This window comes from Melozone crissalis, unplaced genomic scaffold (genome assembly GCF_028551555.1).
Source record: "Melozone crissalis strain CALT ecotype California unplaced genomic scaffold, PUWL_Pcris_2 ptg000086l_1, whole genome shotgun sequence".
NCBI classification, from domain to species: Eukaryota; Metazoa; Chordata; class Aves; order Passeriformes; family Passerellidae; genus Melozone; species Melozone crissalis.
The window spans coordinates 2629613-2698005 of NW_026535863.1; the positions used below are offsets into that span (position 1 = coordinate 2629613).

General features: G+C 55.9%; 3 protein-coding genes across 8 annotated transcripts; 1 reads left to right on the plus strand and 2 right to left on the minus strand.

Annotated features, from left to right (window-relative positions):
• Positions 1-16636: 16636 nt before the first annotated feature.
• LOC128946810 (keratin-associated protein 5-9-like) lies at positions 16637-18009 on the minus strand. Of its 6 annotated transcripts, none has more exons than XM_054290783.1 (4): positions 17317-18009; positions 17083-17250; positions 16981-17041; positions 16637-16832 (listed from the first exon to the last, which is right to left on the minus strand). In XM_054290783.1, exons 1-4 carry the CDS (start codon positions 17836-17838, stop codon positions 16666-16668), a joined length of 918 nt encoding a protein of 305 aa, XP_054146758.1. In that variant the 5' UTR covers positions 17839-18009; the 3' UTR covers positions 16637-16665. The 6 variants fall into 6 exon arrangements, 2 of the variants coding, with proteins under 2 accessions (XP_054146758.1, XP_054146759.1); XM_054290784.1 differs by having other exon boundaries at positions 17083-17220; positions 17290-18009; XR_008483996.1 differs by lacking the exon at positions 16981-17041 and having other exon boundaries at positions 17072-17220; positions 17290-18009.
• A 265-nt stretch (positions 18010-18274) lies between these two features.
• Positions 18275-29763, minus strand: MTCH1 (mitochondrial carrier 1). The gene is made up of 12 exons (XM_054290780.1): positions 29602-29763; positions 28399-28483; positions 26992-27098; positions 26565-26642; positions 26224-26281; positions 25415-25466; positions 24433-24492; positions 21264-21357; positions 20880-20927; positions 20620-20687; positions 19869-19944; positions 18275-19103 (listed from the first exon to the last, which is right to left on the minus strand). The coding sequence occupies exons 1-12, from the start codon at positions 29761-29763 to the stop codon at positions 19032-19034; spliced, it is 960 nt and encodes a 319-aa protein (XP_054146755.1). The 3' UTR covers positions 18275-19031.
• Positions 29764-33533: 3770 nt separating this feature from the next.
• Positions 33534-40629, plus strand: FGD2 (FYVE, RhoGEF and PH domain containing 2). Its single transcript, XM_054290778.1, has 15 exons — positions 33534-33807; positions 33902-33982; positions 34286-34434; positions 35213-35369; positions 35508-35646; positions 36762-36820; positions 37089-37235; positions 37562-37654; positions 37946-38025; positions 38102-38132; positions 38216-38308; positions 38432-38557; positions 39149-39295; positions 39579-39722; positions 40340-40629. Exons 1-15 carry the CDS (start codon positions 33556-33558, stop codon positions 40553-40555), a joined length of 1914 nt encoding a protein of 637 aa, XP_054146753.1. The 5' UTR covers positions 33534-33555; the 3' UTR covers positions 40556-40629.
• Positions 40630-68393: the final 27764 nt, after the last annotated feature.

Here is a 68393-nt window from a genome sequence, read left to right on the forward strand (position 1 = left end):
ATTATCCTGTGAAAATGTTAAATCTTTAGATCTTTTTTAATAACCACTATTCCTCACTGCAATTTCTGGCAGAGTAACCTAAGATCTCCAGGTGAAAATTGTTATGATTTATTAGTAATTTGTTGTGATTGATTAGGCTTATTAAAATGTCCCTAAAAATAAGTATCACCTGTAACAAACTCCACTGAGAGCCTGCTCAGGATATCCTGATTTCTGGTATGGGTTTGATGTGGAGCCATGTGACCCCACAGGTTTGTGCCCTTTGTATTAACCTCAAAGTCTGGGAATTTTGAAGGAATTTGAGAGATCCAAGTCTGGTTTATTTTACTAGGCTTTGAGAAGACAAGGCTTGCTTGAAAACACCTGTGCATGGAGAGAACAGTGCATTTCTTGTGAAGTACTCTTCCAGGAAAACCAGCAAGACAGGCTGGAGAATGATGATCAAAGGGCTCTGGATGTGCATAGGAAGAGATCAAGAATGGCCACATGCAGCATGTCAGGGTGAAGCTAAGAGTAAAAACCAATTTCAGCTGCTCTGGCAGCCAATATTCTCTTCTAGAAACCCCCAACAACCTGAGGAACTCTGTTTTTACCCTTATTCTGAGGGAAAATGAACAGAGCAGGAAGAGACACATTTACAAGACACATTTGGGGTGTTTTGCCTTTCCCAATAACAGCTCCCCTACATCAGCAGTGCCTTCCTGGTGGTCCTGAGATGGAGAAATACAGAACTGAGATGGAGAATTACAGAACTGGGGACATGCAAGGGGCTGGGGCTGCTCAGTCTATCAACAGCACACCCAGAACTGCATGCAGCCCCTCAGCACTAGTTGGTTATTCAACAAATCTTAGTCAAATTAGGGGGGGAAAGATGGAAATACAGAGAATAAGAAATGGGGATTTTTGGGAGGCTGATGGAGGGGAGAGTGTCTGATGCATCAGCAAGAGAATGAGACCAGGAATGCACAGGTTTTGTGGACCTGGGAGGGAGCTGAGATGGTTTGTGTCAGGAGAGGGAGGTGTGAACATGATTAAAATGCTGGAGCTTCACAACGGACATGGGAGGAGTTGCTGAGCAGGGATATTTTTGTAGCCTCCAATCTGGGCTGCTGTGGGCTCAGCAAACCGGTGGTGGATTGAGCTGTGGTCATGAAAGGAGTCCCTCCTGCAGGACAGGCCACTTGCTTTGGTGCCTTCTGCTCCTGAGACCTCACCAGTCCCTCATTCCAGGCACTCCCTTGACATTCCAGAGTTTGGTCTGTGGCTGCCTGGGCTGCTGGAAGCCAGCAGACTGATAAGGCCCCACAATTAAACCCTGTGGGATTCTCCTCCTCAAGGATGGATCCCTGCACGCAGGAGTTGGTTCTCATTCCTCTGCAAACACATCCTCGTTGCTGAGAATTGTCATTTGAGAGCAGGCAAAGCACACAGAGCCTTCAGGTCAGGGCTGGGTGGAGAGAACAAGCTTCTCCTTTCTGTTTGGGATCAGGGCTCGTGAGAAAGGGTCTGTGGTGTTGTCATGGGTCTGGCAAGCCAAAGAACTCTACCCTTGTGCTTCAGCTCAGGGTTTTTTCCAGCCACACTGCAAAGCCCTGTAAATCAGCTGCTCATCATCATGTGTTGGAGTTGAAGGGCTTCCTCAGCATCAAAGTTTCCCCTCTGGCTGTTTGTCTGAACCTCTTCAGGAATTATCCCTCTGCTCTGATCCCATCCCAGTGAGCCCCTACAAACACAGCCCCACTGCCATTCCTCGTGTGCTCTCTCCTCCCCACACTGGCCATTTGCTCATGAAATTTAGAGCAGATGAAGATGTGAGTGAAAAGCCAAGGTGGTGAGAAAAACTTTCCCTGAAAATGAGGAGAAACGGTTTTGGTTTTATTCCTTAGCTGGTGCATGTGGGTGAAGCAAATTGCCTCCTCTGAGTATTTGGATGCATTCAGTTCTTCTCAGGTTTGTCAGGGGTGCCTTCCCTCACTGGGCCTGAGCACTCTCTTGGGATTTTTTAGGAGTCCTCCATTTCTGTCTCAGGGAAATTATGTGCATAAGGCAGCAGCAGTCACACAAAACCATTTGGGACAGAAAAACCCAGACTCAACAGCTGCATTGCTAAGCTTCTGCATGCAGTCTTAGTGAGTCACTTTGCCTGTTTCCTCCTTTGGGAGACAGATATTCCCTACCTGGGATGCTGAGAAGGTTATTAGTTAATGTACTAATTAACCAAATGTGCTTTGAACAATAGAATTGCTCGAGGCAGTGGATCTCATGAAGGTCTAAGTCTAACACTGGCTTTAACAAGATTGGTCTCCCAGTTCTTATCAGCTGGGACACCTTGCCCCTGGCCAGGGAGAGAAGAATTGAACTCCTATACATTATTCATGCTGTTGGCACTCCTGAAGCACAAAGGCTGAGTCCATCCAAGCTCCCATCAGGGATGAAGATGGAGCTGCCACATCACACACCGAGCTCTGGGGCTCCAGAAAAAACCCCAAGCCAGGGTTTTGACAACATTGCTGACCTCTTTAGTACGTGCCCAGCAGTCTGTGAGCCACATCCCACCCTGCTCTGGAGCTCTGCTCACACCCAGGGCAGCTTCTCCTCTCTCTTCCAGAAGCTGGGTGGTGGCACAGAACTCTCTGAAGTGAGAGATGCCTTCTCTGTCCATCTCACTGGGACCCATCCCAGGCTGGATTTGGAGCTGCAGCTGCCACAAATCCTGCAAGCCAAACCAATTGAGGCTTTGGCCAGTCCTGAGCTCATCCCAAAGCCATTTTGTGCAGCTTCAGGCACCTCATGTGTCTGTTGAGGCAACTGAACAGGGAAGTCAAAGCCCATAGTGGAGATTTTAACCCACTGAAAGGTTCCAATAGAGATGTAACAACTGGAGCTGATGAAGGCTGTTTGCCTTGAACTCATGTTTGGGATGAATACAACAATGCTGCTCAAGCCTGCACTGCCTCAGGGTGCCAAAGTTACCCCTTAAAAGTGACACTGTCCCCAGGCCTGGGGGCACTGGAGGAAGAGAATTGTGACAATTCAGATTACTGAGTTTGATTCCCAAATGTGAAACTAAATTCTCCTTCCACACCAACCCTGCAGGTTTAGCTGGTTCCTCCCCAGCTGGAACAGAAAACACCAGGCAATGTCACAGCTATTCTTTCTGTGTCACATTCACACAATGCAAAGACCAAATGGAAAGAAGCTGAAAATCATAATTAGGCAAGCAAGTCTGAAAAATTCATCCCTCTTTAGTCTAGTCTGAGGCAGGTATTGTCTGAGACTCTGAAGAGCTGAGTTTTCAGAGCTGCATTTTCAGAACTGAACTGCTTCTGAAAGCAGGGCCCCTAAAATAAGCAAGATTAGCAAATGTTCCCACCTCCAGCAGTTCTGACGATGACACCAACAGACAGATTTTCATCACCCTTTTGGCTGAGCCCTTCTGGAACTGTGGACATATTTTCTACAGGCAGAATCCTTTCTAAACTCCCCCTTTGCAACACAGAAACTGTACAGATTCCAAACTGCAGCCAAGTTTGACCACAGATCCAGCTCTCAGCCCTCTCTGTGGATGCAAAAATGCTTTGGAGAAACAATATCAATATGGCTTTGCTAATTGATGGTCTTGTGCTGGCTTTCACCCATCAGTTATTGACCACCCTCAACTGTCATTTCCTAAACCCATTTTTTTTCTGCTTGTTTATCTTCCCCAGCCTTGTTTGCACACAGCCACCACCCAAAAAAACCCCTGACAAACTCAGGGATTGGTATTTGTCTCTCCTATTTCAGTAGCAGCAGAGCACAGAACAATGTAGGGCCTGTGCAAACAAGCACTGCTGTTTTCTTTTGCTTTTCATTTATTCCTTATGGTAAATCAGTGCATTCCAAACCAAACAAAAATCAGAAGATTTAGGGCCCAAAGAGCAGCCCAGGGGCTGAGGACAGGTTGCATTTAGAAATGAAGCAACAAGTAGCCCTTGAAAGCAAATGAAATGTTTAACCTGTGCTGCATTCCTGAGATGGTTCCTGGCTGTAATGACACTTTGGCAGGAGCTCAGGTGCCTGAACAGCACACATCGGGGAGGACTGGGTTGTGCATGTGAACTGCCCTGGGTAAGGACAACCTACACCTTCACATGGACAGCATTTGGTGTGACAGATCCCCAGGACACTCCAGTGACCACCAGTAAGGGCCATTTCAGTGGAGGTTGACACTGTTTGGATATACAGGACTGGGAATTGTAACCCTGAGTTTTGTCCCAACTCTGTCACCAAGCTGGACCTTTCAGAAGACCCTAAAGGACAATGCAAACTCCAGCCACTGCACTACAAAAAAAGCCCCATTGATCCACACACCAGCTCCTCTTTTGATTTCCTTTCAGCCCAGGCTGGTGCATTACCTGGCATTTGTACCCACTGCAGGGCTGTCGTGTTTTTTGCATAGTTGGACAAAATTGCCAAGGAAAAGAAGCTGAAATGAGCCCTGAGGATCCTTCACAGCACCTATCAACTTTCCCAGTCTTCTCACAGAGCAGATTGAGAGCTCAATCCCTCCCCTGACCATGAAGGGCCCTGTGTGTCCTGTGCTCAGCGTCCCATGGGATGAACGAGGCTTTGAAGCCAGGCAGCCAAACATAATCCACCTTTACCTGTGTGTGGCAGAGCTGAGCTGGGATGAGCAGGCAGAGTGTGGAAAGCTGAGCTTATCTGTGTGTCACAGGGATGCCTTTGAACTGCCCAGGCCCCTGGGAGCAGCCACCCTCCCTCCTGCCAGAGCTGTGGCTTTTCCTGGATGCCAGGTTCCATCCAAACACCCAAGGCCAAGGGAGGCTGGCACAAAGGTGAGCTGGCAGGAATTCCTGCACTGGAGGCCCTGCTGCCTCCCAAAAAATCAACCTGTGACACTGCCTGCTACAGAAGGTTGCCCCATCAGGCTCGAAAATGCCCCATGGTGAAAAATAAAGGACAAGGGGAGGAAGAAAAGGGCTGGGTGCTGGTGTTTGGAACCATGGCTGTGTTGGCTGCAGCTCCTCCAGGGCTGCCCCTGCCCAGCAGGGAGAGGAGCAGGCACTGCCCGGGCTCAGAGTGAGCCTGGTTCCCATCCTGCCTGAGTAGCTGTGGCAGAGAGGGATGGAAACAGTGCCTGAGAGAGGCACCTGCCTGCAGTGGGGCAGAGAGGGATGAACACAGTACCCCAGAGGCATCTGCTGCCGTGGGGCTGTAGCAGGAATGGAAACAGTGCCCCAGAGGCATCTGCCTGCAGTGGGACAAACAGGGAGGGAAACTGTGCCCCAGAGAGACATCTGCCTGCAGTGAAAATGAACAGAGGGCTCTGGGGCTCTCTGGGGCTGTTACAGGGATGGACACAGTGCCCCAGAGGGATCTCCCTGCAGTGGGGCTGTGACAAACAGGGATGAACACAATGCCCCAGAGGCACTGCCTGCAGTGGAGCCATGGCAGGGATGAACACAATGCCCCAGAGGCACTGCCTGCAGTGGAGCCATGGCAGGGATGAACACAATGCCCCGGAGGCACTGCCTGCAGTGGAGCCATGGCAGGGATGAACACAATGCCCCGGAGGCACTGCCTGCAGTGGAGCCATGGCAGGGATGAACACAATGCCCCGGAGGCACTGCCTGCAGTGGAGCCATGGCAGGGATGAACACAATGCCCCGGAGGCACTGCCTGCAGTGGAGCCATGGCAGGGATGAACACAATGCCCCAGAGGCACTGCCTGCAGTGGAGCCATGGCAGGGATGAACACAATGCCCCGGAGGCACTGCCTGCAGTGGAGCCATGGCAGGGATGAACACAATGCCCCAGAGGCACTGCCTGCAGTGGGCCGTGCATGGCTGATGCACAAGGATGAACACATGGGTTGATTACACAGGGAGAAATGGACACTAATCGTATCCAGATTCACCAGCTGCAGGATTTCCTCCTGAGCCCTAAAGCACAGGAAGCCCATACCTGCCTGGTTATCCTGTCTGTGCTCATTAGGCCCTCCCCCGCCCTGGGAACCGCAGCCCCGCTAATCCCCCGGGCAGGGAGGGCCGGGACTGCAAACTGAGATGCACATGGAGCTCCTACCGTGCTCAGGCACGGCTGGACCAGCCCCGGGGCAGGGCAGGTCCTGCACAGCCCGGCCCCATCAGCTCAGCTCTGGGAGTTTGGTGCCAGGCTCTTCTTTTGCTGCTGCCTCTCTGAAGAGCCAGGAAGATTTCAGGGTCAGCAAGGTCAACAGCAAAGGCTGTGGGGTTTGACACATCATTCACTGCGTGTCTCCTCATCTCTGCTGAGATGCAGCTGCCCCTAGGGTGGGGTTTGGTGTGTGGCTGTTGGGGACAGGGAGAGAAGGAAGTTTTGTGGATTTAAAGCAGCAGAAGCAATTCCCCACCCCTGGCCAAACTGAGTTGGGAGGTGATGTTGGAAACCTCATCTATATTATATCTGGACACTGAAACACGCCAAGTGGATGGGTTTCATCACCTGCTTGGATTTTGTGCAGTGCCACCTTGGAGGAAGGAGCAAAGCCCTCCTTTTATCCATGTCCCTCTGTGTTCATCCCAGCTCTCTTCAGAGGCAGCTCCCAACACACAGCAGCTGTGGGATGGTCCCAACATTCTCCCTGTGGGGCTGCTCAGCTCCAGGGGTCTTAGCCCAACCCTCCTCCCACAAACTGCAGCTCTGGGAGCAGACGTGCAGATATGCAGATACTGAAGCTATCAATCATATTGGCATCAGCAGCTGCCCTGACTTTTGGTGGAGTCTCTGTGAGGAGTTTCCTGCTCAGAAAACTCTATAACCCAACTTGTTGCTCTGAGTTGGGATTTTGGGACCTTCTCTCCTTGCATGCCCAGGGTAACTCCACTACCAGCCTGAGCTCACCTTTCTGTTGCCAAAATTGATGCAATTGATGCTCCCATGTTTGGGCCTGCTCCCCATCCAGATTCACTCTGGCTCACGTGCCAGGATGCCACGTGCTGCCCCACAACCTCCCTTCCCCTCATCAGAGCTGATGCCCAGTGCCAAGCAAACCCAGACTGAAGGATGGGAGAACCTGAACTCTTGGTGTTAATCCCAGAAGCTCCCAGGCCTGGCAAAGCTATTCCAGGTCTTCACACCTGGCAATAAAACATCAGCATGGACCATCCTGTGAGTCCACATGGACCTAATATTGAGATAAAGGTGGCTGTGGCTGCCCTAAAGCTGGGGGGAAGAGGAGGAAGGTGAAAGGAGGAGGAAGCACAATGTTTGTTGTGGTCTTGCAGATGAGAAGCCTGCCCAGCCCTGCAGGAGCCAGAGATGCATGGTCACCTCCCTTGGGTAGAAGGATGGGGATGCTGGCAGCAACCACAGAGGAGAAAAGCACTGCTGGGGGAAAGCCTGGTGTGGGAATGAGCAGGAGAGGTTCAGTGAGGCCACCCTCAGGGTGACATTTGGCTGCCATCACCTCAGCAACACAGCCCTGACCCCTCTGACTGCACAGACCTCACCCCATGCAGTATTGGTTGTGTCCTTGCTGGGCTATTTCTCTCACATTTCCTGTGGCCAGGACTATCTGGAGAGCAGCCCTAGCATGCCAAAGCCTGTGTGTCTCGTGGGCTTTCCAGCTGCAGAGCCAGACAGCACAGCTCAGTGCCCATGAGCAGCCCTATAATAACAAACTGGGCACCTCCTGTGTTCTCCCAGGCCTCACCTTTCACAGAGCAAATTCTCACCAAAGTTAAACAGTAGCTATGAGCAACTCCAACATAAAAATCCAGTACCACAGAAAAAAGGTAGAGAGAAATGAGGAGAGGTGGCAGAGAGAGAAAAACACTGCAGGGGGAAAAATAAATGGGATTGATTCTTCTGTGGGGTGGTACAGAGGGTGAATCCCATCTGGCTGTGCTTGGACACCGTGTTCCCCGTGGAGCCTGCCAGCATCAGCTCTCCCTTGGATGGGCTTCTGCAAGGATCTCATGAAACTTGTACCCCAAATCCCTTGGAACAATTAGTGGAAAGGCTGAGGGTGGAGCCCACAGAGGTCAAATTAATCTCATTGCCTTTTACCCCTTCTTTCCCCAGCAGAAGTGGTTCCTGGAGTGGTGAAGCTGCTTACATGGATGGTCCAGCATGGGGGAACCCTTTCCCCTCAGGTCTGGCCTGTGAAGACACAGAGCTCAGCATTTTCTGCAGCTGTAAATCAGGCAGTTCTCACCAATACAAATTTTGCTGTGAGTTGTAGGGGATTAAAACAAAAAACAAACAAACAAAAAAAAAACCCAAAAAAAAAAATAAAGAGGAAAAAGAAAAAAGGAAATCACAATTCAAACTCTGCCTTGGCCAAACTTGGTCCTTTTAAGGAAAGGAAATTACCCAGAGCCACCCTCGAGAAACCTGGGGGCCTGATCCTGCGGTGAGGAATGTCTGTGCAAATCCAGAGTGGCTCTGCTGCCTGCTGGGGGTTACAGCAGCTGAACGAGGCTCCAGCCTCAGAGCAGAGCTCCTGGTCTCCTGCCAGGAGATGGAGCAGAGCTCACACCAGAGCAGCCTCAGAGCAAACTGGGGATTCAGAGGCAATAAACAGCAGAAAGATCTGACTCCCCCTTTCAAGAATTCACCCTTTCTGCTGAGCCATGTTCTGGAAGCACAAGCCCTGTTGTGCTGTGAGCTGTGGAATAAAACAGCTGTGTCCCTTGGCTGCATGGCTCTTCCAGGGGTGCCAGATGTTTTGCTCAGGACACGTCAGAAGAGCCTTGCTTGAGTTCAGACTTTTTTTCCTCTCAGGCTGCTTGCAGGACCTTCAGTGGGGTTTTGGGGTTTTTTTAGTATTTTTTCTCCACCAGATTTTCACAGGAAAGCAATAGGGATTGGGAATAAACTGGGAAAGATCTGGTTTCACCCCAACCCCTCTTTGTATAAATAATCTGCAAGGGAAAAGCTGCAATGATGAGTAAACACTTGTGCTGCCTTTTCACTGGAATTAAGGATCTGGATGTAACCCACTGGGTCCATGTGCTCTGCTGAAGAGACCATCCTGGCACATTTTGGGGGATCCCACAAATGCCTGAAATCCCCCATAATGTGGGGATTTCAGCTGCCAAACCAGCCATTGGGTGATGTGGAAACAGCACAACAAGCAAAGTCCAGAACAGGACCCCCACATCCCAACCACCAAACCAGGGTGCATGAGGCCACGGGGTCAGGAAGATGTGAAATGCCCAGGACACCATCTCTGGGAGGTGAAGCTGCCACCATCCTGGTGGGCAAGGCAGTTTTGGGAATGTCCTCAGGGCAAGGCTGATACAGCCAGTGCAGGCTGCTGGGTCACAGAGGCACACAAGGGCCGCAGCATTTGGGTATTTTGTGGCCACTTTGAAGGTTTTACTGTAGGGCCATGCGTTGCTCACTGAAAAAAAAGATTTTTTTTCAGAGAAAGGGGGAGGAGCAGGGAGGAAAAATTTGGTGAAGGAGGAGGGGTGGCTTCCATGGCTCCGAGCGCCTGCGGAGTGCACGGCAGCCAGGAAGGAGGACCCTGCCCTGCAAACAAGCTGCTTTTGTTGTGTCCCAGCCAGGCCTAAATTAAGTTTGACAGAAAGAGGGCATATTCCCCCACGCTGGGGCAAGCCCTGGGCTCGGAGAGGGCTGGGCCACCCTGCGGAGGGAGCCTCGGCCATGCCAAACCTTGCCCCGGTGTGAGGCGCGAACCTGCACGAGGCCAGAGGGGCCGCAGGGCCCGGGAACATCCCGAGCCCTCACAGGGCTCCCTCCAGGAGAGGCTGAGAACACCCTGAGCCTTCACAGAGGCTGGGAACACCCCAAGCCTTCTCAGAGCTTCCTCCACTCCGAGCCTTCTCAGGGCTTCCTCCAGCAGAGGCTGAAAACACCCTGAGCCTTCACAGGGTTCCGTCCAGCAGAGGCTGGGAACACCCTGAGCGTTCGCAGGGTTTCCTCCAGGAGAGGCTGAAAACACCCTGAGCCCTCACAGGGGTTCCTCCAGGAGAGGCTGGGAACACCCTGAGCCCTCACAGAGGCTGAGAACATCCTGAGCCTTCGCAGGGCTTCCTCCACCCCGGGCCTTCTCAGGGCCTCCTCCAGCAGCACCCGGCCCAGCCCCGAGGCCGCCATAGCTCCAGGAAAAGCCGCCTCCGGAGCGCCCCGTCCCGCCCCGCTGCCGGGCATCTCCCGGCCCCGCGCCCGCTTGGGCACGCCGTGCCAGCGTGGGGAACCAGCCAGCTTCTAAACAGTTAATGCTGACAAAACCAGGCAGCTTGAGTTCCCTCCTTCCCAGACCGCTCCTGGTGGAACTCACCCCCTTCGAATGAAATGAAATAAAATGATCCTCCTGCTCTGACCTCGCCCTGCTGTCCTCCCCGCTGTCCTCCTGTCCTCCCTGTCCGTGCATCCGCTCTTGCTGTGCCCCCACCCTGCGCTGGCGCTGCCGGGAGTGCCCGTGCCCAGCGTCTCCCACCACGTTTGCTCCGGCTGCCATGTTGAATTGCAAATCCGACATGATTCGACACATTCTCCCCCTCGGTGGTGCCCGCTGGGGAACTAAAGAGGCACCCGGGCGACGACGCCCAGCTCCGGGTGGCTCTTGGGGACGTCCCGGGTGCTGGGGCGAGGGCAGGGAGAGAAATCACCCTCCAGTTCTGCTCCAAATGCTGCACATAGGGACCTGCCTATCTGCTATGCTACACATCCCTCTCTAGGAGACCGATTAAAGTCGGGTGTTTTAGCACCAAGGGCCAGAGGACTCGGCGGGAAGGGATTTTGGGGAGAAGGCAGGTTACAGCAACAACAAAGCAACTGGAGGAACAGAACGTTATTTCAAATCAAAGGCAAAAAAAAAACCCCAACCGCACGGACAAAAAAAAAAAAAAAAAAGCAACCAAAATTAAGAGTGAGGTTCGATTTCGTACCAAGGCAGCAAGAGAGACGCACCGTGGAAGAGAGTGGTTTTGTTGTTGAGTAGTGGCTGGATTTAGCTCCGCTTATCCGGACAATCATCGGGGAAGGATCCTTTTCCGAGAAAGGCCAGTTTGAGTGAGACAGCTTTTTTTTTTCCCTTCTCTCTGCTCGCTCTCTCCCCTTTCCTTCTCCTCGCAGCTCAATGCCAAGAAATGGGCGGTGCCTGGATGCCAGGCTCCATCCGAACGAGACACCCAAGGCCAAGGGAGGCTGGCACAAAGGCGAGCTGGCAGGAATTCCTGCACTGGGAGCCGCGCGCCTGTGGGACGAGCCCGTTGCCTCCCAAAAAATCAACCTCCGACACCGCCCGCTCCGGAAAGTTGCCCTGTCAGGCTCGAGAACGCCCCATGGGGCTCAAGCACATGGCGAAAAAAAAAGGACAAGGGGAGGGAAAAAACCCCCAAGACCCCTCTTTGCATCGATGCAGGTTAAACAAAAGGCCTGGGGAGGTGGATTATTTTTTTTCCGCCCTCCCCATGCTCCTTTTCCCGCCTTCCCATCCCTCTCCTCCCTCCTCTTGTCCTCCATCGTTGTCTCCCTCGCACGCCGCCCCGGCGTCCAGGCAGAAATGAGCCCTTGGCTCCCTCCTTCCTGGTTTTAGCACGACAGGAGGTGGTGGGTCCTTGAATAGGAACACACACACCCAACGCGAGAGGGACTCGATGGGGGCAGAAATAAAAGAGGACAAAATATATATATGTACATACAAACAACAACCCACCCGCCATGGAGGATGGTTGGGAGCAGTTGTTGCCCAGGGTGGCAGATTGGGGGTGGTTTGGGTGCCAGGGGGTTTTTTTGGCCTTATTTTGTTGCTGCCCAAGCACCTGGGTCGTGCCGATTGTAAAAGGGAGTCACGGCGGGTTGGGAAAGGGAGCAGAGGGGGGGCAGCTGGGGTTGGTAGCTCTGCTGGGGAGATGCCAAAAAACCAAAACAAAACACGTTTTCATTTTGTCTGCACCAGCCTGGGCGCAGGCGAGCACGGGAGAGAGGGAGGGAGAGGGAGGCGCACGCCAACAGAAAGCTGCCGTGCTCAGACGCGGGCCTGCGGCCACGTCCCTCCGCAGCCGCCCCAGCAGCCGTTCCCGCTCCCTCGTCCCCCTCTCCCTGCCCACCCGGCTTCGCCTGCCAAGTCCGAGTTGGCACGGCTCCCCCGGCTGCGCCGAACAAAGCCGTCACCCATCCCCGAGCCGGAGCTGACAGTAAGCAAAGTGACAGGCGCATCTTCCGCATGTTAATCCAAACGGCAAGGAGGCGAGCGAGCTGCGGAGGCCCCCCCATGCCATGCACACACACCCCCCCTGCCACCGAGCCACCCACCCCACCCTTGGCACCCGACAGCCCCCGTGGCCTCGTGCGGGGATGGCGAGGCCCCCGCCGGCGGGAGCACCGAAGGCTCCTCGTCGGCGAGGCTTAAATCGAGCCGAAGCCCCGCTCGGCGGGCAAACGAGGCCACTCGGCATCTGCTGTACCTGTTCCCGCTGCCTTCATCTCGCCTTGGAACCGTGACAAGAGCGCACTCGCCTCTGGTGGGCTCTCAAAGCCGCGGGTCTGTAACCCTTTGCAGGAAGTTGGCACCGATCCCAGGTAGGACTTTACTCCCCGGCTCTCGCTCTCTCCCCCCACCTCCGCCTCCTGCTCCCTCCCCTCCACTCCCCCACCCATCCTGTCCCTTGGGCCCCTCTTGCGTCCCCCAAAACACCACCCGGCCCCCGTTCCCCCTGCGCTGCTCACCCGCCTCGTTGGCCGGGGGTAGCGTCGGGGGCGGCCGACGGCTGCTGGGCACCCACTGAGCCCTCGTGCCCACCGCCCTTGCTCACATACCCTGGAAGGATGACCTGGGCAAGACAGAGAACAACAACTTCCTGCTCTGGCTCCCTAAAACGCCTGTTTCCACGCAGGGGTTAGGCAGCGCGGTGAGACGGGGGGAGCTGGGAGGAGGTTTGGGGGTTTGTCGTCATTGAACCAGGCTTTTTTTCTTTTCCTCTTTTTTTTTTGGCTTTTTTCTTCTTTTTTTCACCTTTTTTTTAGTCTTTTTTCTATTTTTTCCTGCCTTTTTCCCTTTTTTTTATGCCTTTTTTTTTTTTTGAAACACATATTTTTGCCCTGCAGTCCAAACCCAACGCGAAGGGAAAGGAAGGGAAGAGAAATCAAATGGGAAGAGAATAGCTCCAAGTCGGCAGGACAATGCACGGGAAACGGGGAGATTAGCGTAGCTCTCAAAATCCATCATGCCCGCCCCATTTCTGAACCGTTCGCCCCCGCGCCTCGTCTTTTTTAATTCTCCCAGCTCCTGAATTATTCCAGTCCACGAGCGGGAGGGGAGCGAACAGTCCGGAGTCCCTCAGAGCTGCCAAGAGCATTGCAACAGGAAAGAAAGGAAGCGGGAGAGGGAGAGCCAGGCAGAGCCCTCACAATCGAGCAGCGAGAAGAGCAAGGAAAAATTAACATCCAATTAGTGCCGTGTTTAACGAGGGAGACAGAGGCGGCTGTTGTTTTATTGCCCTGTTCTTTTCAGGCGCATCTGACAGGCAGCAGGGAAGGCACCCCTGCTCTGAGTGACGTCATCATATTTTATTTTTTAATTATTTCCCCCCCCCTCCCCCGTCTTTCCTCCTCTAAGTTTTGCACAGATGATCTCGGCAACTCGGCCAGAGAAATTTGGGACTTTCTCACATTCAAGCCACCGTCTGCCCCCCTCCACCTCCAGCCTCCCCCCATCCACCGACAGCAACCCCGGAAAAACAACAGCGCCAACCCACCCCAAAGTCTTTGTTCTTCCAAAAACAAAAGGAAAAAAAGGAGGGAAGAAAAAAAATCAGCGTTGGGATGAGAGCTGGAGGAGGTTTCTCCGCGTGCGCGTCCGAGTGTGTGCGTGCGGCAGTCGGTCCCTCTCTCATCCCTCTCCCCAGACGCTCGCTCGCCTTGTAAAACTTTGCTGCATGTGACGCTGCTCCGGCCTCCTCTGGCAGCCTGACAAGAGCCGCCCGGCCGCAGAGCGCAGGCGGCTTTTCAGGGAGGGAGCAACTCCATTCTGAGGGATGGGAGCGTTCACATGTCTGCAGCGAGGGGCAACGCCTTGAGCCAGGGCCGCAGCCACAGCAGTGCCCACCCTCGCCATGCCAGCCCGGCCTGGGGTCACAGCACGGGGAGAAGGGACAAGTTTAAAGCTGGGGAGTGTCTTCCCCTCGTGTTTTTCCCCTGGGATGGGGGCACAGCACGTTGTAAGTGCCGAGGGAGGTGTGCAGGGGTCACGGTGGCTGCAGGGAAAGGAGTCTGACCTTGTGCTGACCTTGTGCTGCCACCTCTTCCCCAAAAGACCCAGATCCCCTCAGGGTGGGATGAAACATCACCAGCTTCCCCTGAGAGCACTGCCCAGGAGGGAACAGAGCAGCTCGGTTTAGGGGGATTTGAGGGAGTTTACCCTAAAAAAAAACCCACAGCAGGCAAGCAGGAGCATGGAAAGCAGCTTCCTCACCTCGTTCCCATCCTCTTACCAGCCGTGAGTGATGGACGGGGCTGTCCCTGTCAGCGTGGCAGGTCAGGCTGCTGTGCTGAGCTTTGCTCCTGTGCTCTTTGTGGCCTCTTCTCCTTTTTCCAGACGGGATTTCCCTTATCCAGGGGGGAATCCACGAGGACCTGGCTCTTCTGTAATCCCCTATTTCGAATGAAGGCCATCCCAGGGGATGGGGCTGTGTGAAGACAGGGACAGGGACAGGTCCAGGGCCACCACGCTGCTGGTCCTGGGTCCAGTCCAAGTCCCCACCCTGAGCATTTCCTGGCACCAGCCAGCCCCACCACCCCAGCAGCAGGATCTCCTCTGTGAGGGTTATTATTTTTTTACATATATATTTTTTTTTAAGGAATTATTTGCCTACGTGGAGCTCGGCGCTGCGGGAGAACAGAGCAAACAGCCTTATCGAGGGCAGCTGTGCCACAGGGCACTTCCTCATGCGTGGCTGCAAGATGGGGCCTTCCATGGCTGCAGGGGAGGGCTGGCAGCCATGCCCTTCCCACTGACCAGACACCAGGGAGACACCAGGCACCATCCAGGCATCGGGAGGGCTCTCTGGGATGTTCCCTCCCGGCTCCACGGCAGGAGAGCGGTGCGGCCAGGAGGGGGTTTGGACTGAACTGAAGGGTCTCCAGCAGGACAGCTCTGCAGGGGAAAGGAGAGGATGGAACATTGGCTCTGAGCTCAGCTGCACTTCCCTGGGCACAAAGGCTCATCTTGCTGCTTTCCAGATCCTGCCAGACTCGAGCATCCATGCCCAGCGGAGACACAGACCAGCCTTGACCTGAGATTCCCTCTCCTGGCTGCTGTCACTGCCTCCCTTCTCCCCCGGGCAGCTGGGAGCAGATGAGGCCAAAGTCCCAGCAAATCTCAGCTCTGCACTGGAGGCTGATAAACGGTGTGGGCACAGAACAGCAGCAATCCCCACCCAGCCTGGCTTTGTGCAGGAGGGAGAGTCAATATTTAAACCAGAGGCTGTTTCCTGGGCAGACAGGAGGACAAACCCCCGGCTCCATCCTGGGCGCCAGACCCAAACCTCCTCCTCCACCCCTTCATTTGTTCTCCCCACCACATGTTCCACCCTGGATCCCCTCTCCTGTGGGAATGGGGCCCCATTCCCTTCACCTGAGCACCAGCTGCAGGGCCAAGCACCAACTAATGGGCAGCAATTTAAGGGAGAGGGATTCCCATCCAGGTTTTGGGTTGTCTCCCTGCCTGCTCCTGGTGCAGACATTTGTCCCTGTTGTCCCTCAAATGAAATTTGTCCTAGGGCCCCTTAAATGAAGGATAGGACAAGAAGAATCAGGGATAGAAAGAGGAGGTGAGGAAATATTCAATCATCCTAAGAATGGCAGCCCCTTGCTTCAAAGTAAGGCAGTGCAGTGAAAGCTTTGAAACCTGGTTTTCATTTAAACTGAGCAAAAACTACAGTCAACTGTTGGGTTTTCAGCCAAGTTTGTGGACCCTGATGAACTGGGCAGAAATTACTGGCAGGATGCATCCACTGGTGCAGCTTTAGGTAAATCCCTTAGGTAAATTCCTTAGGTAAACTGCTCAAAGGACAGGAAATAGCACTTTTCCCTGCAGGGGCTGCATTCAGGCTGTGCAGAGGCTGCAGGAGGTTTGACAGGCATGTGAGCAGCAGAAGGTGGCTTTAATTTGGAGGGCAAAGGTTCCTGAGCAGGTGCTGAGTGACCTGGCAGGTGCAATGCCCTGTGTGGGAGCAGGTCATAAAACAAGGTGGTTAAAGGGAAGGATGGAGCTGTGAGGGGGAAGATGGAATGGCTGAGCCCACCTCACCAGTCTGAGAGCAGCAAAGGGTCTCCATCACCACTTTCCAGAAGACCTCAGGGTCAATTTTAACTCCAAAAACCTAATTCCAAATATATTGCTTCAAGCAGCCAAGCCCTCTGCTGCCTCCACCCTCATTCCAGGTGCACTCATTGCAGTTTGCTCAGCCTAAATATGCTCACTTTCCATGGAGGTGAGGAAAATCAGGGGGAATCTGAGTTTTAAACAACTGGTTTAGCCCCTGATTTGTAGAGAAGACCAGAGGAAGTGCCTGTCTTAAACAGAAACTTTCCCTGAGGGAGCACATTTTACAGGGGGAAAAAAAAATCACACAAAAAAAAAATCACAGAAAAATCCCCAAAAAACCAAACCACCCAATAGTTGTTTTATAACTGTATTTTGGAGCATAATTAAATCCTCTTTGAAATCATCTCTGGTGTTAGGGAAGAGGTCCATGCATTATTTAACTGTAACACAAACAGGGAGCGAGGGAGGACAGACAGGACCGACTTCACAACACTGAAGGGAGCTGGGTGGGGGCTGCCACTCCCAGCACACAGCAGCACTGTCCTACAACCTTGCACACACCCAGCACTGTCCTACAACCTTGCACACACATCAGCACTGTCCTGCAACCCTGCACACACAGCAGCACTGTCCTACAACCTTGCACACACCCAGCACTGTCCTACAACCTTGCACACACAGCAGCACTGTCCTGCAACCCTGCACACACAGCAGCACTGTCCTGCAATCCTGCACACACACCAGCACTGTCCTGCAATCCTGCATACACACCCAGCACTGTCCTGCAACCCTGCACACACACCAGCACTGTCCTGCAACCCTGCACACACCCAGCACTGTCCTGCAATCCTGCACACACAGCAGCACTGTCCTGCAACCCTGCACACACCCAGCACTGTCCTGCAACCCTGCACACACACCAGCACTGTCCTGCAACCCTGCACACACAGCAGCACTGTCCTGCAACCCTGCACACACCCAGCACTGTCCTACAACCCTGCACACACACAGCACTGTCCTGCAACCCTGCACACACAGCAGCACTGTCCTGCAACCCTGCACACACACCAGCACTGTCCTGCAATCCTGCACACACAGCAGCACTGTCCTGCAACCCTGCACACACAGCAGCACTGTCCTGCAACCCTGCACACACACCAGCACTGTCCTGCAATCCTGCACACACAGCAGCACTGTCCTGCAACCCTGCACACACAGCAGCACTGTCCTGCAACCCTGCACACACACCAGCACTGTCCTGCAACCCTGCCTGGGGTGTGCATCAACCCTGCCTGCTGGAGAAAAGCCCCCTGTGATGGCAGGACCCCAGAGGAGCAGGATGAGATGTGACCCCACGTGGGAACCTGCTCAAGCAATGCTAAACCTCTTCCCAGGGAGGGCAGCATCACCTCTGTGCAAAAGACTGCTTTGTGGGGAACCGAAATGGGGAAAATCTGCCTGGCTGCCATCACAGCACAGACTGGTGCAAAGAAAGTCTTGTCTGGGGAGCTGAGCATCAATCCTGCCCTGGTGAGCTCTGCTACACACAGAGCCATGCTCCACTGACACCAGGAGCCTTCAATTCTGATGCCTCAGCAGCTTCTGGCCAGCTCAAGGTGCATCCCTTCATTGCAGACAGCCCTGGATGGCTGCCCCTGCTGCAGGAGAGCCCTTTGTGAGCAGCTCTCAGTTCCCAGCAGCTCCATTTCCACCAGCAACAGGAGCAGGACCTGCTGGCTGGGAGATGCCCCTGGGTGCAGCCAGGCCAATCCAACCCAGCACCCACCTCCCTCAGGGTGTGTGCAGGCTGCCTGCCCAGCCCACAGCTCTGCTGGGTGTCCCTAAACACAGCCCATTCCATTCCATGAGTGTATCCTGTGTGCAGGCTGCCTGCTCAGCCCACAGCTCTGCTGGGTGTCCCTAAACACAGCCCATTCCATTCCATGAGTGTATCTTCTGTGCAGGCTGCCTGCTCAGCCCACAGCTCTGCTGGCTGTACCTAAACACAGCCCATTCCATGAGTGAAATCCTGCCCAAAGCAGCACCACTGGCAGCACATGTCCCATCCCAAGGGCTCTCTCCTTGTCCACATCCCATCACTGCCCTGAGCTGGGCTGGACCTGTCTCTTTGGGACTCTGCTGTTCTTTGCAGTGGGATCTGTTTCCCTTCCCTATTTTGATCCTATAATTTCCTTTTCATGCCCGTGGGAGGTGGGATGTTCCTGGGTGATCAGGTACCCTCAAACCTTGAATATGGATGCCAGGTTGATCTTGCCCAGGATGAGCTACCTGCCAGGCCACGGTGCTCTCTCCAGAAAGGATGAGGCAGGAGCTGTCACCTGGCATAACCTTCCCAGGGAGGTGACCTTGGATCTCCTGCTGCTTATCAGCTCAGGCAGAACAAAGCAGTCTTTTGTCCCTGCAGCCCATGGCTGGCTCCTTTAGTACCTGGGCATTTTCTGGATTCCTGGACTTCCCCAGCAACTCCAGAGCTACAGCCTGGACTAAAGAGACAACAGCTTTCTGCTCTCTCTGCTATACATCCCAGTTGAGACAGCCACGAGGATGGAGCTTTGGTGCAGCTGGAGCCTGAGCCAGATGTCCAGAAGTCTGTTCCTGGCCTTGCTGGAGAGGAGGTGTCAGTTCTGGCACCATGGACTTTGGATCAGAAAATAGAAATATACAGATATCGAAACAAGCTTGGGGTTTCTTGAGGAGTCCAGGCTGATGAGCTGTCCCTGCCGAGGCGTCAGTCCATGGGGAAAGAGGCTGGGACGGGCGCCCTGCGGAACAGGAGGCTGGAGCCACGGAACAGCTGCCCCTGAGGAGGAGAGCCCGGGGTCAGGGCAGCCTCAGACCTGCCCAGGGAGCTGCAGCTGCTTCAGCAGAGCCCCACTCCATGCCCATGGCAGGGCTGCAAGGCTGGGCAAAGTGAGGTTCCAGCCCTGTGGGTGCTGAGGTGAGCATTTCCCCCAGGGGTGATGGATGCAGAGGGGCACAGACTCTGCTGTGTGAAATGCACGGGATAGAAACTCACAGGCTGCAAGCTTGGGGTGTGCAAGGGGCACAGCAGCACTGCCAGGCTGGTACCAGTGCCAACTCTGGAGGGACAGAAGCAGGTTACAGAGCATGGCAAGGATGCAGCACTGCCAGGGTGGTACCAGTGGCACAGCTGGAGGGACAGAAGCAGGCTACAGAGCACAGCAAGGATGCAGCACTGCCAGGGTGGTACCAATGCCACAACTGGAGGGACAGAAGCAAGTTATAGAGCATGGCAAGGATGCAGCACTGCCAGGGTGGTACCAGTGCCAACTCTGGAGGGACAGAAGCAGGTTACAGACCACAGGATGCAGCACAGCAGCACTGCCAGGCTGGTACCAGTGCCAGAACCAGAGGGACAGAAGCACAGCACAGCAAGGATGCAGCACAGCAGCACTGCCAGGCTGGTACCAGTGCCAACTCTGGAGGGACAGAAGCAGGTTACAGAGCACAGCAAGGATGCAGCTCAGGCACTTTTGGGGAACGCTGGAGACTTGGGAAAGGAGCAGAGGGAGCCCAAAGCCCCGTGTGTGCCCTGCTCCCTCACCTGAGCACTGAGGTACCTCCAGCAGTGGATCCAGGATGCAAAGGCAGGAGCGTAGGGAGGGAGGCCGGCGCGCAACCTGCACGGCAACAGGGAACAGCTGAGGTGGATGTGTCACCTTACCCGCACAGGTAACAAAAGAGCAGCAGGAGGTGTGAACGAGGACACGGGGACAGTGTCCACACCGGGCTGGCAGCCAAGTGACAGCTCGTTATTTACAATGCAGCAGATCTGTAATTTAATTACCCCTGGAGTGCACAAACAAGGAGCATTACCTGGAGACTTTGAGAGTCCAGGACCGTATCTACACCTTCAAAAGCCAGCAGATACTGAGAAAACACGGCACCAGACTTGGATCCCGTTCCCACGAGCAAAAAAAAATTGCAGAAAACTTGCAGCAGTGCGATTGGGAAGGCAAGCTTGGTCCTGCTCCTGTCTGCTGCCATAAGAGCTCTGCTTCCCTCGTGCTGCTCCCTGGAGCCAGCACTGTCCCTTTGATCCCTGGGCTCCAGCTCAGCTCAGACCACCACAACTCTCCCGATTTCTCACCACCTGAGCTTTTCTGCTGCGCGTGTCTGTGCCCTCTGATCTAAAATTATAAGCAACTTGGGAGAGGAAACGAGCCAGCTCTGCGAGGTGCCACAGAGTTTACGGGGCTGGAGGAAAGCTTTACGGTCGTTAGCAGCCCATTCAGACAACAAGGGGCTGCAAGAAAGGAAAAGAAAAGCTTTAGATCTCGGTGTGAAGGACATACCCACAGTTGTTCACTGCCATGAGATCTCCCACGAGAAGGAACGGGTAGGTCAGCATGCTCACAGCGATCTGAAAGCACAGAAAACCAGCAGCCTCTCTAAAGCTCCCCTTGTCAGAAACGCTATTTCCAGCTTTTGCATGTTAGCCGAGTTATCCTTGGACAAGGGATGTCATGTACAGAGCAGCCTGTGTCCCCAGGGCACAAGCTCTGAGCCCAGAGGGGGCAGGAGGAGGGGAAAGGACACAGCAGCTCCTACATACCCCCATCACAAACTTGGTGTAGCTCCGGATCACCGAGGCCTGGCTGAACTGCAGAGAGAAACCAAAGGCGTTGTGGGGCAGGGGATGACACCAGGCTGGCACTGTCACCGTGTGACACCCCCTGAGCCTGAGGTGAGGAGCAGGGGAGGAGGCAGAAAGCAACAGAGAGCAGCTGCATTCCAGCTGAGAGTCTGGGAAGGCATTTGGGGAACTGTGATCACCCAAAGGTGAAGCACAGCCCTGAGCACACACGGAGCCCCCAGCACTCAGGGATGTCCCCAAAGCCTGGGGTCTGTATTAAATCAGCCCCTGCTCCCCAGGAATCCCTCCCCACCGCAGGTGCTTGCTCCAGACCCCAAGCCCTCCCTCAGGCACTTCACTCACGTTGTCGTCCACAGCGTAGGTGTTGATGAAGTGAGCCAGGAGGTTGCAGCACCAGAGGAAGATGACATCCCCCAGGACGTGAGGGACTAACCCACTGCAAGGGCAAAAAGAGGGTGTGAGGTGCAGGAGGGTCCCAGTGGCACCTCCTGAGACTCCCAGCCCTCCTTCCCTCCACCAGCTCAGAGGAACTCCACTCCCCCAAAATGGAATTTTTACTTTGGGAGGAACTGAAAAGGGAGATTTCAGGGAAGAGCTCTCTCAGCCTTCAAACTTGGTACTACATGTGCTGCTCTGGCTGGAAAGTTTTTGGGATGTTTTTTGGGCATGATTCAATTCCCCTTGTTCTATCCCAAATCCCTTCTTGGCCCAGCTCCTGCTGAGAAACCCAAGTGAGACACAGATGAAATGGTTTCCATTTCTGAAGATGCTCTTTTGGATGCACAATGAGAAGTTCATCTCTTTGTGGAATCTCCCTTCTTTTAGAAATCAAAATGAGAGGGGTTATTCCTGCACAACCTGCTGCACTGAGAAATGGGAATAACTGGGGGAACACTGATTTTCCCCAGTCCCTGCTGCCCCCAGGAGCAGAGTTCTTTGGTTGATGCCTCCCACTGACACACTGGAGTTCCCAGCAGCACCAGCACTGCCAGCTTTTGCAGATAACAGCACTAAAACTTTAACAAAATATTCCAGAGGGTTTCTCCATTTTCTCTGCTGCAGCAGGGCAGGGTTTCCTGCTTTTGCAGGGGTTGTGCCACTGCAAAAGGATCCAGGTGTGTGTCAAACGTGTGTTTCACCAGCAGATGTGGTCAGCTCTGAAAAGGAGCCCGTCAAGAGCCACAGGAGTGTTTGCTGAGCTGCAAAGAGCCCCCTCCAGGCACGTTAATCTGAGTCTTTTGTTTCTTCCCAAACACCACCATGCTGCCTCCTCAGAGCAAAGGGCCAGTTTGTTTCCTGCTGTGGTTGCTGCAGCAGCAAAGCAGCAACGGGGACTGGTTTTGGGAACAACCTGAGCATTGTTAATGCCTCAGCAGCCCCGGGGATGCAGCTGAGGTCTCAGGGGCCAGGCACAGCAGAAACCTTCAGCAGAAAATTCACTGGCTTCAAAGATGTGATACATGAGAGCAGCAGACAGGACAAAGAAATCAAAGCTCTCTGGCCCCAAAGAGATGTTCTGCTTTGTGTTTGGCTTTCAGCCTTTGTAAAAAATCCATCCTTTCTCTAACTCAAAGTTAAGTCTGAAGCTCCTGAGCTGCTGCAGATACAACAGAGCCTAATAAATTCCAGAAGCAAAGGGCTGGGCCAGGACAGCCCCAGAAGGAAAACCTCACCCAACTGTTGAAAGGGAGTCAAACTGTTTATTCCACTTCCAATAAGGATCCCATCCCTTTCTCCCCTCCAAAGTAATGACAGCTGCTGGCCCTGAGCTGATGACTGGAAACCAGGGGTCTGAGAGCTGCAGAAAATAACTAAAAAAAAGCCAACAAGCCAAAGGCATCAGGCCTGAAAACCCCTCCTGGAATTCCAGCACTGCCTTTACTACTATTGACATAAAAAAGTGAGTGCTGCAATGCTCACACCTGCTGAGATGTCCAAGATCTGAACTGGGAATATCTTTGGAAGATGATGAAAAGCTTGAACAGCAGCAGGCAGAGGAGGAAGCCTGAATGATGTACAGCAATGTGACCCAACAGCAAAAACCCCAGTGCAAGGGACCTGGGATAAGCCAAGTTTGAACCGACCATGCCCAGCAGCTCTGGAGCTCAGGGAACACCTCCCTGGGCTGGCAGGAGCCTGTTGCAGATATGAGGGGAAGGGAGATAAACCCATCCTTGCAAAGCCTTTATCTCTAGCCAGGCACACACCCAGAGAGTGAGAGAGAGACTCAGAGAGTGTGTGCCACTGTTATAAGGCCATGAGAAACAAGTGCACTGCCATGATTGCAGGGCAGTGGATGTGCTGGGATTGCACCAGGGCTGCAAGGAGAAAATCAGCAGTTTGGCCCTTCAGATGCAGTCTGTGCTCCCCTCACAGCAGTGGGATTTCCTAACAGGGTTGTAGAGCATGTAGAACTCCAGAGTCCTCCTGAGACAATTTGGGTTGTGTTAAAGCCTTTCCTGAGAACCATTAAGTTCCATTAGGCCACCAGCAGTGTTTATTTCATGTGGATGGAAGGGAATGTGGTGGCTTCTTTCAGATCACTTCCCTGGGAGGTGGAGGGTTGTGAGCAGCCTGCTCCAGCCATGCCCCACTCACAGGGACCATCCTGGATTTAGTGGAGCAGATCTGGAGCTGCACAGCTCAGCTGAGCAGCTGTGGGCTGCCATAGGAAGAAGCAGTGACCCTCAATGGGTGGAGATCCCTGGCCATTTCCCCTTGGGAAAGGACAGGGTGAGACCCCCTGTGATTTTTTCCCTCTTCCTGATGCATTCACGTTTCATCTGGAGGCCCATATTTTGTGAGTGCAGAGCCAAAGGCATCCTGGAAACCCCTACTGAAATTCCAGAGCTGCCTTTACTATTATTGACATAATAAATTGAGTTATCTCCCCACCACGAGCAGACACAGCAGGTGGTTCTGCTTTTATGTAGACGTGAAAAAGAAAGGCAGGAAGCATTAATTAAGGGTTCAAGCAAAAAGGTGTCCACTAAACTTCCATTTCAGTGATGCACCAATTTGCCACGCTCTGAAAGCAGCTGGAAACACCTTTCAGCTCCTCCTGTCCAGGCACCACCACACTGCAGCCACACAGGTAAACCTGCTCATTACAAGCACCCACGGTGCTCTGCAGAGCAATTTGCTGCTTATCCAGGCCCGGTCTTTCATTTCAACAAGGGAACTTACTGTTGCACTTGATCTTGGTGCCTGTTGCACAAACAGTGCTTTAAATGGCCCTTCACTGAAACACAAAGAAGCACCAAGGGAAAAAGAAAGATAAGAAAAAACACAGCTTGCTCTGGGCTCTGAAGGTTTGATTGAAGATAAGATCTGGGGCAAACTTAATGGTCAACCTGGAGTGCTGTCAAAGGCACAGATTTAACTGTGGGAGTCCCTTAGTCAGACAAGGTTTCAGCTCAGTGTGACTCCAGGTGGGGGTGGCAGAGCTGCCAGCAGAGCCATCAGTGCCTTCAGGCTATGGGAGAAAGTATTTAAACAACAATTCACTTACACAAAGAATCCCAGGATCCCTTCTTCCTTAAATATCCTGCCAATGGCACTGAACACACCGCTGCCAAGAAAGGAAAAGAGCTGTGAGTGTGCAGAGTTGTTCCACCTCGGCCCTGTGCAGCTTCACATGCATCCTGCAGCCCTCAACCATCATTCCAGCAGCTCGTTCTGCCTGTTCTCCTCACACCAGGCAGCTTTCAGGGAGGGAAGGTCGTGTCTGTCACTCTGCCAGTCTGCAGTGACACCAGCAGAACACCCAAGCTGCACACAACTGTTCAGTGCTGAAGGCACAGGAGCTCTGTGAGGCTTTGTGAGTGGGTACAGATGTTGTGTGACATGGTTTGATTTGGATGATTCTAATCCCAAGAACCCTGTCCTGCCTTTGGGAACTCGAGCTGGCTGCTGTGGGCTGGCTGCAATCCTGTCTAGCGTGCCTCCACATTGCTCCACAGGCAGTTCTGCCCTGCAGAGAGGCAGCTGGTACTGCAAAAGGCCTGGAAAAATTTTACAGACTAAGCAGGGCTGCAGCAAAGCTTTGTGTTATCCACTCTGCCTCCCTGCTGCCTTCCCTTTCCATTAATAGGCAAAGGAAAAAGGCAGGAGACTCAGCAAGGGGTGATATAGCCCCAAAGAGGCACAAGATGAGTGTGTGGCACATCAGGGACAGAGCCCAGCCTTCCACAAACCTTCAAGCCCCAGTCACCCACTCTCTAAGCACAGCTCAGATTCACTTTTCAGTCTCTCAAGCCTCCTGAATAACCCTATTCCCATGGCATGGGAGCCAGCATTAGGCCACCAGCAGTGCTTATTCCATGTGGATGGAAGGGAATGTGGTGGCTTCTTCCAGATCACTTCCCTGGGTTGTGAGCAGCCTGCTCCACTCACAGCCATGCCCCACTCACAGGGACCATCCCAGAGCATCCTATATTTGATCTGGGGTCAGTACCTGGCATTCCAGAGCCTCCCAAGGTGCAGCCACTCACCTGTATTTGACTTCCCGGCCCACGAACTGGACCATGCAGCGCATGGAGATCACTGGGAGGAAAGAAACACAGGGCTGATAGACAAACAAATCCACTTTGGGTTGTACTGGATGTCAAGGGAAATGAAACATGACCCTTCTGCTCTCCCTCAACTCACAGCATCTCCAGCTCCTCTCAGTGGTCATCAGCACTGCAAGACTCATTAGAAACTGGGGCCTTTCCTGAGCCTGTAAGTGGTGGGAAGGATTTCAGAGGATCACAGAGAGGTTTGGGTTGGAAGGGATCTGTCAAGCCCCTAACTTTTTCCAAAAGATCTATCTTTTCCCAAACTCCCTGGCATAGGCAGGGACACCTTCCACTCTCCCAGGTTGCTCCAAGCCCTGTCCAGCCTGGCCTTGGACACTTCCAGGCATGGGGCAGCCACAGCTTCTCTGTGCCAAGGCCTCCCCACCCTCACGGAGAAGATTTATTCCCAAAATCCCATCTAACCCAGCTCTCCAGCAGTGGGAAGCCATTCCCTGTGTCCTGTGTCTCCATGCCCTTGTCCAAAGTCCCTCTCCAGCTCTCTTGGAGCACCTTTAGGCACTGGAAAGCTGCTACTGGCCCTAACCCCAATGGGATCTCTAGGACAAGGTCCTGGATGAGTGGCAAGAGAGAAACTCATTGCTCAGCTGTGTTTTTGCCTGAAGGCAAACCCCAGCATCAGCCTCATAAGACAGAAAGCATCATAAGAACCATCCCCCTGAGTGTGCAGGGTTTGGGGTGATGCCCAGCCTGGAGGGAGCTGCCAGCCAGGGCACAGGACTCACCGTGCAGGGGGTGTGACACAACCCGGGACACACACTGCATCATCATCTCGTGGGATGTCTGGGAAGGGAGGAGAAAACACTGTGAGAAAAGCTGTGTGCTCCCCCTGCTCCCTTTCCCTCACACATTTTGGGTCCCTCTTTTGAGATCTGTTCTTGTGGTGAACCTCTGCTCCTGTGAATTATTTAATGGATTGACACAGAATGGCCACTAAACTGATAGACAAACAAATCCACAAACTTCTCACCACAAACTTTTCACCCCAGTTTCTCTCCAAGTAATCTCACCCACATCCCCAGGGATGTCCCCAGCCCCTCATGAATGGGCAATATCCACTTCTCACCTCTCTGACCACTTTCCTAAGTGAAGTTTTCACATCATCCTTGTTAGACACGTGCTCCATGTCTTCCAGTGGAAAAGCCTGAGTGGAGAGGGAAGCAACGTGCTCAGAACTGATGGAGATGCTGACCCACAATGTCTGAGGATGGGAGAAACTACAAAAAACTGTGCTCTAGACTCTAGATGCAAGGGCAAGACAAACAGGCAAGAAAAAAACACAGGAGAAGAAAGGATGGAAAGTAAAACAGAGGAATAGAGGAGTCACAAAACTGCAGACAGAGGATACAAGGCACAGGGACGCCAAATCAAATTAAAATGGTTTATAAATTAAAAAATGCTTTGAGGATGGATGTATCAGTCCTCCTGTGCAGCTCTTGCCGCAGTAGCACTGCCCCTGCAGGTGATTAATGGAGAGAGGAGCTGACCTTTACCTTCTTCACACTCCCCCTGGTGATGGTTGATAACGTGCTTGAGATGAGGCGAGGGGTGAGGCCACGGAAGAGGCCTCTCTTCCCATCCACTGCCACGATGTGCCTGGCTGGGAGGGACAACACCAGGCTGCTGTCAGCTGGGGAGGGGACATGGAGAGCACCCCAAACACCCCCAGGGCTCAGCTGAAACCACACCAGGATCAGCTCAGCACTCCATGGCCCCACAGTAAGTGATTTATTGTAACAGTCCTGAAGAAACTTCTTACTGGAGGACAAGAATTCTTACTCTCTGTCATCTCCTAATCTGGAAGGACAGCTGCAATATTTTGGGCTATTTTTTGTCTTTTTGATGGTTTTGCTCACCTGAAAGGGCTCCAAGGCCGTTTGGACTGAACCAGGCAGGGGGGATCATCCCATATGCTCTGTGCTGTCACCTCCTCCCTCCACCCCAGGAGGGTTCATACGGATCTCACAAACCCACGTTCAGTTCCTGCTCCACCACCTTCTCCCAGGCAAACTTCCTCAGGTCTCCAGTTGCAAAAAAAGCCCAGAGATCCCATTCCTCCCACATATAACAAGGTGGGATAGAACCCACTGTGTGCTGGTGGCTGCTGACTGCTCCTGTCTCTGTTCTGTGCTGTTCAAACGAAGCCAGGCAGGCTCTGCACCTCTCCATCACCCAACACTGCCCATATCTCTGGAAACTGCATCTTCCAAAGGGCAGCACTGCAGCATTTCCAGCCCTGGGTGTCCCAGGATGGGCTTCCAGGGCTCTCATCCTGCTCCTGTGCTGGTTCCATCCCATGGGCATCACTGGCAGATTTTGGGATTGGCCCAGCTCAGCTGCCAGGACAGTACATTCCCCTTCCCCACAGCAAACCTGCTGTGGCACCAGGTCACAAAGTATTCACCCACCTCTCCCATGCTGCTCCACCCACAAAAGAGGAAACTACTGATTTTCTTTCCTTCTAAATATATTACCTGCCCTTTTCTTGGTATTTCTGTCCCTTTTTAGGGCTCCATCTACAACACAAATGAGCAGGGCAGGGGGCAGGTTATTTCAGGGTTTTAGAGCAGAAGGAAAGTATTTTGCAACCTCCAAAACACACAAAAACCTCCTGCAACAAACCTACAACACCTAAAACCCCCCAAACCCCTCCACCATGGTGCAAACCCAGAGCAATGTGCCACAGGAACACGATGCAGCACCAATATCCCCCTAGCAAGATGTCCATAAATGTGACAGCCTTGCAAGGAGTTGTGGTTGTTTATGCCTCACTGGAGCCTCAGGATGATCCCAAGGGGATGTGGGAGTGCTGCTGGGGTCAGCTCAGGCTGCCTGGCAGCTCCCAGCCCTGATTCCACGAGGGCAGGACCTCGTGCTGGCAGGGAGGGACAGTCACTCACCGTAGGTGAAGAAGCCAGGCAGGTACAGGACCTTCCTCCCCAGCACATTTCTGCCAATGGTTGGAGGTAGTGGCTCATGGCCAACCTGAGAGAGAAAGCTCATGAGCAGGTCTCTGTTCTGGTGCTCCCAAAGTCCCTGGGATGAACAGGATTGATCCCAGCATGCCCCCATCACTCTCAGGCACTCCTTTCCCCTTTTTATGGGATTCCTAGGTTACAGAGGGTCCTCCACCCTCCAATTTTAGGAGCTCCCTGTTACTGAGAGGGTTTTGAGGTTTCCTATCCCTTCTTATATGGGAGGCCCCATGGCAGAGGGGTAATTTTATAGAGGTTCCCAGATTGCTGGGTGTCCCCATTCCCTGTCATAGGAGGGATCCCAATGCCCCACTACAAAGGAGCCCCCACTGTATGGTGTCCCCTATTCCCTATATAGGGTGCCCCTGTTGTAGAAGGCATCCTCACCTTCCTATGACATAGGACCCCATTTTTATATAGGTCCACCAGTGTATAGGGGACCCCATTCCCTTACATATGGGGCACTCCATTACCCACAGGTCCCTCATTCTGTAAGTGCTCAGGGGGTCCCTTATGACGGGAGGGGCTGCATGCACAGTGACCCCCAGGGCATGGAGTCCTCTATAGGGGCATGAACCAGGAATCCACTCCCACCTGTGACAGTGGGGTCTCGATCCCCCATCCCACACAGGGGTCCCCCATTCTATAGGTGCCCCCCATTCTGTAGACACCCCCATTGCACAGGGGGTCCCACTGTAACAGGGGGCTGCACATACTGTGTATATAACCCTAGCACATGGGGGTTTCCATGGGGGCACTGCTGGAATCCAGTACCCCTATGGAAATCCAATATATCTCCTCCCGTTATACCGGGGTCCCGATCCCCCATTACCCACAGGGACCCCATCCCATCAATTACACCGGGGTCCCGATGCCCCGTTACCCACACGGACCCCATCCCAATTAATTACACGGAGGTTCCCCCTTCTGTAGGTATCCCCCGTCCTATAGGTGCCCCCACTGCACAGGGGGCCCCGTTATACCGGGCAGGGCTGCACAAACAGTGACCCTCCTCAGCGCACGGAGGCCTCTATGGGAGCACTATCCACAAATCCCCCCGTTATCCCGGAGTCACTCCTCCCGTTACACACGGGACTCCCACCGCACCGTCCCCCCCTCAAAGCGGACCTGCACAAGCAGCTTGACGTAGAGCAGGGGGTGGCTGGCGGCGGCGAGCCCCGCGCCCAGCAGCACGAACAGGCCCTCGGCGCCCTCAGGCCCCGCCGCGTCCGCCGCGCCCCCGCCAGGCGGCGACAGCGGCCCCGGGGGCAGCGCCGCCATGGCCGCCATGGCTCGCGCGTCACCGGCCGCCACCACCGCGCCGCGGGCCGGGGGGGAAACCGCGGAACCATTGAGGGGCGGGAGGAACCACTGAGGGGCGGGGGGAGCCCGGCGTAAGGGGAGGCCATGGCGGCGGCGGGGGGAGAGGGGCGGGAGGGGCAGCGGAAAATGGAGAAGGGGTTTAGGGACTGGGGAGTTGGGTGTGAGTGACTGACGGGGATTGTGAGCACACGGGAGAGGGGCTGGGGAAAGGGGAGAGAGAAAAGATAAATCGAGTTAAAGAGGGAGGGAAGGGGAGGGGAGGGGAGGGGAGGGGAGGGGAAGGGAAGGGAAGGGAAGGGAAGGGGAGAGGAGGGGAGGGGAGGGGAGAGGAGAGGAGAAGGAAAATTTAAAAAGACCCAAAAAATACCAGGAAAGGAAAAGAGAAAAAAAGGAAAGCAGATCTCCAGTGCTGGTTCCGTCACTGGTCTGCCTGACCCTCCTGGGCACAAGCTCTGGGATGGGTTTCTCACTTGCCGTGCACATTGGATCTCATACACAGTGCACTGCCTTAGACCTTTCTGGAAAAGTATTGCCCTATGTCCACATGGTCCCTTCTCCAGCCACATCTTGTTCTGTCTCACGGTTATCACCGACAATCCTCGTCTGTTGTTACCAGCAGTCCTTGGCTGGCCCCACAGCCATGCAGCTCTGGGTGTTTGGGGCAGACACACCAGCCCTGGCTGGGCACCAGGGACCTGCCAGCCCACTCCAGCCATCCAGACTGTCCAGACTCCCACCCTGGTGGGACACTCAGAACAAGGAAATTCCTCTGGCTGCCCTGGAGGACTCCATCCCCTGTCCTGGGGGCTCAGAGAGCTTGGCACATAGCCCAAGACCCCCATGCCTTTGATTTAGCCCTTAGAAAAAACAACTACCAACCTTATTTACAAGCCACAAAAGTTTAAGTAGAATGATAGTGAATTTATCACAGGGTGAAATATAGATTTTTTGGGGTTTTTAGAATGGGGGTTCAGGGGGCAAGATGGAGGAATCTGGGCATGTCCAGCCTTTCTCCTCCTTCTTCTTCTTGGCCTCCATCTTCTGCTGTGATGTTGGCACTTTTAGATTGGTTTAAGGTAGAAGCTCACTGTCTAACACAGGTGATAGGTATTGGGAAGTAATTGTAAATACTGTACATGTGTTTTGTATAAAAAGATAACACTGCCCTGAGGGCAGGCAGAGTGCCTCTATCTGTCCTGCTGAGCACACCTTGGCTGGACAGGAGAAAGAATTTTATAGATAAGATACAATAAACAACCTTGAGACTGAGAAATGAAGAGTTCCGACTCCTTCTTTGAGCGCTGGGCTGGGAAAAGAGATTTTCTAACGTATCTCAGGGTCACTGTGAGCAGCTAGAGACCCCAAGAGGACACAGCCCACCCTACCTGAGGTGTCCCAGGTCACCCCTGCCCTGCACCATCCCTGCTGCTGCTCTGCCCTTGGCTGTGCCACACTTGGGTCCCTCCCAAAGTGAAGCCATTCCCAGTGTTTTCTCAGCATTTCTCCTGCCCACAAAGTGCTCTGGTTCCTCTTTCCCTTCCCTTTTGAGGCCAGCCCAGTGACAAGCTCTGCTGCCACAGAGAGGGCAGCGGGTGGGCTTTGCCTCGTGCAAATCCTCGCTCCCAAACTGCAGCCAGAAGCACTTCAGAGCAGAGAGGGGGACAGAGGAAGGAGCTGCAGCTCCTGGACACCCTGGAGCTGCTCCCAGCCCTGCCATGGAGGGAAAAGCAGATTATCAGCAGAGTGTGGTGAAGCTGGTGGCTGCATTTGAAGAGCACTGGTAAGGCAGGAGGGCTCTGGGTGCTCAGGGTGTGTTAGGGCTCCACGTGGAGTGGGTTTGGGAAGGAAGAAACCCACTGTGGAGGTGGTTTGGAGCCTGTGGAGAAGCTGACAAGGTGATTTTGGAGAAGCTGGCAAGGTGATTTGCAACCCTTCACAACTCAGGTCTGCCCCAGTGTCTTCCTCCTGCTGCGGGTCATGGGCAGAATCTGAAAACCTCAGTGGGGTGTGAGTGGTTGTGCCTGGCTCAGGGTTAGGCTGTGGCAGCCCGTTCCCCCACAGCCAGCATCTTCACACTCAGGCTGGTGCATCCTGCTGCTGCTGGGGAAAGGAATTGTGGTTTGGAAATTGTCCCTCTGGGCAGGGGTTGTCACTGGGAATGGACTGCCTGGGTGTCTGGGAGGGTCCCAGCCTCAGACTGTCCAGCTGGTTGCAGAGATGTGGCTCCTAGGAAAGGAAACAGAAAGCATTATGGTAAGGGAGAGAGAGAATTCCTTTCATAAAGCAGCTCCTTTCTTTGGAGTGTGAGCTGGGACCCTCAGACAACGTGTGCTGGGTCTGAGTGAGGGGATCTGCCCTGACTCTGGTGTAAAAGTAATTCTGAGGTTTCAGGTGAATTATTTCTCACTTTCTCCATCTGATGGATCAAGATATAGAATCCTGCCATTCCTTGTACCCATGAGATGCTCTCAGTGAGCCTTGGAGGGTTGAGTGGTTGGGCAGGTGAGTTTTGCAGCCATTCCTGAAGATGCTCAGGCACAAGATTTCCTTTCATTCCAGGAACTCCTGCATCTCTGCTGTGTGCTGTCCCCAGGCTTTGTGGTTGTCCCCATCATCCCCCAGTGATGTTGTGTTGGAACCACTGCAGTGTTTCATCTGCCCCCATGTCACTGCTGCAGTGTGTTTGTTGTTTGCCTTTGATTTAGAGGAAATAAAAGTAACTCAATACTTTCAGAGGAAGCTGGGGAACCTGGGAATGAGCAGACAATGGTTTGGCCTAAATCAGCATAAATAGAAAGAGAGAAGTTCCCTGTTGGGACGCAGCTGTGGCTTTAGGCTGACACAGGTTTGGGAGGCACCAGGAGAGATGGAAAAGCTTCTGAAGGGTTCTGCCCTGGACAGGAGGGGATTTGTGCATGGCTGTGGATGCACTCCTGAGCTCACAGACATCCTGAGCGTGGGATGGAGCTGACATCCTCTTCAGATGAGTCTCTGCCCCTCAAGTCACCTCCTATCCTCAGCTTTGCAGTTTGATGTCCAAATTCTTCATGTCTTTCCCATCCCATCCCATCCCATCCCATCCCATCCCATCCCATCCCATCCCATCCCATCCCATCCCACTCCTGCCTGCAGGCCAGCAGTGGATGTCTTTCCAGTTCTGCCCAGAGCAGTTTCCTGCAGTGACCAGCTCTTGGATGACAGACAAGTCACCTGCTGTCACCTTCACAGCCTGGCTTCTCCCTCATGCCCGCTCTGGACCTGCTTTCTTTGTCTTTGCCAGAAAAGGGAAGAGAGAGCACCACCAAAAACAACCTGTCTGCAAAACCTCCCACACTTGGCTCCAAACTCTTGGCTATTGGGCTGCTCCCTGCTTTTCTCCATGGTGGCAGCAGGCAGAAATCCAGAGCTGTGGGTGGGATAAACAGCAGGATCCTGCTTTTCTAGAGCAGGAGAGAGACTGGGCACATCAGCAGGGGGCTCTGGGAGAAGAGAAACTGGATCCTGACCATGGAGGATGCTGAGGATGTTTGTACTGCAGGGCAGTGACAGCGCTGGGCAGCTGCTGCTCTTGTCCCTTTTGGTGGCTTTGAGGTGGGTCTGGGGGACTGCGCACAGCAGCAGGGAGCTCTGGGAGAAGAGAAGCTGGATCCTGACCCTATGGAGGATGCTGAGGATGTTTGCACTGCAGGGCAGTGACAGCGCTGGGCAGCTGCTGCTCTTGTCCCTTTTGGTGGCTTTGAGCTGGGCTGTGCTGGGGGAATGGCTGAGCTGATCCCGTTCCTTTGCAGCAGGGACAGCACATCTGCCCAGAGGGACAAGCCAGCAGGCAGGCAGCTTCCAGCATTCCCTGCCAGCCAGAGCCACTCCCTGACCAGGAAAGAGGATGAGGAGGAGAAGGGGCAGCAAGGCCAGCGTGGACTCAGCTTCAAATGCCTCCGTTCTCTGCGCTCCAAAATCCGTGAGGATGACTGGAGGAGGCCACAGGGCCCAGGCCTGGAGCCTGGCAGCCAGGTGAGCTCCAGAGCTGCGGGGGTGGGTGCCCACACTCAGGGCTGGCTCAGGGTCTCATCTCTGCCCATGAGGCTGAGCCCTGCTCTCCCTGCAGGAACCAGAGGAGAAGAAAATCGCCCTGGAGCTGCTGGAGACAGAGCAGGCTTATGTCAACCGCCTGCACCTCCTGGACCAGGTGAACTGGGGAGTGGAGGGACCAGTGCAAGGGGGTTTTGGAGGGATTGAAGCTGTAAAAATGAGAAACACGTGGGCTGCTGGTCTTTAGAGGCAGAGATTGGGTCTGGCATTTGCCTTTTCTACACCACACACCTGTGGGAAGCACCTTTGTCCCAGCAAAGCCTTCCATCCTCCCTCTCCTCTTGGAGTTGGGATTTTCCTCCTGCACACACCTTTCACTGGGTGATGTGCCAGTCCCAGAGAGGGAATGGGATCCTCAAGCATCTCCCTGGCCCTTTTTGTTCACCCTTCTTTCTTCCAGGTATTCTATACAGAGCTGATGAAAGAAGCCAAAACTGGGAAGACGGTGCCAGAGGAGGTGGTGAAGATGATCTTTTCCAACATCTCCTCCATCTACCAGTTCCATGCTGAGTTCTTCCTGCCAGAGCTGCAGAAGCGCATGGAGGATTGGTGAGCCTCAGGAGGGGATGGGAGGGCAGCACACCTGGGTGGTTTGGCCACAATGGGGGAGCAGCACTGAGTTCAGGCTCCCACCAAGACCAGAGCTCAGCCTGTCACAGACATCTTTTATGAAAAATCCTTTCCTTAAGATTTTTTCTCCTGAGAAGATGAGAGGCCTCAGGAACAAAATGTAAACAATGGTTATCTGCTGCTGTGGGATGCAACAGGTGCATCTGTGATTGGTCTCATGTGGTTGTTTGTAATTAATGGCCAATCACAGTCAGCTGGCTCGGACAGAGAGCCCGAGACACAAGCCTTTGTTATCATTCCTTGTTTTTCTATTCTTAGCTAGCCTTCTGATGAAATCCTTTCTTCTATGCTTTTAGTATAGTTTTAATATAATATATATCATAAAATAATAAATCACGCCTTCTGAAATGTGGAGTCAGATCCTTGTCTCTTCCCTCATCCTCAGACCCCTGTGAGCACGGTCACACAGCCTGTTTTGCTCCAAGTGTCTTTTTGCTGGAAAACACTTCCTTAAAATGCTCAGATCAGAGTATGGAAAGCTGGGTGACATCTCAGGTGGCGTGAGGGTGTGCCTGGGTGCAAGGTTGGCTGCAAGGTGGGGACATTCCTGTTCTGGAGAGCAGGAAACACTGTGGGGATGTAGCAGCCTGCAGCAGGGCAAACCTCAGTCCTCCACTGTGCTCCTTCAGTTCATCCCTCACTGTCTGTCTGTCTGTCTGTCCTGAGGAAGCTGCTGGTCTGTGCTTCCCTCCTGCAGGCACCACAACCCCCGCATCGGGGATGTCATCCAGAAGCTGGCACCCTTCCTCAAGATGTACGGGGAGTACGTCAAGAACTTCGACAAGGCCGTGGAGCTCATCACAGCCTGGTCAGAGAAATCACCGCCCTTCCAGGAGCTCATTGCTGACATCCAGGTAAGGGCAGAGCAGGGGAATGGGGAACGGAGGTTTTGGCAGCACAGCTCCCAAAATCTCCAGGGAATAAGGAAACAACAGAGGCTGGGAGCTGCCTTGGTCACTGTTCCTCTGTCCGTGCCTGCTGTCCCCGGCCAGAAGAGGAAGGTCTGCGCTAACCTGACGCTGCAGCACCACATGCTGGAGCCTGTGCAGAGGATCCCTCGCTACGAGCTCCTCCTCAAGGATTACGTCCGGAAACTCCCGCCCCAGTCCCCCGACAGGGGCGATGCTGAGAGTAAGGGCTCACGGAGGGGAGGGCACGGTGGGTTTGTGGGGAAATAACAACCCCTGGTTGTCGGGGAAGATGAAACAGGAAAGCTTTATAAATATGATTGTCTGGCAAAAGATTTTGAGAATATGGAAACTATAAGCGAGATTGAAATGAAAGCAAGCTTTGAGATCCCTCAGTTACTGAACAACTGGAAAACAATGGTGTGGCCAGCTGAAGGTAATCCCCTTTTGATGGAACAACACCCTCTGCTTGCAGACAGGCCCAAGGGTCAGAGCAGACCCTGCCAGCTTGGCAGAAGGGGCCCAAAGAGGAGTTTTTAGGGTTTAAAATGTAACACAGTGTGGTAATGTAATGATTCTTACAGGCTGTGTGGAAATGCTGTAGGATTTGTATCTTGTACTAGATTGGTTAGTGAGAATTAGAATATTCAAGACAGAAGAAGATTTATTGTATTGGAATAGGAACCTCACTCTCTTACCCCTTTTACTCCCTTACTCTCTCACCCTCTCATCCTCTCTCCCCCTCTCTTCTCTCAGTCCTGCTCCAGCTGTGGCTGGCAGCTCCCAGCAGGGCCCTGCACCCAGGCCCTTTGCAATGAACCCCAAGTTCCAAGCCCTGCCTGCAGAGATCTCTCGTGTCTGTCTGTCCGTCCGTCCCCACCGTCCTACCCCCGGTGCTCCCACACCTGGTGTTGTACATGGGCACCAGAAAACCTGGCTTCACTCACCAGCTGCCCTGTGCCCTTGGATAAACCCCTCAGTCTGATCCTTTTCTAGCAGGGAGAGGGATTAATCTTCTTTTTCAGGGGCTAGGGAGGGTAAGGGTGGTGTGTCAGTTGTCCACAGCATCCCCTGTAGCAGCTGGGGGAGCTTTCAGACCCCTGTGGATAACACAGCTCCCAGTCCTGCTGGGATGGAGGGGTACAGGAGTGGGCTGTCTGTCCCTCCATGTGCAGTCCAGCTGTACCCAGACTCCTGCACAGCATTTCAGGGCCACTTTGGTTGTGTTCGTGGAAGGGCAGCAGCTGCTGCTCATGTGCATCCATAAGGGACAGAGCCAGAAGCTTCCTCCCACAGCCCCAGAGCAGGTGTTTCACCTCCTGTCTATTCTCATTGCAGAGGCCCTGGAGATGATTTTTATGGTGGCCAAGCACTCCAATGCAGCCATTGCTGAGATGGTGAGGCCCTGTCCCAGCTGGAAATGCTTTGCAGCTCGCTGCACAGTCCCCCTGAAGGGGCCAAGAGCCCTGTGGGTTCAGCTGTGGAGCTTAAACCCTGCTCTTAATGTCCAACCTCACCACCAAGTCACATCTGTAGCATCAGCTGGGGTGTGACCAGCTGGTCAAGGCTGGGAGCTGCTCCCTAAGATCAGTCTGGGCTGGGAGAGCTGTGCCACCTCTCCCAGTACTCAGCACCCCACAAGAACAGGTCCTGTGCCTCCCCCAGGAAAGGCTGCAGAACCTCTGGGTGGTCTATCAGAGGCTGGGCCTCGAGGATGACATCGTGGATCCCTCCAATGAGCTGATCAAGGAGGGGCCAATCCAAAAAATCTCCACCCGCAACAACAGCACATCGGAGAAGTACCTGTTCCTGGTGGGAGCTGGGGTGCCTGGGGCAGGGGGAACATGAGATGGGAGTTGGGAGAGGGGTGGTACAGCCTGGCCAGGGTGTTGCTGGGTCACCTTGACACACAGGGGATGAATTCAGAGCTGGAGAGGGAGGGTTTGACCCCGCTCAGTGCAGGGCACGGTTGGGAATCTGCTGATCCCTGGGAGATGTTCCACCTTTGCAGGGTGGGAGGGGGCTGAGGCAGAAACAGACGAGTTTTAGGGGGCAGTGAAGGACCCCAGACCCCAGACAAGCCCACAGCTCAGAGCAGGCAATGCTGGGCTCCAACCCACCCTCTTCTCCCCTCCCAGTTCAACAACATGCTGCTCTACTGCGTGCCCAAGGTCATCCAGGTGGGCGCCGAGTTCCAGGTCCACCTCCGCATGGATGTGGGGGGCATGAAGGTCAGACAGACACCTTGTCTTTGTGCTTCCCCCAGCTCCTGCCTGCTCCAAAAGCCTCTGCTCTGGGGTGTGGCTGCTGCCCAAATTTCCTCAGGAGGGTGGGGGGAACTGGAGGCAGGAGGGTTGATGCTCTGATCCTGGGAAATGCTGGTGAAATTTTGTGTCTGTGGGGTCTGAGGAGCTGGGAAAGGGCTTGTGCCAGAGGGACATCCCTGTGCCCCACATCATGGAGAAAATCCAGGTGTGCTGGAAGTGGGTTCAGCTCCACATCCTTCCTCTGGTCTCCCACAGGTGCGGGAGCTGAAGGACGCCGAGTTCCCTCACACCTTCCTGGTGTCGGGAAAGCAGCGGACACTGGAGCTCCAAGCCAGGTGAGGGGAAGGGTGAAGTCGTGCAGACCCTCAGGGAGGAGGGACAACAGCTCATCCAGGTCCTTTTTGCACCCAGGTCTGAGGAGGAGATGAACGACTGGATCCAGGTACCACGGAGTGCTGGGAGAGGGGGCACAGCCCCCTGGGTGAGGGCACCCCAGTGCCCCTCCAGCCCTGCCTTCCCCTCCAGGCCTTCCAAGATGCCATTGACAGGAAGGAGAAGAGGAGTGAGACCTTTAAGACATCAGTCCATGGACTGGAGACAGACACCCCTGCACTGAAGGTAACGCCCCTGCTCTCCCTGTGCCCCACCTGGGAGAACACACCGTGCTGTGCCTCAGTTTCCTTAGCTAAACCAGCCTGTGGGGAGGCTGAGGACACCCAGCCTGTGCTGTCCCACCCCCAGGCAGAGGAGCTGGGCCGCCGAGCCCCTCAGTGGGTGAGGGACAACCTGGTGACCATGTGCATGCGCTGCAGGGAGCCCTTCAACGCCATCACCCGCCGCAGGCACCACTGCCGGGCCTGTGGCTATGTGAGTGTCCCCTCCCTCCCTGCTGGCCTGGGAGTGTCCCCTCCCTCCTGGCCTGCTCAGGTGGCTGCTGCACCTCTCCTACACCTTGTACCCCTTTCTTAGGCTTGGGGCTGTGTGACCGTGTTCACAGGGGTCTTAGGATGAGGGAAGAGATGAGGATCTGACTCCATGTTTCAGAAGGCTTGATTTATTATTTTATGATATATCTTATATTAAAACTATACTTAAAGAATAGAAGAAAATATTTCATCAGAAGGCTGGCTAAGAATAGAAAAAGAAAGAATGATAACAAAGGCTTATGGCTTGGACTCTCTGTCCAAGGCCGCTCACTGTGATTGGCCATTAATTAGAAACAACCCCATGAGACCAATCACAGATGCACCTGTTGCATTCCACAGCAGCACATAACCATTGTTTACATTTTGTTCCTGAGGCCTCCCAGCTTCTCAGGAGGAAAAATCCTAAGGAAAGAACTTTTCATAAAAGATGTCTGTGACAGGGGCTGCTCCTGCCCCTCAGCTCCTCGTGCAGCTGTCGCTGGGTCCCCTGGCCCTGCCCCAGTGTCACCAGTGTCCCCGTTGGTGGCTGCAGGTGGTGTGTGCTCGCTGCTCTGACTACAAGGCCGAGCTGCAGTACGATGGGAACCGCCCCAACCGCGTCTGCCAGGAGTGCTTCATCTTCCTCACCGGCCACACGGTGCTGGAGGACCGCGAGGGGAAGCACAAAGGCATCCTGGAGGTGAGCTCCACCCCTGTCTGCCCTGTCGCTGTCCCAGGAGGGGTGGGAGTCACTCCCAGGGCACTCAGAAGGTGCATGTGTTGATCTCCATCCCTCCCTCACGCTCCTAGCCTTGGGACCAAGCAGCTCCCTTCACCCCAGGATGTCAGCAGCACCGTCACAGCCCTCACCTGCCCCTGCTTTCCCTAGAGTGGGCAAGGAATTCCCCAGGAAATTCTCTCACCTCAGTGCCCTTTCTACCATCTGCAGTGGGTACTGAGGGGTTTGTTGGTTGTTTTGGCAGAAAGGAGCTGCAGAGGTGTCAAGCAGGAGTTTGCTCTGCAGTTCCCTGCAGCTGCTGGACAAGAACGGCAAGGGGGGCACGCGGGGCTGGTTCGTGATCCCACAGGACGATCCCCTCGTGCTCTACATCTATGCAGCCCCCCAGGTGAGGCCTGGCTCGAGTGCACCCCCAGGGGACATCCCAGTGTGCCCAAGGGACATCCCAGGACATCCTGGGATATCTCCCTGTGCCCAAAGGACATCCCACTGTGCTCAAGGGACATCCCAGGACATCCCGGGACATCCCAGGACATCCCGCTGGGCCCAAGGGACATCCTCCTGTGTCCAAGGGACATCCTGCTTTGTCCAAGGGATATCCCACTGTGCCCAAGGGACATCCCATCCCGCTGTGCCCAAGGGACATCTCGCTGTGCCCAAGGGACATCCTGGGACATCCCGCTGTGCCCAAGGGACATCCCAGGACATCCCAGGACATCCCACTGTGCCCAAAGGACATCCCAGGACATCCTGCTGTGCCCAAAGGACATCCCGAGGTGCACAAGGGACATGTTGGGACATCCCACTGTGCCCAAGGGACTTCCCACTGTGTCCAAAGGACATCCCATCCCACTGTGCCCAAAGGACATCCCAGGACATCCCACTGTGCCCAAGGGACATCCCAGGACGCCCCAGGACACCCCAGGACATGTCCCTGTGCTCAAGGGACATCCCATCCCGCTGTGCCCATGCCCTGCCTCCCACCCCTGTCTCTGTTCTTGGCAGGACGTCCGAGCCCACACCTCCATCCCCCTGCTGGGCTACCAGGTGCGGGACCTGCCCCAGAGCGAGTCCCGGCACCTGTTCCAGCTGGTGCAGTCCCGGCAGGTGTTCACCTTCGTGGCCGACACCGAGGAGCTCAAACAGCGCTGGATGAAGGCCATGGCGCGCTCTGCTGCGGGGATCACCGAGGAGGAGGAGGATGAAGATGAAGCAGAATGAGGCCATTCCCAGCCCTGCACTGCCTGCGGGGGTCACACTCCCCCTGCCTGCTCTCACTGCTGGCTTTGGGCACACCCCCGACGTCGCTGCGTTCTGGGTTTCCATCGCGATAGGGGCAGGATGGGGACACGTTTGCCAGCACACGGAAAAGCTGGGAACCCCTTTTGCTCCCTGCTCACTCTCCGTGCTGGACAGAGCTCCTGGGAGCAGCGGGATTTTGGGGAGCGGGGGATTGGGGAATGGAGATTTGGTGGAGCGGGAATTTTGGGGAGCGGGAGGTTTGGGGGATTTAGGGGAGGCGGGGATTTGGGGAGCAGGGATTTAGGGGAGCTTGGGATTTTGAGGAGTGGGGATTTGAGGGAGCAGGGATTTGGGGGAGTGGGGATTTGGGGTATTTGGGGGAGAGGGGATTTAGGGTGCCCGGGATTTGGGGGACATGGTGAACTGGAGAGTGAGGGATTTGGGGGAGAGGGGATTTGGGGAGCAGGGGATTTGGGGGATTTCGGGAGTGGGGGATTTAGGGGAGCGGGGATTTGGGGAACGGGGATTTGGGGAGGAAGGGATTTGGGGGAGCGGGGGATTTGGGGGATTGGGGTAGCGGAGAATTGAGAGAGTGGGGGATTTAGGGGAGCAGGGGATTTGGGGGAGCGGGAATTTTGGGGAGCGAGGGATTTTGGAGAGCGGGGATTTGGGGGAGTGTGGATTTGGGGGAGTGGGGGATTTGGGGGAGTGGGAGATTTGGGGAGTGGGGCTTTGGGGGAGCCCGGTATTTGGGGAGCAGGGGAATTTGGGGAGCAGGAATTTGGGGGAGATGGGGATTTGGGGGATTTGGGGAGCGGGGATTTAGGGGAGGGGGGGATTTGGGGGAGCAGAGGATTTGGGGGGGCAGGGATTTGGGGAGCAGGGGATTTGGGGGATTTAGGGGAGCGGCGATTTGGGGAGCGGGGATTTGGGAGAGCCGGGGATTTGGGGAGCGGGAATTTAGGGGAGGGGGGGATTTGGGGGAGCAGAGGATTTGGGGGGGCAGGGATTTGGGGAGCAGGGGATTTGGGGAGCCCGGGATTTGGGGGAGCGGGGGATTTGGGAAGCGGGGATTTGGGGGAGTCCCCGGGCCGGGCGCGGTGCGGTGCCGCCGGTGGCCACGCGAGGGCAGCACCGCTCCGCGGTTCCGCAGCCGGGCGGGGATGCCCGAGTCGGGAGAGCCCGCGGGGCTGGGGCTGCTCGGGTAAACCCTCCTGCCACCCTCTCTGCGCTCCGTGCAGCCTTCTTTGGGCGTCTGTTGTACAGAGAGCCCCGTGGGATTGTCCCCGTGCCTCCACATTTGTGTCACAAATATATCAGGGATCCAGCTTGTAGCTCAGCCTCACAGCTCGGGGACACCAGTGCTGGATTTAGGATGTCCCTTTTCCAGTTTGTCACCACTCCTGGCCTCACACTGCAGTCCTGTGGTGTGGGGGTACCCCTTAACCCCAGACAGCCCTCACTCCTGCCCATCCCAGGCTCTCCCTGCACCCTCCTGCCCACAAGCACCTTCCACCCTTTACCTCCCTCAGTTACGTTTCCAGGGGGAAAACACTCTGGGACAGTCACATCCACACAGGTGATGCTGGGGAAACACGAGGATCCCCCCTCTCTATCATCAGCAAAACGAGCACCCCTGTTCATTTCAGTCAGTGCTTTAGGCAGCAGCCCCACATCTTTCTCTCTGTGTCCTCTTTAGCTCCCCAAAAATGTTGCCCAGGCAGAAGCTGCCACTTCTGAGTCTGCCAGGGGCCTCATGGCCAGAGCTGGAGGAGCTCATGATCCCTGGCAGGCAGGGATTGCAGCCTTGGGCAGAGCCCAGGGGTGTCACAGGCTGAACAGAGCCCAGCAAACTGGGAAGGGAGGTGGAGCAGGGCTCTGCAAATGGGAACAACACCTGGGGAAAGGATGAGGGGGTAAAGATGAATCACAGCTGTCACCACCCTGGGGGGCTTTGGGGAGACAGGAAAAAGCTGTGAGCAATGTCCTTCCTCAGTCTTCTCTACCTAGCTCATCCTGGGAAAGAGCAAACTGTGGTGGCTTTACCTCCTCCAGCTCAAGAGATGCTGTCAAGGAGAGGAGGAGCTGGATCTCAGGGTGCCATCTGAGCCCAGCTGCACACAGCACAAGCGGGGCTTTGCAGAGACACCCCAAAGCAGCCTCAGCTCCCAGAGTCACCCCGTGGGAAGGGGAACCCCCTCTCGTCAGCCCTGGCAGGGTGAGCAAGGGGAGGAAAGAGTGAGCAAAGGGGAAACCCTTGGGGCTGGAAGGTTCTGCCTGGTGGCCCTTCCACCGCCGCTGTGTCACCGCTGTGTCAGCGAGGAGCAGAGGAACAAAACAAGCCCCGGGCACGGAGCTGCCCTCAGCTCAGCTCGTGAATGGCCTCAGAATAAATTTCCTGTTTACCCAGTGAGGAATTGCTCCCGGGGCAGAGGGCACCTGCGGGTATTTTTAGAGCTCCTGCTCTCCTCCCTCCTGATCCCCAGCACCCTTGGGACCCTGCAGCACCCATGGGTGCCTTGGGAGGGGGCTGCCACAGAGAAGAGGTGGCACAGGGCACCAGGGGTCTGGCCCCTATGGAGCCCAGCACCCTTACAACCAAACCCCAGGGGTTACAGAGCAGAATCTGCTGTCCCAGCAGAGCAGACACCTAAAGAACAGCCCCTAGAGAGCACAAAACCCCATCCCATGTAGTGCAGAGGGACCTGCAGTCAGTGAGTGAGGAACATGCCCAGTGGGACAGTCCCCAAAGAGGGGGACAGCCAAGCATGCAGAGAACCCCCTACAGAGCCTGTCCCTATGGATGAAGATCCCAGAGCCCCCAGAGCAGCCCCCAGAGCAGCCCTGCAGGCCGGGCCTGTGGGGTCCTGCAGCCCCACATGGTTCCCACCCCACCCCACACCTGAGGGGCACCAGCCCAGGCCCTGCTGAGCCCCTTCTTGGGGATCAGGGGGGGATTGCACCCACAGAGCCCTGCAAGGGGGGAGCACAGCTGTGCCCCTGCCACCTCCCCTGCTCCCTCAAACCCCTCCACGTGCCCCAGAGGTGGGGGCCACATGGAATGCATGACATTCATGGGGTGTATTAATCCACTTCCAGTGATTGCACTGGTAAATCTGAAGGGTTAATGGCATGCAATTAATAGCAGCGTGCTTATTTTGCTGTTTAACATATTGTTCATCTGACTTAATGGTACAGAGGCTTACAAACAACGCCAGTGGCAGCTCCCAGAGCAGCCCTGCAGGCCAGGCCTGCACTGTGCCACCCTCAAGGACAGGGCGACAGCATCACTGCCCTGAGCATCCCCAAACAGGAGGGTGGGAGACCAAACTTTCAGAGATCAAACTTCATTTTTATTCCCCAAATAGATTTTTACACGTGCAGAGAATGAATACAGTGATGGATTTTTCAGTCCCCAGGCTGTGCCACAGCAGTGGTCAAGCAGAGCAGTTTGGCCCTCCCGCCTCCAGAACAGAAAGTGAAACCCCGGTGCAGAAGCCACAGTTTCCTATTCTCGAGAATGGGGAAGGCTCAGAGGCCATTTACTGGCATTCCCCCGTGGGCCCCCCCCACGCCTCTTCCCGTAAGCACTGACCAAAATACCCTGTGAAAGCCACAGGGGCTGTGCTGGGCTGGGACAGCATCAGAGACACCCAGGGGAACCTGTGTCCCTGCAGAGCCTCCACTGTCCATCCCAAACCCAGCTGGGTTATTGCTCTGCTGAACACAGAACCACACGTACAAATGGTACTGTTTGGTATCGGCTGCAGAGACTCTAATTCCAGAGAATCTCTTAAATTCTAAGGAGATTCTATGAATTCTAGAAGATTCAAGAGAATCTCCTGCATTCTAAGAGATTCCAGATAATCTCTTCAATTCAGGGACACTATGAGCTGCCACTGGTGTTGTTTGTAAGCCTCTGTACCATTAAGTCAGATGAACAATATGTTAAACAGCAAAATAAGCACGCTGCTATTAATTGCATGCCATTAACCCTTCAGATTTACCAGTGCAATCACTGGAAGTGGATTTAAACACCCCATGAATGTCATGCATTCCATGTGGCCCCCACCTCTGGGGCACGTGGAGGGGTTTGAGGGAGCAGGGGAGGTGGCAGGGGCACAGCTGTGCTCCCCCCTTGCAGGGCTCTGTGGGTGCAATCCCCCTCTGATCCCCAAGAAGGGGCTCAGCAGGGCCTGGGCTGGTGCCCCTCAGGTGTGGGGTGGGGTGGGAACCATGTGGGGCTGCAGGACCCCACAGGCCCGGCCTGCAGGGCTGCTCTGGGGGCTGCTCTGGGGGCTCTGGGCCCTTCATCCATAGGGACAGGCTCTGTAGGGGGGTTCTTTGCATGCTTGGCTGTCCCCCTCTTTGGGGAGGGATGTTTTCTCACTCACTGACTGCAGGTCCCTCTGCACCACATGGGATGGGGTTTTGTGCTCTCTAGGGGCTGTTCTTTAGGTGTCTGCTCTGCTGGGACAGCAGATTCTGCTCTGTAACCCCTGGGGTTTGGTTGTAAGGGTGCTGGGCTCCATAGGGGCCAGCCCCACGAAGAGTGCTTGTAGGTGTTGAGTTCCATAGGGGCTGTGATCCACAGCAGAGTCCCTGCTTGAGGACAGCACATCCGTCACTGCAGGACAGGACAACCCTTGCCATGGGGCTCTTGGGGCAGCACACCCCTCACTATGAGATTTAAGGTAGCACACCCCTCACTGTGGGATTTTGGGTAGCACACCCTCACGATGAGATTTTGGGTCTCATATCCCTCACTATGGGGTTTTGAGTAGCAGACCCCTCACTGTAAGATTTTGGGTAGCACAGCCCTCACTGCAGGGCAGGACAAACCTTGCTGTGGGGCTCTTGGGGCAGCACATCCCTCATTATGAGATTTTGTGTAGCAGACCCCTCACTGAGATTTTGGGTAGCACACCCCTCATTGTGAGATTTTGGGTCTCATATCCCTCACTATGAGGTTTGCAGTAGCACACCCCTCACTGCAAGATTTTGGGTAGCACACCCCTCATTATGAGATTTTGGGCAGCACACCCCTCACTGTAAGATTTAGGGTAGCACACCCTCACTGTGAGATTGTGGGTAGCACACCCCTCATAATGAGATATTGAATAGCGCACCCCTCACTATGAGATTTTGGGTAGTTCATCCCTCACTGAGATTTTGGGCAGCACATCCCTCACTGAGATTTGGGTAGCACATCCCTCATTATGAGATTTTGGGCAGCACATTCCTCACTGAATTTTGGGTCACACACCCCTTACTGTGAGATCCTGAGTCACACACCCCTCACTATGAGATTTTGGGCAGCACACTCCTCACTGTGGGGCAGGGGGCATTCTCCCCTCACTGAGGCGTTTTTGGGCAGCTCCCCCATCACTGAGGCATTTTTGGGCAGCTCCCCCATCACTGAGGCATTTTTGGGTAGTTCCCCCCTCACTGAGGCGGTTTTGGGCAGGTTTTTGGGCAGCTCTCCGCAGCGCCGCGGTGCCGGAGCTGCAGCAGCTCAGCCTCTGCAGCCTCTGCAGCCTCTCAGCCCCACCGGCGCTTCCGCTGCTCCCGCCAAGCGCTTTGAATAATAAATAAATAAACGGAGTTCAGAGGCGGCCACAGCAGAGCCCTGCCCCGGGGGGCTCCCAGGGCTGCGGGGACACGAGGGACACGGGTGTCCCCTGGGTCTGGGGGCACCTCCTGCATGGAGTGAGGTGATGCTAAATGATGGAAAATATTAGTGATACCCCCCTCCAAAAAAAAAAACATAAAACCCCCACAGCCAGGATTGTGTAACCTTAGGGGTTCTTCACCCCCCAAATCCCTCAGGGAACAACTCAGATCCAGAGGGGGATCCCAGGATCCATCCAGCCGCACCCCATTTTTGCAGCACACAGGCAGGACCTCGCTGTGGGGGTGGGAGATGATGCTAAATGATGGGAAATATTGATGATAATCCCCCAAAAAAATAAAATTAACCCCCCCCCAGCCAGGATTGTGTAACCTTAGGGGTACCCCCCCTCCTCTTCACCCCCAAGTCCCTCAGGGAGTAACTCAGGATCCACCCAGCTGCACCCCATTTTTGCATCACATGAGGGTGGGAGATGATGCTAAATGATGGAAAATATTGGTGATACCTCCCCCTCCAAAAAAAAAAAAAAAATAAAACCCCCTAGCCGGGATTGTGTAACCTCAGGGGTACCCCACCCTGCTCTTCACCCCCAAATCCCTCAGGGAGTAACTCAGATCCAGAGGGGGATACCAGGATCCATCCACCTGCACCCCATTTTTGCAGTGCATGGGCAGGACCTTGCTGTAGGGGTGGGAGATGATGCTAAATGATGGAAAATATTGATGATAACCCCCCCAAAAAATAAAATAAACCCCCCCCCCCAGCCAGGATTGTGTAACCTTAGGGGTACCCCCCCTCCTCTTCACCCTGAAGTCCCTCAGGGAGTAACTCAGGATCCACCCAACTGCACCCCATTTTTGCATCACATGAGGGTGGGAGATGATGCTAAATGATGGAAAACATTGGTGATACCCCACACAAAAAAATAAATAAACCCCCCCAGCCAGGACTGTGTAACCCTAGGGGTACCCCACCCTGCTCTTCACCCCCAAATCCCTCAGGGAGCAACTCAGGATCCACCCAGCTGCACCTCATTTTTGCAGCACAAGGGGGTGGGAGATGATGCTAAATGATGGAAAATATTGGTGATACCTCCCCCCCCCAAAAAAAAAAAAATAAAACCCCCTAGCCAGGATTGTGTAACCTCAGGGGTACCCCCCAACTCCTCTTCACCCTGAAGTCCCTCAGGGAGCAACTCAGGATCCACCCAACTGCACCCCATTTTTGCAGCACGTGGGGGTGGGAGATGATGCTAAATGATGGAAAATATTGATGATACCCCCCCCCAAAAAATAAACCCCCACAGCCAGCATTGTGTAACCTTAGGGGTTCTTCACCCCCCAAATCCCTCAGGGAACAACTCAGACCCAGAGGGGGATCCCAGGCTCCACACAGCTGCACCCCATTTTTTCCCTCTGGGGGTGTCCCCATGCTTGGGGCAGCGTTTAACGGGGGGGGGAAGGCTCCACCTGCTCCTCGGCGCCCCCGCAGGAGCCTGCAAAGGGCATTTCGTGCACTGGGGAAGCACAGGTCGTGCATCCCTGGTCTGGCGAGGCGGGAGGTGTTTCCCGGTGCCGCAGGAATTCGCTGTTTGCGCCTGTGTTGTGGGAGGCTGGGGGAAGGAAGAAGGGGCGGAGGTGGCGGTGGAGTGGGGGGGGGGGGGGGGGGGATGATGCTGGCGGTTGTTATTATTTAATTTTATTTTCCTTCCTCCATCCAGGAATCTCTGCAATGTGCCGGCTGCTCGCCGGGAGGCTGGGGTGGCCGTGAGTCACCGCTGCCGCTGGAACGTGACTCAGTCCTGCTGCTGCTCCGCCGCCAGGACATGACCAGACTGCCAAAAAGCGGGAGAAGCCCCAGCTCCCATTCCCGCCCGCGCCGGGGGCCGAGGACACGCGAAATCCCCTCGGGGAGCTCAGCATCCCACTTGCCAGGGAGCCAGAAAGCAGAGCTAGGCATGGGGGGCACAATGGGCTTATTTATCTATCTGTTTATTTATCTATCTGTTTATTTATTTAATTTTTTTTTCCTTCCTTTTTTTCGGTTTTTTTTTTTTTTTTTTTTTTCCAGCTAGGAAAACCCTCTCCACCCACTCCGGCTCACCCATCCATGCAGTGCCATGGGGCAGTCCCTGGGCTTTTGCTTCCTCATTTTCCAGGCTCTTTCTCTATGCGTGAGCAGGGAAAGCTCCTGGCACGGCGCCTGCCCCAGTTCCCGTGCCTCAGTTTCCCCATCCGGTGCGGAGTGGAGATTTCCCCATCGGGACCGGGGGTTACTTCAGGTTGTGCTTTGAGGCCAGTGAACAGCAGCTGCAAGGGGCTGTTATTAATATTAATTAATAGCCAGGCTCGGCCGGGGCTCAGGTGGCAGCGAGGGATGAAGCAGCCCTGAGTCACAGGGCAGAGCAGCCCTGACACACTCACTGCACCCCAGAGAGGCACAGCCAGGGCTGGGCGATGCCGGGCATGAGCCCTCCTCATCCTCACCCTCCTGCTGCCTGTGGGATCAGCCCTGAGGAGCAGGAGGGCAGCGGAGCATCCCCAGATCCAGGGAGAATCCCCAGATCCAGGGGAGCATCCCCAGCTCCAGCAGACCATCCCCAGATCCAGGGAACATCCCCAGATCCAGGGAGCATCCCCAGATCCAGCGGAGCATCCCCAGATCCAGGGAACATCCCCAGATCCAGGGGAGCATCCCCAGATCCAGGGAACATCCCCAGATCCAGGGAGCATCCCCAGATCCAGGGGAGCATCCCCAGATCCAAGGAACATCCCCAGATCCAGGGAGCATCCCCAGCTCCAGGGAGCATCCCCAGATCCAGGGGAGCATCCCCAGATCCAAGGAACATCCCCAGATCCAGGGAGCATCCCCAGCTCCAGGGAGCATCCCCAGATCCAGGGGAGCATCCCCAGATCCAAGGAACATCCCCAGATCCAGGGAGCATCCCCAGCTCCAGGGAGCATCCCCAGCTCCGCAGGGGCAGCGCTGAGCACCGGGCGCGGTGATCGCTGCTCCGGGCTGATCGCCGCTCCTCGTGGCCGCAGCTGCCTCTGTCAGCCGTGATTGAAAGCCAAGCCGGGCTGGCAGGCCTTCTCTGTGATCTTGTTAATTAAGAAATACATTTAATTAGCAGCACCCCAGCTGTGACTCAGCTAATCATCGTGATCGAAACAAGAGCTGGACTCCAGCGCTGGAGCCACCAAACCCCCTCACCTGCCCTGCCCTGGTGGGTCCCTGGTTGTGCCCTGGGACCCCATCACCCACCAGGCACAGCCCCAGGGCCCTCCTGGGGTTTTTGGGATGAGTTTCCCCCTCAGCTGGAAGCAGGTTCTGTGACCATCCCCATGCAGCACCTCACACACGCTGCAGTTGTCCCCACCCAAGGCAATTACCCATTGCCACACGGCAAATAATCACATTAATAACACATTTAGCAGGCTATAAATAGCCTTGATAATAACACCCTGGGTTTTCCAGGAACGGATTGTCAAAAATGTGGGGAAAGCCATTCCCTGTCGCCTGGGCTGCAGATGGGGAAACTGAGGCAGGGCTGGTTTCGGGCACGACTCTCACCCACTGCAGCAGCGTCTGCCAGGCAGCTGTGGAATTTGCTCCCGAATAAACTGTCATGGAAATGAGCCCTTATGTATATTTATAGGAGCCATCCTGCCAGCTGGAATCTAATAGGGGAGAAAATAAACTGGGAAACTGCCTGGAACAGGAGGGCGGTGCCTCACACATCAGCACCATGCCCTGCCAGCACTGCCAGGGGGGAGTGTCTGTCTGTCCCTGTCCCCAGGGTGTCTGTCCCTGGTCCTGGGAATCCTGCCCTGCATCCTGGGCTGCCCAGATGTGGTCCTGGATGCTGAGCCCTGCACCCTGGGATGCCCAGCCCCAGTTCTGGGTGCCCAGCCCCTGTTCTGGGTGCCCAGCCCTGCACCCTGGAGTACCCAGCCCTGGTCCTGCATGCCCAGCTCCTCATGCGCCCAAATCCTGGGGTGTTTGGGAAGCAGCCACTGAGTGCTCTGCAGCTGCTGCAGGCTGTAATGGGCTTTGGGGTGTGGGAAATTGGAAGTGGTGTTGGCACTGGGGGTAAGAGGGTCACAGGAGAATAAAGCTACAGAGCATTTGGGGGGCTGGCACAAGGGGTCACTCCCTGCTCAGCAAGGCCTGGGTGGGTAAGCCCAGAGCTCAGGGTGGGTGCTCCTTCCCTGCCAGCAAGGCACACATGTGTGTGTATGTGTGTACATGTGCACACGTGTGTGTGTGCACACATGGGTGTGTGGCAGTGCCACACGGGCGCTGCAGAGCACCCACCCACAGGGACAGGGGTGGCAGCAACACCGGGGTGAGCAGCAGCACCCACTGCAGGGACGGAGCACCCAGAGGTCCCTGGCCCTTCTTTCCTGGGGTTCCCTGGCCTGAATTTCCTGGGGATCCCTAGCCTGGCTATCCCAGGGCTCCCTGGCCCTGCTTTCCCAGGGGTCCTGGCCTGGCTTTCCCGGGATCCCTGGCCCTTCTTTCCTGGAGGTCCCTAGCTTCACTTTCCCAGGGGTCCCTAGCCCGAATTTCCTGGGGCTCCCTGGCCCTGCTTTCCCAGGGGTCCTGGCCTGAATTTCTTGGGGGTCCCTGGCCTGGCTATCGTGAGGCTCCTGGCCCTGCTTTCTGGGGCTTCCTGGCCCACCTTTCCCCAAATTTCCTGGAGCTCCCTGGCCCTTCTTTCCTGTCTTTCCCTGGCCCTTCTTTCCCTGGGGTCCCCAGCCTGGCTTTCCTGGGGCTCCCTGCTCTACATTCCTGGGGTCCCTGGCCCTGCTTTCCTGGGGCTCCCTAGCTCAGCTTTCCTGGGGCTCCTTGGCCCGGTTTTCCTGGTGCTCCCTGCCCCTTCCTTCCCAGGGCTGCCTAGCCCGAATTTCCCGGGGCTCCCTCGCCCTTCATTCCTGGGGCTCCCTGGCCCTGCTTTCCCTGGGGTCCCTGACCCCTCATTCCCGGGGCTCCCCGGCCTGGCTTTCCCAGCTTTCCCAGGCCCTTCATTCCCGGGGCTCCCTGGCCCAGCTTTCCCTGGCCCAGCTTTCCCGGCTTTCCCTGGCCCAGCTTTCCCAGCTTTCCCTGGCCCTTCATTCCCGGTGCTCCCTGGCCCTTCATTCCCGGGGCTCCCTGGCCCAGTTTTCCCTGGCCCTTCATTCTCAGGGCTCCCCGACCCGGCTTTCCCAGCTTCCCCTGGCCCTTCATTCCCGATGCTCCCTGGCCCTTCATTCCCGGTGCTTCCCTGGCCCTTCATTCCCGGTGCTCCCTGGCCTGGCTTTCCCGGTGCTCCAAGGCCCGGCTTTCCCAGCTTCCCTTGGACCTTCATTCCCGGGGCTCCCCGGCCCGGCTTTCCCAGCTTCCCCTGGCCCTTCATTCCCGGGGCTCCCCGGCCCGGCTTTCCCGCAGCCCCCGGCGCAGCGCCGTGAGGGGGAGCGGAGCGGGCGGCAGCGGCGGAGCGAGGCCGATTAGGGATGCAGACAGCGCTGCTCTCTAATGTCTTCCTGTCTCGAGCAGACAGCAGCAGCCTGCTCTGCTCCTGTGAGTGCTGCAGCCGCCCTCGGCTCCTCGCTGCGTGCCCAGCCCAGCCTGCAGCCCCCGGCTCCCAGCAGGGATGCGACGGCGCCAAGCCCGGGCGTGACCCCGCAGCCATCCCCGAGCGGGGATCCTCCCTGGAAAGGGTTTTTGGAGCAGGAATGCTGGCAGGGATTCGTGCTGCGGCACCTCTGCCTCCCTCCTGCTGCTCCCGAGCCCTCGCAGCCGTGATTCCCTGCAGCGGGCTAAAAATATCCCCGGGAGCTGCACACCGGCACTGGGAGCGGTGATAAATAACCCGGGGGAGCTCGCACCGGCCCTTCCCGGCTGCTGCGGGAGGAGGTCGGAGCCCCCCGTCCTCGGCGTGCTGCTGGAGGGTGGATGGACACATGGAGGCACTCAGGGAAACGGGGACGGAGCGGCCTCTGCGCTGCTGCACAGGGAAACTGAGGCACAGGTGGGGGTCTGCTGGGGGGGCGAGGGGAGGTGAAGGACCCGTGTGCCTGCGATGCTGGGGCGGGAGAGGGGATCAGCAGGGCTGGAGTGGGGGGGATACACAAAGCCTGGCACTCGTGTCACTCTGAGTAACATCCCCCTGCATCAGACCAGTCCCTTTGCAGCAGCTCCATCCCCTGCAGCACAACCAGCTGCCCGCACCCGAGCCAGCCCTCTGTGCTGGATCTGTCCCCAAGCAGCAGCTGCATCCTTGTGCTTTGGCTGCTTTGCTTTGCACCAGATCCACCCTGCTGCCATGGATCCACCCTGCTGCCATGGATCTATTCTATTCCCATGGATTCACCCTGCTCCTATGGATCCATCCTACTCCTGTGGATCCACCCTGCTGCCATGGATCCAGCCCTAGACCCAAACTCTCCCCACATCACCCTCTTCACGGTGCAGGACAAGCTCTGGGGACCATCTCTCTGGGTTTTGCCCGCTTCTCCCCCACCTCTTCATCCCATGGGACCCCATCCCTCCCAAGGGTCCACCCTGCTGCCATGGGTCCATCCTACTCCTGTGGATCCACCCTGCTGCGGAGGATCCAGCTCTAGACCCAAACTCTCCCCACATCACCCCCCTTAGGGTGCAGGATGAGCTCTGGGGACCATCTCTTGGGGATTTGCCCCCTTCTCCCCCACCTCTTCATCCCATGGGACCCCATCCCTGCCTCTCACCTGTGAACTGACCCGGGCAATTCTCATGCCCGCAGTTCCACATCACGCCTGCCTTTCTCCAAAGCCACGGAGAACGGGCTGCAGGAGGGGGGTCCCATTCGGGAGGAGGGTCCCAGTTCAGCCCCATCACCCTGCTGGGGCCAGGCATCCCAGGGGAGCCCCTTCCTGCCGTTCCTCCCTCCTCGCTTCCATTCCTGCCACGTCCCAGCCCACCGCGGCGGAGCTGCCAAAGCACAGGGCAAACGGGGACAAGCCGGGAGAGAGAGAGAGAGAGAGTGATTTTTGTGAGCTTTTATTTTCCTCCATCAAAATCCACCAGCCGGAGAGAGCAGCGGGAGGGGGAGGATGGGGAAACCCATCAGGTTGCACGGGCGGCGCTGCCGCCCCCCTCTCGCTCCGCTCGGTGTTTATTCCCCCTCCCTGGACCACATTTCATGTCGGGCCCGCAGCGAGGCTGAGTAATAAATATCAGCTGCTGGGAAGCGGTGAATCACCGCCCGCTGCCGGCGCTGCTGCTGCTGCTGCTGACACACGGCGGCACCCGGAGCTCCTGGCCCCGGCCCCGGCCCCCGCCAGCCCCCGGGCAGCGCAGCCCCCGGTGCCAGCCCCTCAACGCCCCCGGGCACTCTCGGCACAAACACGTTTGGCCACATTCTCCAGGCTCCCGTCTCCATCAGTGCCAAGAATCAGCTCCAAATCCATGGTTTTTACCACTGGGGGGGAACGTTTTGCTGGCTGAAAGGAGGGTGGGGAGCTCTGGGGATGCTCCTGCCCCCCTGGATGCTGGGGGTGATCCTGTGCCAGGTCGTTCACCCCATCCCCAGTGTGTCCAACTGGTTCCAGTGGGCTCATCCAAGCCTGGAGCAGAAATCTCCTTTTCCAGCACCCCACCCAAACACCCCTGACACCCACCTCCCTGCTGCCTGCACCCATCCTGCAGCCTCTGACCCCAGCCAGCCTGTCCCTTGGGTCCCCAAAGTGCCCCTGGGTCCCCAAAATGTCGCTGAGCCCTTCAGAATCCATTCTGCTGCTGGTGGAGGGAGCAGGGAGATGCTCTGGGGGGTGCATGTGGGGTGCCCATGGCCCACCATGCACGTGAGCCTATAAATAATAAATTTAATATAATAACTATAAATATAATATAATAACTATAAATGTAATACAAATGTGGGGTGCAGGGGGACCCCAAGCCAGCTCTAGTTTCCCTCCCTGCCAGGTCAGCCTGTCCCCAGCTGAAGAGCCAAAGTGACACATCTGTAAAGTGTCCAGTAGGATGTCCTGGGCTCACAGAGCACCTCCCGCCACCCCACCAGCACTGACCCCCTCCAAAGCAGCTCCCCAGGGACCCCAAACACACCCCAGACCCCAGTCACAGCCTGAAAGCCACTGCTGGGATGGGGCCAGCACATCTGGGGGGCACATCTGGCGCCGTGCATCCCCCCCAGCTCAATGTCACACCGGCGGGTGGCACAAGTGCCACCACGAGAGCCGCGCGGTCCAGGGGAATCGGAATTCAAAGTCCCCCGGAGCGCCTGATCCCCTCCACAAGTTCCAGAAGGTCCTTGGACCTCGTGAGCAGCTGGTGTGAAGCTGTAATTACCTTAATTAGCTCTGGGATTGCATTCCCTCCCCGTGCTAATTTCGTTTCTACAGTAACCAGCCCGAGAGGTGTGCGTGCGCTCCGAGCGAGACGGAGCCAGCAGCCTCGGCAGCCGCAGCAGGCACCCCGAAACCAGCCCGAAACCGGGGGGCACTCCCAATCCACACCCCTCAGGGGCTCAGCCAGCCCAGGGCTCCGCCTGCAGAGCTCCACAAGAGTCCTCCTTGTTTCCCAGCATCTCAAGGGAGTCGTTTGTTGCTGGGAGCATCCACCAGGCTCGGGGGGAAGGGAGAGGGACCGGAGGCTGGCGGTCCCCAAATGCACGGGAACAGCAAAGCCTGGCTCGTTCCTTGCTGCTGGTATTTGCTGTAACCCAATATGCCCCTGATGTAAGAGCCATTTGGGAGGAAACCATAAAAGCTTCAGGAAATGGGTATTAATTCACCTCGTGGCAATAAAAAGGGAGGAGGGCGCCCGGGCCACCTCGGGGGAGTGAAGGCGAGCGGGGCTGGGATCACAGCCCTGGGCAAGAGCCAGGCAATCTTGGAGCCATCCCCCCTTTAATTGGGAATTAACCCTCCCCGAGCGCTCTCAGATTTGGAAAGGGGGCGGCTGCAAGGTGGGAGCGCTGAGGTCTCACCCGGCTGAATCATCGGCGGCCCCTGGAGCCGAGCGTTTGTTTGGAGCTGGAGCGTGACTTGGGGAGGTTTTCTCACCCTGGAAATTTGGAGCAGGTCCAGCTCTTGCCTTGCAAACACCGAGCCCTGCTCTGGCTGCATCCCTTCCTGATGCCAAGCAGCCTTGGCACAAAGAGGGCAAACCCGAGCGCTCGGGCTGAGTCTGAGGCTGCTGCTGACCCCCAGGCTGAGCAGGGGGCAGTGAAAATGGGGGACCCTCACACTCCCACCCTGCAATCCTGGTGATTCCCAGTCCCTGCACCCTGCATTGCTGCAGTGAGCACCACCCTGACATCAAAATGTCCCTGGGCCCTTCAGAATCCATTCTGCTGCTGCTGGAGGGAGCAGGGAGATGCTCTGGGGGGTGAATTTGGGGTGCCCCGGGTTCACCGTGCACGTGGGGCTATAAATAATAAAAATAATATTATGAATATAATAAATATAATAAATATAATAAATATAATATAATAAATATAATAAATATAATATAATATAATATAATATAATATAATATAATATAATATAATATAATGTTATATATTAATAGATATAAATATATTGTTCTATAATTATACTATAATAACTATAAATATAATATAAGCACAGATACAATATATAATAAATATATAAAATATAATATATAATTAATATATAAATATATTATTATATTATATAAATATAATATAATAATACTATCTATAATATAGTATTATAATATATATAACTGTATATAATGGTATATATATAAAATTATATATATAATTATATATATAAAATTTATATATATATGTATATATATATATAGATCTATATAGATCTATATAGATATATATATATCTATATATATCTATATATATCTATATATAATATATATAAATAATGCTGGAAAGCAGGTTGTGATGCTCCCAGGGCTCTGTGGAAGATCGGACAGCCCCAAAATCCAGCGGGGCCGGAGCCTGGAGGGTGTGGGGCAGAGCCCACGCCCCTGTCCCGGTGCTGCCATCCCAGGGCAGCCTTTCCCGGGACAGAAATGCTGTTTCTCTCTCCCCGGCGGGCAGCAGCAGCAGCAGGACGAGCAGCAGAGGCGAATTTCGCTGAGTGGTTGCTTTTTAAAAATAACTTTGCCTTTGTCAGCAGGTCAGGCTTGCTCCAGATTGAATAATCGCAGCCGCCCTGCCCTCCCCTGCTCCCGGGCCGGGATGTGCCGGGGGGATGCTGGAGCACAGCCCGCATCGCTGTCCCCGCGGCTTGAACGGCTCAAAGGGACACTCTGAGCTGCATCCCCCAAAATCTGCTGCTGGGGATGCCCTGAGCAGGGTGGGGATAACAGGGGGAGCAGCATCGGGTGTTTGCCAGAACGGCTGAGTCACCAGGCTGTAATTACTCCTTAAATGTGAGCACGTTCGGCGCAGGGATGAAAGATGCACACATGAGCCAGGCAGGGAGCCCAGCCCCTCTCCCCCACCCCGCGGAAGGGAAGGAACAGATCAGATCAGCCTTTTTGGGGAGCAGAGATGTTTGTAGGGGACAATGAAGCACCACAGACCCTGCTCTGGGGAGTTGCCCTCTCTGTGCCAAGGCTGGTTGGCATCAGGAGGGGATGCAGCCAGAGCAGGGCTCGGTGTTTGCAGGGAAGAGCTGGAGCTGCCCCAGCTTTGGGTGGACAGGAGGGAGCCTGGGGCGATGGGAGAAACCCGGGGCAGGAAAGTGAAACCCTAAAAAGCAAACCCTGATGGCAATGGTGCCTCTCGGTGAAGCTGCAATGCCAGAAATACCCAGACCAGGCACGGTTTAAATGGTTTTATACACACAGACCGTGGCACAGCTTAAAGGCTGGGCTGGCTCCCAGGGAGGCAAATGTTGGAAAGAGATGAAACAATTCAGCCTTGCTGGGAAGCTGCAGCACCAGGAGGGAGAATAAAGCACGTGGGAAGGATGCTGGGCTACCTTGGCTGCACCACACCCAGAGGATGCTGAGGAAAAGGGAGAGGAGGGGATTGAAACCCTCCCAGACACTGTGCCGAGCAGGATGGGGACAAGGTGACAGGCCACTGCAGAGACCAGACAGCCTCTGGACACCCAGGGAGGCCCTGTCCCCATCCCATTCTCTCCTCGGGGCAGCTTGGGGGCCAATCCTGGTGTTGCACAGACAAATCCTGGGTGCTGTGCAGGGTTTATGGGTGCCCTGCAGGGTCTGTGGGTGCCCATGGGGTCTGTGGGTGCCGTGCAGGGTCTGTGGGTGCAGTTCAGGGTCTGTGGGTGCCCATTAGGATCCATGGGTTCTGTGCAGGGTCTGTGGGTGCTCTGCAGGGTCTATGGGTGCCCTGCAGGGTCTGTGGGTGCCGTGCAGGGTCTGTGGGTGCCCGTGGGGTCTGTGAGTCCCATTCAGGGTCTGTGGGTGCCGTACAGGGTCTGTGGGTTCCATTCCGGGTCTGTGGGTGCCATTCCGGATCTGTGGGTCCCATTCAGGGTCTGTGGATGCCATGCAGGGCCTGTGGGTGCTGTGCAGGGCCTGTGGGTGCCGTGCAGGGTCTGTGGGTGCCCATTAGGATCCATGGGTTCTGTGCAGAGTCTGTGGGTGCTCTGCAGGTTCTGTGGGTGCTGTTCAGGGTCCGTGGGTGCTGTGCAGGGTCTGTGGGTGCCATTCAGGGTCTGTGGGTGCCATGCAGGGTCTGTGGGTGCTGTGCAGAGTCTGTGGGTGCTGTGCAGAGTCTGTGGGTGCTGTGCAGGGTCTGTGGGTGCCATTCAGGGTCTGTGGGTGCCCTGCAGGGTCTATGGGTGCTGTGCAGGGTCCGTGGGTGCCATTCAGGGTCTGTGGGTGCCATTCCAGATCTGTGGGTCCCATTCAGGGTCTGTGGGTCCCATTCAGGGTCTGTGGATGCCATGCAGGGCCTGTGGGTGCTGTGCAGGGTCTGTGGGTGCAGTTCAGGGTCTGTGGGTGCCCATTAGGGTCCATGGGTTCTGTGCAGGGTCTGTGGGTGCTCTGCAGGTTCTGTGGGTGCTGTTCAGGGTCTGTGGGTTCTGTGCAGGGTCTGTGGGTGCCATTCAGGGTCTGTGGGTGCTCTGCAGGGTCTATGGGTGCCCTGCAGGGTCTCTGGGTGCCTCATTGTCCCCTACAAACCCCAGCAGGACCCGGAGGGTGGGGAGACACCTGCTCAGCTGGGGCTCCATCAGCAGGACACAGGAGGGTGAGAAATATGTCTGAGGAGGGGTTCAGGCTGCCGGGAGCTGCCGTTCCTGCTCCCCTGGGCTGTTTCCCCCGCAGCAGGAGGTGCCACCTTCAGCATCCTCCCGCCGCCACCCTCGGGCTCCCTTTGCGGGGCCGGCGGGGACACGAGGTCCGCCCGTCGCGACGCTGCCACCGGAGGGAATGCCAGCAGCGAGGGCAGGCCTTGCAGAGAAACCCTGAGCCTCGTTCAGGGCTGATTTACAGCCCGGAGCCGCTGCTGTGCTCGGAGGAGCCGGCGCTGATTGATGGCAGCGTGACAGGAGCCAGCCCATCTGCGCCATCTGCGCCTGCCCCGGCTTGGGGACACCCCCAGACCCATCTGCCCCATGGGACAGCGCCCCACCGGGCCCTCCCCACCTCCAGGGTGTGGGGAGGATGCTGAGCAGCACCCTGAGGCACCCCTGGCTGCCTCCAAACCCCCTGGGATTGCAGTGGGATTGAGGATGCCCATCCAATCCCTGCCTGCGGGAGCATCACCCTGAGGCACCCCTGGCTGTCTCCAAACCCCCTGGGATTGCAGTGGGATTGAGGATCCCAATCCAATCCCTGCCCTCAGCACCCTGAGGCACTTCTGGCTGCCTCCATGCCCTGGGATTGCAGTGGGACTGAGGATCCTGATCCCATCCCTGCCCGTGGGAGCATCACCGGCTCCGCCAGCCCTCCTGCTCTGGGTACCAGCCCTGATCCAGCCCCTGGGGTCCTTCCACATCTGTTGGGGAAGATGAAACAGGAAAGCCTTATAAATATGATTGCCTGGAAAAAGATTTTGAGAATATGGAAATTACAAGTGAGATTGAAATGAAAGCAAGCTCTGAGATCCCTCAGTTACTGAACAACTGGAAAACAATGGTGTGGCCAGCTGAAGGTGATCCCCTTTGGATGGAACAACACCCTCTGCTTGCAGACAGGCCCAAGGGTCAGAGGAGACCCTACAGCTTGGCAGAAGGGCCCAAAGAGGAGTTTTTAGGGTTTAAAATGTAACACAGTCTGGTGATGTAATGATTCTTATAGGCTGTATGGAAATGCTATAGGATTTGTATCTTGTACTAGATTGGTTAGTGGGAATCAGAATATTCAACATAGAAGAAGATTTATGGTACTGTAATGGGAACTTTGCTCTCTTAGCTCTTGCCCCTTTTACTCTCTCACCCTCTCATCCTCTCTGCCCCTCTCTTCTCTCAGTCCTGCTCCAGCTGTGGCTGGCAGCTCCCAGCAGGGCCCTGCACCCAGGCCCTTTGCAATAACCCACAGGTTCCCAGCCCTGGCTGCAGAGATCTCTCATCTCCATCCATCCCCACCATCTTGCTCCCCTACACACATCCCCATGCTTCCTCTGCACTCACACCCTGCCTCCCTCACTGCAAAATTCCTCCCTGATCCCTTCCCGTTCAAACCCAACCCTTTGGTGTGTTTGGGTTTGGGCTCAGTGTTGGGGTTGGGGTGACTTTGGCCTCGCACCCCCCTCCTCAACCCCCCCAGGCCATCTCAGAGGTGAGAAAGGAAATGGAAGCTTCGGTTTTCTTCCTTTTCTCCTTTTTTTTTTCCCTAATAAAGGGAGCAATTTGGGATTGTGCTGCTGGCGGCGCCGGCGCTCTCCGGGCTGATGGGGGAGAACGGGGAGGGGAGGGGGGATATAAAAGGTTTCATGTGGTGAGCCGGGCACTCAGGGAAGAGGCTGAAAGGGGGCGGTGAGTGCTTTGTGTTTCATGCTTGAAGGCACCGAGGCTTTTACCGGCCTTCCCGCGATGATTTAAGAGCAGCTCCGCCGTTCAGGAGGGGATCAGAGCTGGCTTTGGCAGCTCCGTGGGACCCCCCAGGTGTGCCCAGGCTCAGAAACGCTCCAAATGATGGGCAGGGACAGAGCAGGGCTGCTCATGGGGCAGCTCCAGAGTCACTGGGGGCATCTCCAGGACGCATCCTGCCTGGGATGTTCTTTATGGGAGCACTGGCAAACCCTGGGATGTTCTTTATGGGAGCACTGGCAAACCCTGGGACGTGGGGGCTTCAGTGCCCCCCAGCCATGCCTGGGATGAGTCTGGCGTGGAAGGAGCCCTGTTTGCCAAGGGTTCCATTGAGGAAATCCCAGGGGAATTGTTAGGGAAGATGAGACAGGAAAGCTTATAAATATGATTGTCTGGCAAAAGATTTTGAGAATATGGAAACTATGAGTGAGATTGAAATGAAAGCAAGCTTTGAGATACCTCAGTTACTGAACAACTGGAAAACAATGGTGTGGCCAGCTGAGGGTGATCCCCTTTGGATGGAACAACACCCTCTGCTTGCAGACAGCTCCAAGGGCCAGAGCAGACCCTACAGCTTGGCAGAAGGGGCCCAAAGAGGAGTTTTTAGGGTTTAAAATGTAACACAGTCTGGTGATGTAATGATTCTTATAGGCTGTATAGAAATGCTATAGGATTTGTATCTTGTACTGGATTGGATAGTGAGAATTAGAATATTCAACACAGAAGATGAGTTATGGTATTGTAACAGGACCTTTGCTCTCTTAGCTTTTTTACTCCTCTTACCTCTCTTAGCTCTTACCACTTGTCTCTTAGCTCTTGCCTTTAACACTCTTACCCCTTTTACTCTCTCACCCTCTCACCCTCTCTGCCCCTCTCTTCTCTCAGTCCTGCTCCAGCTGTGGCTGGCAGCTCCCAGCAGGGCCCTGCACCCAGGCCCTTTGCAATAACCCACAGGTTCCCAGCCCTGGCTGCAGAGATCTCTCCTCTCTGTCCATCCTGACCGTGCTACCCCTGTCACTCCCACAGGGGATGAAAGCCAGGCTGCCCAGCGAGTGGGAGATGTCCCCTGCAGCCCAGCCCCACGAGTGGCTCTGCAGGGTGGGGACAGACACAGGGACCCTCTGTGGGCGGGCACGGAGCCTGCCCAGGGCACAGGCAGGGCTGATAACCCCTGGCTGCCCTTCCCTGAGCACCGGGAGCTGCAGATAAAAGCTCTGCAGGCAGAGCAGGGCTCAGCTCCAAGCCTGGCCTGGGCTGATACCAGCCCCAAAGGGCGACCTCTCCCTTGGGCTCGGCTCAGCCCCAGGGACCTGCACCTCCCTCTCTTCACCCCAAATTCCCCCTGATTAGCAGCTGGTATCACTCTGATGGACCCAGGAGATTCCCCAGCCACCCTGCCTTGCTCCTGCCCAGCTTTTGCCTCACTTTGGGTAGAGAAAAATCTTGTTTATTATAAAACTGCAGCGATGCCCAGATCTGCTTGCAAACCCTAAAGCCTCGGGCACGGCAGGTTGGGAGGAGCTGGAGTGGGGGAGCAGCTGCTTTGGGGATTATTAATGAGCAGCAAGTGATGGGAAAGGCGAGGATCAATTGAAACAAAGGAGTTCAATGGTAAAAAGAAACGTTTGCAGAGTAATGGGAGTCCATTTCTCCCGCCGACTGTCGGAAACGCATCCTGTTAAACATCCATCAATTATCCCAGCTTGCAAATGCATTAGAGTAATGAGGAATTATCCATCAAATACACTTAAAGGCAGTGCCCCCCTCTGCCAGCAGCCCTGCAAAGAGGCACTTCAGCAAGGAAAAATAGCCTGAAGGTGGGTGGAAATACAGGGGGGGGGCAGCGAGGAGGCTCCAGGGCTGCATCCTCTGGATGCTGATCCAGCCCAGAAGATCCTTCCCCAGCTCCAGGGGCAGCTCCTGGCCTTGCTGCCTCCTTCAGCTGCTGTGGTGACACCACGGGCAGCCCAGGGACCTGCTCTGTGCCTCAGTTTCCCCATCCTGCTTGTCTGCAGCCACCCATGGGTGCTGCTCGTGTCCCTGTCCCCTCTGTGCCCAGGAACAGAAGCTGTGCTGAGTGTGGTGTGTGATCTGGTAGCTCAATTCCCAGAAACTCGTGGAATTTGGGTCCATCCACACCCCCTGCACCCCAGCTGGCCCTGGCTGTGCAGAGGGAGGGTGTGGGGAGGCAGAGAACCTCAGAGCCCCTGGGGATGCCAATCCTGGGCTGGGCTGGGTGCACCCAGCAGAAAATACCCGGGTCTGGAGGCAGGAACCTGCTGTGCCACCAGGGGAAGGGAGATGGTCAGAGTGACACCCGCAGGGTGTGAGGGGCTGCAGGTGCTGTCTGTGTGTGCTGGGATGGGGCTTTGGGAAGTGCCTGGAGCCCTGCAGGGTCAGAGCAAACAGGAGCGTGAGGGATGTGACCCAACACAGCAGGGTCTGGGTTTAGTGGTGCTGGGTAACTCCAAGGGTTTGATCCTTTGGGGATGGGTTCAGGAGTTTTCCAACCTCGGTGATGCAACCTTGTGGCAGCCCCTGCCCCGAGGTTTGGGTGCTGTGAGCTGAGGGCACCCATCCTCCTCCCCAGGGACAGGGCTGTGTTTATCAGGGCGTTCCCCCAGCAGCAGGATTTGGATTTGGGTGTCGGGGCTGCTGCGTGTGCATCCTCTGATGTCTGGGGCTGTGGTTGTGGGCAGGGGTTGGGACAGCGCTGAGGAGCAGCAGCAGCAGCTTCTCCTGTCTGTGCACCTGCCTGGCTCTCCTGCAGGCACCACTGGGAGCTGGGAGTGATCAGGAGGCTCAAAAGTCCCCAAGAGGGGACAAAAGGACACCCACCGAAACCTCGGAGCAGGGGCTGCCACAAGGTTCCATCACTGATGTTGGAAAACTCCTGGCACAGTCCTGAATCCATTCCCAAAGGATCAAACCCTTGGAGTTACCCAGGACCAGCAAACCCAGACCCAGCTCTGTTGGGTCACATCCCTCACATCCCTGTTTGCTCTGATCCTGAAGCGCTCCAGGAACTTTCCAAACCCTCATCCCACACCACAGCCAGCCTTTCTGAAAGGAATGGGGTAAAAAACACCTCCTGGGCTTGTATTTCCCAGAGCTGATGTTTCCACTTCCCAAACCCCTCTGGCAGCCCAGGAACACCAGCCTGGGGTGGGAGCAGGGCATGCCCTGGTCTGCAGATGAGCCTTGCTGGGAGTGTCTGATAACAGCAGCTGCCATTAGGTGTCACAAGAGCCTCAGGTCTTTGCTCTTCCTGGGAGGATGGGACAGCAGGGGTGAGGTGCTGAGGTGGCCCTTGGGGTGGCACCTTGGGGACAGAGTTGAGCTCTGGCTGCTGGGAGGGCACCACACGTCCCTTGTGGTACCACAGCCTTCCCTGGAGGTCGCCGTCCTTCTGCCCACAGCTGGTCCCTTCTGTCACCTCCTGGGTGTCCTGCCCTGGTGCTGGGGACAGGCAGGCAGGAGGTGGCACCAGTTTCTCCTGTGTCACACTTGTCCCTTCAATAACCTGCTGTGTTTTACTGCAGGGAAGCAAAAGGAGCAGCCAGTGCTGGAGCATCACAGCTCCCAGGGCAGCCTCCAGTATCCTCCCAGTATCCTCCCAGTATCCTCCAGTGCCCAGGAGAAGCCCAGAGCCGCCTGCAAAGAGGCACTTCAGTAAGGAAAAGTAGCCTGAAGGTGGGTGGAAATTCAGGGGGGGCTCCAGGGCTGCATCCTCTGGATGCTGATCCAGCCCAGAAGATGCTGTCCCAGCTCCAGGGGAAGCTCCTGGCCTTGCTGCCTCCTTCAGCTGCTGTGGTGACACCACGGGCAGCCCAGGGACCTGCTCTGTGCCTCAGTTTCCCCATCCTGCTTGTCTGCAGCCACCCATGGGTGCTGCTCGTGTCCCTGTCCCCTCTGTGCCCAGGAACAGAAGCTGTGCTGAGTGTGGTGTGTGATCTGGTAGCTCAATTCCCAGAAATTCGTGGAATTTGGGTCCATCCACACCCCCTGCACCCCAGCTGGCCCTGGCTGTGCAGAGGGAGGGTGTGGGGAGGCAGAGAACCTCAGAGCCCCTGGGGATGCCAATCCTGGGCTGGGCTGGGTGCACCCAGCAGAAAATACCCGGGTCTGGAGGCAGGAACCTGCTGTGCCACCAGGGGAAGGGAGATGGTCAGAGTGACACCCGCAGGGTGTGAGGGGCTGCAGGTGCTGTCTGTGTGTGCTGGGATGGGGCTTTGGGAAGTGCCTGGAGCCCTGCAGGGTCAGAGCAAACAGGAGCGTGAGGGATGTGACCCAACACAGCAGGGTCTGGGTTTAGTGGTGCTGGGTAACTCCAAGGGTTTGATCCTTTGGGGATGGGTTCAGGACTGATCCAGTTTTCCAACCTCGGTGATGCAACCTTGTGGCAGCATCCTGCCCTGCCACCAGGGGAAGGGACCCTTGTGGCCCCCACGGTCCTGCTGGTGGTGCTGTCTGTGGCCAGCCATGGGTGCTGCTCCTGAGACTGTTTTGAAAACACAGAAAGTTCCTCCCCTTTAGGATGAATCCAGCTGTGAGGGCACAGCTGGGCAGGCTCTGGGTGCTCACCCACAGAGGGATGGATGCTCTGGGATTGCCCCCTCCTGGGATTCCCACTCCCAGTGCCCCACACCAGGGGCAGGTGCCACGCTCAGATAACCTTCCAAGAATTCACGATTCCTCCCCGAAATGCCGTTTGCCTCTTTAATTTCGCAGCGTGACCAGAAACAATGCACGGTCCGAGGCTCGATAAGGCGCCAGGGGGAAAAGCCATTCCCTCCTCTGCCGAGGGCTGATAAAGGCTGGAACACCGGCTGCCCCGGGGGAAGGAGCGGACCGAACCGGAGCCGCCTCCGGGAGAACCTCCCGCTCCCCTCCCGGTGCCGGGCTGGGCTGGGCCGGTGTCCCGGTGACCTCCCGGCATCGCCTCAGCTCTTCCCTCTCGGAGGGGCTGAGTTCATGTCTGGCCTTTCCCGGAGCTGGGGATCGCTCCTGGCCTGCCCTGTCCCTGTCCCTGCCGGGCTGGCCGCAGCATCGGGGCTCACCCCTGGGTGGGCACTGCCCGTGCCCTTGTGGGGTGTCCCGGGGTGTAACGGGGATGTACTGGGGTGTCCCGGGATGTAACGGGGTGTGCCGGGGTGTAACGGGGATGTACTGGGGTGTCCCAGGGTGTATCGGGGTATATCGGGGTGAACTGGGGTGTCCCAGGGTGTATCGGGGTGTCTCGGGGTGAACTGGGGTGTACCGAGCTGTCCCGGGGTGTAGGGTGTATTGGGGTGCCCCGGGGAGTACCGGGATGTACCTGGGGTGTACCAGGGTGTCCCGGGATATACCGGGCTGTATTGGGGTGTCCCGGGATATCCTGGTACACCTGGGGTGTCCCGGGGTATCCTGGGGTGTTCTGGGGTGTCCCGGGGTGTACCGGGCTGTATCCGGGGTGTCCCGGGATTACCGGGGTGTCCCGGGGTGTACCAGGATGTCCCGCAGTGTCCCGGGCACGGCACCCCAAAGCCCGGGGTGAACCGGGCTGTATTGGGTTGTACCGGGATGTATCGAGGTGTATCGGGGTGTCCCCGGGTGTCCTGGCATGTGCAGGGGTGTCCCCGGGTGTAATGGGGTGTCCTGGGGAGTCCCGGGGTGTCTCGGGTTGTCCTGGAGTGTCCCGGGGTGTCCCGGGGTATCCCCGGCACGGTACCCCAAGACCGAGGTGCCGGTTCCGGAGGCTCGGAGCGGGGCTGGCGGCCCGGGGATGCTTTCCCGGTGACTCACAGCATTCCTGGCAGGTCAGCGGCGGCCGCGGGACACCCCGACAGCCCCGGCCGCCCCGGCCTCCGCCTGAACTCCGCTGGCAAAGCGAATTTCCCCCGTGCCAGACGCCGGGGATCCTCCGTTCCGTTCCGTGGCTGCGGGAGGGGGAGGCAAAGGGATCCCCACGGGTGTCCCTGTGAGGGGCTGGGGACAGGGGACAGGGACAGAGCTCACGGACACGGGACAGTCAGTGTTTGACCTCTCCGTGGCCTCGGTGCTTCCTCCTCCGTCAGTTCTGCAGAACCCCGAGGAGGAACGGGCTCCCCACAAACAGCCCCGACCCCGAGCACTCCTGAGCACTGCCCAGCTCTGTGACTCAGTTTCCCTTTGTTGGGGTGAGGAGAAGCAGTGCTGACCCCTCTGATGCTCAGAGACAAGAGGGTTCCCACTGCTCCTCCCCAGCAGCTCTATTTGGGAACATCCCAGCCCATCTACTGCCCCCCACCCAAAGAATTTCCCTTTGTCTTTTCACCTTCAGCCCTTTGAATCCGCTCCTGGGTGCTCACCCAGCCCAATTCTGCATCTTCCTGCATCCCACCACCCTCAGCCATCCTGTTCTGCTGTTTCATGTCACCAGTGGGTCAGTGGGACCAGGATTGGGGCAGGACAAGCACAGGGGACCTTTTGGGGAAGATGAAACAGGAAAGCCTTACAAATATGATTGTCTGGCAAAAGATTTTGAGAATATGGAAACTATAAGCGAGATTGAAATGAAAGCAAGCTTTAAGATACCTCAGTTACTGAACAACTGGAAAACAATGGTGTGGCCAGACTGAAGGTGGAGCAACACCCTCTGCTTGCAGACAGCCCCAAGGGTCAGAGCAGACCCTACAGCTTGGCAGAAGGGGCCCAAAGAGGAGTTTTTAGGGTTTAAAATGTAACACAGTATGGTAATGTAATGATTCTTATAGACTGTATGGAAATGCTGTAGGATTTGTATCTTGTACTAGATTGGTTAGTGAGAATCAGAATATTCAACACAGAAGAAGATTTATGGTATTGTAACGGGAACCTCACTCTCTTACCCCTTTTACTCTCTTACCCTTTTACTCTCTCACCCTCTCATCCTCTCTGCCCCTCTCTTCTCTCAGTCCTGCCCCAGCTGTGGCTGGCAGCTCCCAGCAGGGCCCTGCACCCAGGCCCTTTGCAATAACCCACAAGTTCCCAGCCCTGGCTGCAGAGATCTCTCATCTCTGTCCATCCCCACCATCCTACCCCTGTCACTCCTGCAGTGACCAGCGCTGGCAGCAGCAAAGTCCCCGCGGGGTTTGTGAGCCCCCGGCGTGTCCGTGTGTCCCGCCCGGTGCTCAGCACACAGGAATGCCGTGAGCTTGCAAAGTGGTTTCAGCGAGACGTTATCTAATGGAGGAGGAGGAGGAGGAGGGTGGATTAAGCCAAACCCACAGCACCGGCTTTCAATTAAAGCGAGTGAATTTACGGCTTCTCCTGACACAGTAAACACACGCTGACGGGGTCCTGACCCGGCATTTCCCCTCCGTGCCCCGGCAGGCGGAGGGAGCAGCCTCCGGCTCCTCCCGTGGCAGCCAGGAGCCCTCGGGGCTGGGCTCTGCATTATTCATCACCACAAAAAGGGCAGCGAATGCGGTGATGCTGCGGTGGGCACGGCGCCCCAGAGCTGCCCCCCCTCGGTCTGCAGGGATGGGGAGAGATGGAAACCTGGGGAAGAAACAGCAGCATCCTCTGGCTGGGAGTGATGCAGCCCCGGGGCTCTGGGTGACACAGCAGCACCTGGGATGAAGCGCTGCTCCATGGGTGGGTGATGCTTGGGGACCTTCACTCCATGTCCCTGCAGCCATCCTGCCATCCCCGTGCCTCAGTTTCCCCTGGGGAGCAGGGAAGGCTGGGTGTGGCAGCAGCAGCAGGGCGAGCTGAGCAAGCTGCATGAGCCAAGGCAGGATCTCAAAACAGGGCTGGGAGCTTTCCTGGTGGCACTGCAGAGCAGGGCTGGGTGTGAGGAGCTCCAGCACGTGTGCCAGGGCATGCCTGGCACCCTCTGCCAGCCTCCTCTGCTGCCTGAGCCAGGTGAGACAGCAGAACCCCTCAGTTCCAAAGGGGTGCAGTGAGGCCAGGACCCCCACCTGAACACCCCCAGCCCTTTTGGCCGTGTCAGAGGAGCCCTGGGCATCAGCTGGCACCGGGAGGTGAGGCTGGGGGTTGGTGGCACTTTGGGCAGTGCAGCTCCGGATCAGGCTCCTGGCCAGGAGCGTGACCAGGAGCCCGGCAGAGCTGCTGGGGTGACGTCCTGGCCCCGCTGCTGACGTCCAGCAAAGGGAAAACCCTCCCCAGAGCAAACACACACCGGGCTGAGCAAACCCAGCCTGCAGGGTGGCTCTGGGCAGGTAGCTGGGTCCCATCTGGCTGC

What these genes read in the sequence shown, in the direction of transcription:
- LOC128946810 (XM_054290783.1), bottom strand. Translation starts at nt 17,838, where the DNA reads ATGGCTCTGTGTGTAGCAGAGCTCACCAGGGCAGGATTGATGCTCAGC. An exon ending in GGTTGCAGGACAGTGCTGGT is followed by an intron (nt 17,042 to 17,082) that starts GTGTGTGCAGGG and finishes GTGTGTATGCAG; the next exon opens with GATTGCAGGACAGTGCTGGT. An exon ending in AGTGCTGCTGTGTGTGCAGG is followed by an intron (nt 16,833 to 16,980) that starts GTTGCAGGACAG and finishes GGTGTGTGCAAG; the next exon opens with GTTGTAGGACAGTGCTGCTG.
- MTCH1 (XM_054290780.1), bottom strand. Translation starts at nt 29,763, where the DNA reads ATGGCGGCCATGGCGGCGCTGCCCCCGGGGCCGCTGTCGCCGCCTGGC. An exon ending in ACACCAAGTTTGTGATGGGG is followed by an intron (nt 20,688 to 20,879) that starts GTATGTAGGAGC and finishes CTGTGCTTTCAG; the next exon opens with ATCGCTGTGAGCATGCTGAC. An exon ending in ATGGCAGTGAACAACTGTGG is followed by an intron (nt 19,945 to 20,619) that starts GTATGTCCTTCA and finishes GTTGCCGTGCAG; the next exon opens with GTTGCGCGCCGGCCTCCCTC.
- FGD2 (XM_054290778.1), top strand. Translation starts at nt 33,556, where the DNA reads ATGGCTGAGCTGATCCCGTTCCTTTGCAGCAGGGACAGCACATCTGCC. An exon ending in TGGATGTGGGGGGCATGAAG is followed by an intron (nt 37,655 to 37,945) that starts GTCAGACAGACA and finishes GGTCTCCCACAG; the next exon opens with GTGCGGGAGCTGAAGGACGC. An exon ending in ACACTGGAGCTCCAAGCCAG is followed by an intron (nt 38,026 to 38,101) that starts GTGAGGGGAAGG and finishes TTTTGCACCCAG; the next exon opens with GTCTGAGGAGGAGATGAACG.